The sequence below is a fragment of the Electrophorus electricus genome, chromosome 21 (genome assembly GCF_041902795.1).
Source record: "Electrophorus electricus isolate QZ-2024a chromosome 21, ASM4190279v1, whole genome shotgun sequence".
Lineage (NCBI taxonomy): Eukaryota > Metazoa > Chordata > Actinopteri > Gymnotiformes > Gymnotidae > Electrophorus > Electrophorus electricus.
In genome coordinates, this window is record NC_137517.1 from 4,275,885 (window position 1) to 4,345,571 (window position 69,687).

General features: G+C 43.8%; 5 protein-coding genes and 1 long non-coding RNA gene across 10 annotated transcripts in view; 3 read left to right on the forward strand and 3 right to left on the reverse strand.

Annotated features, from left to right (window-relative positions):
- Positions 1-1,412: 1,412 nt before the first annotated feature.
- Positions 1,413-19,513, reverse strand: c1qtnf12 (C1q and TNF related 12). 2 transcript variants are annotated; one of them, XM_027011907.3, is made up of 8 exons: positions 18,231-19,513; positions 10,249-10,353; positions 9,891-10,002; positions 9,270-9,451; positions 7,076-7,184; positions 6,235-6,328; positions 3,007-3,085; positions 1,413-2,914 (listed from the first exon to the last, which is right to left on the reverse strand). In XM_027011907.3, exons 1-8 carry the CDS (start codon positions 18,402-18,404, stop codon positions 2,816-2,818), a joined length of 954 nt encoding a protein of 317 aa, XP_026867708.1. In that variant the 5' UTR covers positions 18,405-19,513; the 3' UTR covers positions 1,413-2,815. The 2 variants fall into 2 exon arrangements, with proteins under 2 accessions (XP_026867708.1, XP_081560901.1); XM_081704775.1 differs by lacking the exon at positions 18,231-19,513 and adding an exon at positions 15,997-16,190.
- Positions 19,514-20,669: 1,156 nt separating this feature from the next.
- On the forward strand, positions 20,670-27,435 carry sdf4 (stromal cell derived factor 4). 2 transcript variants are annotated; one of them, XM_081704560.1, is made up of 8 exons: positions 20,670-20,703; positions 21,202-21,481; positions 21,880-22,212; positions 22,516-22,652; positions 23,096-23,209; positions 24,976-25,134; positions 25,429-25,604; positions 25,744-27,435. In XM_081704560.1, exons 1-8 carry the CDS (start codon positions 20,685-20,687, stop codon positions 25,918-25,920), a joined length of 1,395 nt encoding a protein of 464 aa, XP_081560686.1. In that variant the 5' UTR covers positions 20,670-20,684; the 3' UTR covers positions 25,921-27,435. The 2 variants fall into 2 exon arrangements, with proteins under 2 accessions (XP_081560686.1, XP_026867754.3); XM_027011953.3 differs by lacking the exon at positions 20,670-20,703 and adding an exon at positions 20,704-20,788.
- Positions 27,436-30,392: 2,957 nt separating this feature from the next.
- On the forward strand, positions 30,393-32,455 carry LOC113578579 (coiled-coil domain-containing protein 42). Of its 2 annotated transcripts, XM_081704562.1 has the most exons (5): positions 30,393-30,585; positions 30,905-31,126; positions 31,555-31,719; positions 32,093-32,182; positions 32,371-32,455. In XM_081704562.1, exons 1-4 carry the CDS (start codon positions 30,439-30,441, stop codon positions 32,162-32,164), a joined length of 606 nt encoding a protein of 201 aa, XP_081560688.1. In that variant the 5' UTR covers positions 30,393-30,438; the 3' UTR covers positions 32,165-32,182; positions 32,371-32,455. The 2 variants fall into 2 exon arrangements, with proteins under 2 accessions (XP_081560688.1, XP_081560687.1); XM_081704561.1 differs by lacking the exon at positions 32,371-32,455 and having other exon boundaries at positions 32,093-32,224.
- Positions 32,456-36,050: 3,595 nt separating this feature from the next.
- LOC113578599 (uncharacterized) lies at positions 36,051-45,350 on the forward strand. Its single transcript, XR_003410774.3, has 5 exons — positions 36,051-36,632; positions 40,997-41,143; positions 42,243-42,339; positions 42,576-42,632; positions 43,348-45,350. It is a non-coding gene; the product is annotated as an uncharacterized LOC113578599 (long non-coding RNA).
- Positions 45,351-45,820: 470 nt separating this feature from the next.
- Positions 45,821-68,729, reverse strand: nckap5l (NCK-associated protein 5-like). 2 transcript variants are annotated; one of them, XM_027011954.3, is made up of 12 exons: positions 68,148-68,729; positions 54,636-54,768; positions 54,450-54,518; positions 54,212-54,250; positions 53,941-54,060; positions 53,531-53,617; positions 50,149-53,309; positions 49,831-49,963; positions 49,643-49,721; positions 48,883-49,167; positions 48,318-48,466; positions 45,821-48,013 (listed from the first exon to the last, which is right to left on the reverse strand). In XM_027011954.3, the coding sequence occupies exons 2-12, from the start codon at positions 54,759-54,761 to the stop codon at positions 47,780-47,782; spliced, it is 4,482 nt and encodes a 1,493-aa protein (XP_026867755.2). In that variant the 5' UTR covers positions 54,762-54,768; positions 68,148-68,729; the 3' UTR covers positions 45,821-47,779. The 2 variants fall into 2 exon arrangements, with proteins under 2 accessions (XP_026867755.2, XP_026867756.2); XM_027011955.3 differs by lacking the exon at positions 68,148-68,729 and adding an exon at positions 60,645-60,794.
- Positions 68,730-69,132: 403 nt separating this feature from the next.
- Positions 69,133-69,687, reverse strand: part of kansl2 (KAT8 regulatory NSL complex subunit 2) — a 6,284-nt gene continuing 5,729 nt past the window's right edge. The window contains exon 12 of the mRNA XM_027011990.3: positions 69,133-69,484. Within this exon, the coding sequence (XP_026867791.3) occupies positions 69,389-69,484 (96 nt within the window). The 3' untranslated portion in view covers positions 69,133-69,388. The remainder of the gene's footprint in view (positions 69,485-69,687) is intronic.

The window sequence follows — 69,687 nt, forward strand, 5'->3', positions numbered from 1 at the left end:
AAACAAAGTGATGCGATTCTTGTCATAACTTTGTCATTCACTCTTTTAATAAACAGCAGAAAATATTCCATCCGCTCATGCCAGAAGCTACGGGAAACCAATTTCCAAATGTCTATGTGGCGTCAGATTTGTGGGAAATAATAACGCGAACCAAAAAGCTACTCCGTTTGTTAGCATTTCTGCTTGAATCTTTGCTAAACTCCAGGTGTGCATGTAACACACTTTCATATAAATTGTGTTACGACGCCAACATAAGGCACCTGCGTTATGAACTTACAAGATAAAACACAGATGTCGTGTTGTCCAGGGAACTCTAATGGAGATTACAACTTATTCCCAAATAAAAAGTAATAATAATAATAATAATATTAATAATAGAAGGTCTGATTTATTCTCTTTAGGATGTTGAGACTGGTAAACATACCATCTGAATGACATTATTTCTAATCAGGAACTATGTAACTAACAAGTGAAGCAGGTGTCAGTTATTAGCTCTGTCTGCAAGGAAAATTGGCAAGATAAAGTGCTTGCAAGCGCTCAAAGCCCTTAATCCTGGCTGGGGTGCCCCGTTCCTCACCACCATCCTAATTCGGTATGGCTTCCATCAATGCATTGCAGCTGCAGGGAAGCCGCGCTGCTTTGCTTCTGCAGAAAGAGCTGATGGCAAGTGTTTCACATCATATACTCTGAGAACAGACCTGAGAGGTCCTTTGGGAACACAGTATCTGCCGAACACATTGCGCCCATCAAAGAGGTGAAATTTGAAGTGACTAGCTTTGCGAATAAATCATCTCCTAAATGATGGGTACAGAGAGGGAAAGCACTTCGAAGTACCTCACGCAAAAAAAAAAAAAAAAAGGGTTTCGTTAGACGCTTTTGGTGTGAAATTTGATACTGAGGGTTTCGTGGCAGCTTGCTCTGTTGGAGAGCTCCTTGTCTCTACCGACAACTTTTGTGTGAATAAGCAGATCAATGGAAAGGTCCATTGACTCAAGCCTGAGCTCCCGGTGGCATGGGACCTGCAGGATGAGAAACCACAAGTCTGGAAGTAGGCAGGCGCAAAAAAAAAAGAGAGAGAGAGAGAAATACATACATAAATAAATAGTGTCACATTTATGAGAGCCTTGTTTTTTACGTGAACTTCTAAAGGACACTCACAGATCGGATTTCGGACATCACACTGAGGTGTGTCCAGATTGCAGGCCACAATCTGCTTGGCAGAACTATTTCTGTTCACCAAAGTATTTGAGGTATTCAGGGATATTTACAAGGCAAATGACCCAAAGACACATTTTCCATTTTGCTCCACTGTGCAGTTCGCTTGGAGTATGAAACTCTTTACTGTACCAAACATGATTTTTAGTCAGAATTCAAAGCTCATAAAAAGCATTGCAGACTCAACTGCAGCTATGTCTGGACATATACAAATGTAACTTTTATTGCACTACAGTACAAGAAATGTATATATGCTCAAAATGGAGATTTATTCACATTTCACTCACTCATACTGACATCCTACTGGGTACACAAAAGCCCACCCTTTTTTGGCTTTTAGTTATGTTTACCGATACATTTACATAAATACTTTGTTCAATTGTACATGTACTCATATATGCACATTATCTTGTCTGCTATACTCAAAATTTAAAATAAAAGAAAAACTACTTATAGCTCCTGTTAAAAACAAATATAAAAAACAGCATATGGACATGAGCGTGCTTCTTGCTGATGGGTGTTTGCTGTTTCATAAAATAGGGCATGAGCTCAGCGGGTGTTTCCAAGTGCACTCCACACGCGCCCTCGTGCACTCCACACGTGCCCTCGTACACGTCACATGCGCTCTCGTACATTCCACACGCGCCCTCGTACATTCCACACGCACCCTCGTGCACTCCACACGCGCCCTAGTACACTCGACACGCGCCCTTATATACTACACATGCGCCCTCGTACACTCCACACACGCCCTTATATACTCCACATGCGCCCTCATGCACTCCGCACACGCACTTGTGAACTCCTGGACCACAGCTCTGATCTTAAAGTGCTTGGCACTTCATGAAGATCAGATCAAGCCAGGATCACCTCATGGTGGCCTCTGGCAGCTCTGTTCTTTGTCAACAATCTGGTGATTCATTTTCTCATAACAGCACAAACGCTCCGGAGATGTCCAGCGCAATGCAGCTTGTTATCGGCTTGTGATCCACAAAACAGAGGTGTTTGAATAAGGAAACAGAAGAACAAGAGGATCCGTCTCTCACAGAGGTAGGGCAAAGTTCACTGGGTCAAGAGACAGCGTCTTTCTCAGCTTCACTTGGTTTCCTTTCATAGCAAAGGTTTGTTTAAGCAGTCAAATGACATTTTGAAAGAATCAGTCACTATCAGAGTACATCAAAGACATGTAAATCTTTAGTTATATCATATATACTGTATACGTATACCGTATGTGTGCATATATATATCAAAAAATAAATTCTGCTTAATATCATTTTCTTAGAATTTCACTATAACGAAGCATTGCTTGGATTGCGTATGAAAAGCCTCAGAGTACACAAGCATGAGAACATCAGCGCAGATCCACCTTTATTTCTTCACCCCAGCAGTGACAGGAGAATTCCACCCAGCTGTCTTTTTCTCCCGAGACGTCCGGAAGCGCTTGACGCCCCTCACCCAGCACAGCGAACGAATCTCGCCGCAGTCAGGCTTTGCAGCCGGCAGTCCCGGGCTGCCCCGTGTTCTCCACTGTTTCATGAAGTGTCTGATGGTAGCCCAGACAGAAGCCAAGCAGGGTTGGGTGGGGGCAGAGGACAAGGGGCTATACCCCCAAAAGCATGCCCATGAAATCAGAGCCGTTTTGGACCGTGATGGAAGCTCCCGCCGCGTTGTCCACGAATATGGATGTGTACTGGCCAGCCTATTGGATGAAGAAGAACGGCATGTTTCCATAGGTGGCGTCAAGGCATTAAACTGAGTGTGTGTTTGGCTTATCAGGGCCAAGGCACTCACCTGGAGCTCCAGCAATCCGTGAACGTACACAGTAAATATCTTGCTGTTACTCTCCAAGCCAACAATCATCTCCAAAGACCTACGCAAACATTAAAGAAACGACAGTCATTATTCACCTTGATTAAAACCTTCCTGTTTCTGTAAAGAAACACTGTTACAAAAGTGAAGAGCAACAGGTTTAATATTTATAGAAGGTTTGTTGTGTGGCCGTTAACTGGACTACTGTTCAACCACCCAGTAGGATCCAGCTGGTGCACCTGTTTAGAATGTTTAATTTAGCCGGCAGCTGAATAGGAAGTGAACAATCATTGTCGCTTGCTCGTTGAACTGGAGGACCACACGGTATGTTGTGGCAGTGGCTATTCTTTAAAAAAAATCTTAAAAGTGTTTTTAGCATATGTACTAGTGTATGAACAATTTCTTCTAACTTTAAGCTAATATTTTCAGTAGAGCTGCATGATATATCGGTGGCCAATATATTACTTGCAAATAATGACAAATTGGTTATCGTTATTAGTTCAATAACAGAATTTCAGCCGATAGTTACAAACAATAATTTTCATCTCTCTGACAGATAAAGCCTTTTATTTAATTTACGACTTGTTTGTATATTACTACAGTTCTAAGAAAAATACTAATAATCAGAGAGCGTTAGAGATAGAGAGATGGTGTTTGGAATATTTTTCATACCGGATTTAATGTTTTTTATTATTATTATTTAGTTATTTATCATTAAGCAAAGTATCTGATGTGGGTGTTTGAACTACTGTGGAGTTTTGCTGTTGTTGTTTTTTTTCTGGAGACTTTCCCATAGACCTTCTTAAATCTATGAACATGGCATAAAATGGCGCTTACCATTACTATTACTATTTTTTCCCTCTTTGTATTAAAAGCAGTGTATATTTACAATAACTATGATGTCTGGTTTACCTGCAACATGGCTATGTAAAATTAACCAGTGATCCATTTTTACAGTTTAACATGTGTTACACCCACTGTACAACATATATAGATCATATTTTGAACTTGCATTAAAATGCATAATGGTAAAATTATCAGTTATTTATATCAGTATTGGACACAACAAACAAACTTTTTTGAATATGCGAACATTATGCTTATACTAGATTATACTAGTATACTAGTATACTAGATCATGATTAAACTATGGGTTTAGCTAGCTAGCTAGGTAACTAGAGCCAATCTAGTCATAAAACTACCGGTCATGGTTTTAACCTTATCTTGTTCTTAAAACAATTAAAATTTCACATCATGTGGATGAGTGCCAAAGCTGGAGTGATGTTTTGACACACATGCGTAATTTCTGCGGTGAACTGTGAAGTTTTTCCACTAGCTAGTCCCGGGCCGCTTTGAGCCACAGAATCTATCTGTTCCACCAGGGCAGAAAAGGGAGAATTCTCATCAATCATGCCAGACAAATGACTCATTTCACATTTTCAGCCTCCTGTCATGGTAAACGCTTTTTTCTTCCTAAACTAGCCCAGAATGATGCAAACTGTTCGGGTGTTCACACTATATCTACACTGATTACACTGTCTTAACACTGGTGGTTGATAATAAAGTTTTTGTTTGTTTGTCTTTGTTTGCTGTTTGTCACTGAGAACATTACACCACAGCAGACCGGAGTTCAGACTGGTGCATTTTGAGATGTTTGCGTGGACATTATTAGTACATCGTTGAGTTATAATATCAGCGATGTATATAATCCTTACAAAAACCTGCACCACTTCAGACAGATTTCTGCAAACATTCCCCACCTCACCCCACCCACCAGGTCGCTAGGAGTAACTAGGACTCTGAAGTTTGCCGAGGTAACTGGAAAAGACTAAAGGCTCAAGGACATTGCTTTTTAAAGGCCTGCTCCACTTAAGCACAGGAAATGCCTTGCCGGTTCAACGCAGGCCGGAATGGACATCATGCTTTACAGCCTATAAATCCTGACAAAAGGGAAACTGCCATCAGCACACCTTGATTAACCATCCGACGGCTTCTTCTTTTTTTTTTTGCACGGTGCAGCTTGTGCAACACTAACAAACAGCGAATTATTGCTCTTAAGGATTTGCCTGGATCTGCCCTTTTCTCCTGATCAGTTCTTTTTTCTTGTGAAGCTCAAATAATGTTTGTTTGATTTGATGAAGAGGACGTTCATGACATGCATTTACTTGTCCGAGTCACTGAAACAAGAACCACATCATCTCCAATTCCAAAAGGAGCCACAAGAAAAATAGTAATTATCATTGAAAGTGGTGTACTCCTATGAACATGGGTCATATATAAATTTATATGTGGATGTAGTCAAAATTGAGCATTCGACCATAATGAGGGATATTTTGTAGGTGACTTTTCTACCAAAATTGCTGGTCTCGGCACAGACGTCTCCGACATGGTGTTGTTATCAGGACTGACTCTAGACACACTGATGCTGCTAAAACTGACAAGAGGCATTAATTGGTCAACCACAGAATCACACACGATGTAACACATTAACAGAACCGTGCAGAATGTAGCACACTAAGAGATTTCCCGGTCCCACCCCATCCAGCAGGTCACGGGAGTAACTGGGACCCTTAGTCAAGTATGAATCAGGTATACCAGCATTTGTACCATAACTCAGTTTCCACCCGAGCAGTGAAATGGGCAAAACAAAGGACAGAAATGACTCTGAATGTGGCATGACAGTCAACGCCAGATGTGTTGTCATGGACTTTTCACATACAGCCAACAATTGTGCGAAAAGTGACAATCGAATAAGATACAGTAGCAGCAACTATGCCGGGTGGTAATTTTGCCAGCAAAGACAAATTATTATATCTTTATAACACATTTCATACGCAAGATAAAAGTAAGTCTCCTGTGTATGCAGGAGTCTCTAAATCTTAAACAATGGGGATGAGGTGGAATCGGCTTTTTTAGAGCAAGATTTAGCAGCTGTGCAATGCAGAATTACTGCATGATGCAACAGTCTTGCACAGCAATCCAGCATCTAGAAACCATGTAGAAACCTTGCAGAAACCATGCCCAGGTGAATTCAGGTGGTTGTACAGGCCAAAGAAGGATGAACATACAGATTCACGTGTGTCTGTAATAAACTAATAAATGTTGCTGAGAGTTGCTGAGAGTTTTATATGCATTAGCATCACTGCTAGGTGGTGTGATCTGCTATTCAGAAATCTATGTCCGGTAAGAATGCTGCGTAAGCACACTCACGTGTATCTGTGGCACAGTGATTCGATGCAGATGAGGACTCTCACACTGTCCCTGGCCCTCAGCTGGCTTTTGCTTCTCTTTACCTCGCTGTGGTCTGCGGAGAGAACATGCAATCACCTTCAGGTCACAACACTGCCATTCCCCAGATCTCTGATTTCGAGGGAGGTGAACACACTGAAACATTCTGAAGGTCAGTTGAAGAATCGGAAAGGGTGGGGGGGGTGCATTTTCCTGTATTGGATTAAACACAGCCTGAGGTCTGCACAGTATCTTCAATAGTATAAACATAAAAGCATTTGAACACTGTATCTGACAGAACATTGGATCTGGGACACAGAGGGAGAATCACACCGGACCTCTAGAATGGAGCACAGGTCCAGGCAACTGGACAGCAGCAGGGTCTTGGAATCTGGAAACGGATTCCTGGTACAGAGAGCTGGGGATGGCACCAGAGCTTAGAGGAATTTATTTAGCTGGGGCTCAGGGACTTATTTAACCAAAACCATGCATGGTTGCTTCTCTGAGAAGATGGATTAAGCCAGTGGGAGATACGCACGCCTCCATCTCAGACGCTGTGTACAGACGAGGGCAGGGCTGGGCCTTTCAATCATGCTGTCTGCATTTCTTTGTTATTCTTGAGAGAAACGGGCACTCTCTGCCTTCATCAGTTTTCTTACTTTTGTGCTTTGGGGTGAATATCATGAGGAGCATGTAGGTAGCATGTGGATAGAATGTAGCATGAGAGCACTATGGCTCTATCAGCCATACTTCCAAGTGACATTTCCAAGCATGAAAAACAACTGAGATTCCTGCAATAGGTGTGTAGCAGAGAACTTCCTACCAATATGCACATTGGCAGAGAACTGATAAATTCCAGTGATGGGTGCTGTGAATCGGCCAGTAGACTGATCCATCCCAGTCCCGCGGCGGAAGGCACCTTTGGCAGGAGGCTGAAGGTAAGAAGCAGGTGAGAATTACTGAAGGCAGACACCAAACTATCAGCTCAAGGAATTGGCCTAAAATTCACAAATGTTGCTCTTTAGACCAAAAAGAGAGCAGAAACTTTACAAAAGATTTTCAGTATGTTGAGTGTATTGGGGGCATGTAAGAATCTTTGAGCAGCATTCCAAGATATGAAATGTTTTAAGAATGCAAAAAAACAGAGTTTAATACTCCACAATTTAGTAACTCTGCATACACTGTTACAAAATAAATCGTTTTGAGGGGTCCATTTGGGAGCACATTGCGCTTAAATGTTCAGAAAAATGTAAGAATCTGCCAAGAAGCCGACAATTCTGTTTTTGATCATCACTGTAGGGGTAAGCCATTCCAGGCCGCATTACTCTGTACTAGGCCTGCAGTAACCGCCGAGGCCTACAGGGTTTCTCCGAATGGCTTTGTAATATGCATTAAAATATCCATTTAGCTTTGCTGTACTCCAAATAGTCTTCTCCGACACCGAAGTAAAAACAAGATGAAATGCAAGCACTTAATTGTCTATTTACCATATAAGCAGCTTCTGTCAATCTTTTGCGATGTTAAAGATTAGAAACTGACATATACAGTGTGGATTTTCTCTCAAACGACATTTCACACGAGAAAGAAAACACCATGATTTATTCACTGTGGGAAAGGTTGAAAATAACCCATTCTTATATATACAATTTATAACCCTGTTCCAGCGAGGCCCATATTTTATGGCCAGTATGAAATCATGCACCTTTAAACTCCTGATGATCTCTCTTTGGAGTGTGTGCTGTGAGATGCTTGGCACTGCGACTCTGGGAGAATTTTGTGTACATTTATCAAAGGCGTGCTTTTCCATTCCTGCCTGCAGGACCACTTCACAAATCACAATCATCCCCCCCCACTCTACGTATATGACCGCGTCTGGCTTCCTCATGCCAGCTTTGCCAGTGTCACAGGACATGGCTCTTCCTTGGATCAGCATGCCGTTTCAAACGGTGGCTATTTTTACCCCGCTGCTCTGTGGTCCAAATCCCAAACAGAGCAGCTTTTGTGCAATGCCAAGAAAGCGATGTGGCACATTCGAAGGAGGAGATATTTTTCTGGAGGGAGACTACAAATTCTATAAGCCCGGCCCAGGTGATTGGCTAATCTGGAGCGACTAATCCCTGGTGTCCAGACGACAAGGAGCAGGTATCCTGTCCCTGGATGGCAAAGGTCCAGGTTAAACGGAAATTCTCCGCTTTCTCAATCTGTCACCAAGAGGGCAAAAAATGCACAGCTCCCAGCCAAATGGAAGCCGGACCAGAATAAGCCAAACCAAAATGCTTTTTCAAAAGAGTGGAATCTCTGTCTGCTGTGGTTTAACCTGCTGCAAACAGGACTCAGCCCTGTGACCTCTTTGGCAGAGCAAACGTTTCAGGCCATTTTAAATCCTTCACCCTCAGAACTGTCTGTTCATTTACCTGCTTCCTTGTCTTTGTTTTTCACTCTCTCCTCATTTGTGCGGTTCGTGCCCTAATTGATTGGTTTTTTTTGTTTTTTGCGCACATGCCTGAAAGTGCACGGTTGAAAGCAGATGCCGCCGGGCTGCCGTTGTCCACCTGTTTTCATTTTTATACATGTGTGCACTTCAAGACCTTCAAGAATAAAGGCCATATCTAGATATGGCTGTGAGTCTAACGCTCACGCGGTGAGGTAATGCAGACGGGGACGATAAGTCATAAAACAGTGGCTGAAGAGAACAACGGAATAAGAAAAACAGACAGGGTGATAAAAGATGGTTGCGGATGGATAGAAATACTGCAAAAAAAAAACTACCCATAAACCACATGATGTCACGATTAGAAATTTCACCTCCAGTTGTATTCGCTAGGCAAGTGCACAGTAGGTGCATCATTTTTCATCCACAATGAGTAGTCGCGCAGAAAAATCGCTGCACTTATTATTTATCTAGGGCTGCACATCACCTCCCAAAACATTCATCCATTTAAAAAGCTTTTGATCAACTAGAACTATAACACATGGAGTGTGTCCTCCCGGCCGGACGCGTAACTCCCGGTCCGTACCGTCTGGAAGTTCTGCAGCTCTGTCAGGGTCTTCTTTTCCACAACCACAGGGCCTCTGAGTTTGCAGTGGAAGGCCTCTTCGATCCTTCTGTAGGAGACCATGCCCTCTAGGGCCAAGAAAGCTGTGGGTATCTGGCCGGGGCCACTGGCTCTGTCTGCTGCAGACCTCCTCTCTGTGGCCTCTGTCCAGAGCACAGCACAGAGACATGCATCACTGTCCATTTCAAAGATGCCTATGATGTCAAACTAACAACCACGGTGACCTTGAAAGTCCGGGCCTGTCTAACGCATCGACTATCTCCTGACCCCTCATCTATAAAAATGTTTTATGTCAGTTGTTAAGGAATAGATGTGTGAGGTGCTGGAAAAACCTCTGAGCATTGCAGGCGTAGCATGCAGAATGCAGTTGTGTTTTGCAAAACATAAAACAAAATCGCTGTGTTTTGCACAATAGACCAGATTTTTCCCATTACACTCTTTCAGCAGCACAGTTTCTAATTTGAACATGAAATGTTCCTTGTCCAGTCAGGTTGTGTTACTGTTTTTGCACGTTAGGATCGTTTGCACATGCTAACAGGTTTTGTAAAGCATCCCATGCGCATATGGGCTTTGGGAGCTCACCTTTGATCATCATTTTAAACTCCTGCAACAGAACCTCTTGAGTGACCTCTGCACCAGGGGCCCCGGGAGGGCCCTGAGGCCCCGGAGGTCCCGGTGGGCCTGGAGGTCCTGGCTGAAACACAACACAGTGTCATCCTGGCCCTAGTCTCTGATTCAAAGACTTGTACAGTAAGCATTGATATTGCAAAATGAACACTGAGCATATCTGTGAAGCCTGTTACAGAACAAAACGATCTATGACACATTCATATATTAATTATTTACCAAAGGAGACAGGTTAGAGAAGCACCTAATAGAATAGAAATCCGTAAATTACACATTTGACAAATGACTATGTGAAAGTGAGGATGCAGTGTACCAGTGGTCGCTTTCGCTTCCGGCACTTCCCTGGAAAGTTGCCAACAGGCCGTTTTACAAAGTCCATCCATGAGCCATGTGGGTCCACTCTGTGACCCTCAGTGACCTGCAAAGAAACAATATACACACCACTGAGAAAATAGACTTTTTTACATACATGTCATTTTAACCAAAATGTTTTGGAGTATAAACGTTGTTCCCAATTGTAGATCTGGATTTTAGTGTGTAGATTTCATAGATCTTTTTATTCTCTCACAACCTGTGTTCACACACTTTTTTGATTCATTATCCATCTCAGTGACCCTTTGAGAACAGTACTAATTATACAATTTATCAAAACTTTTAGCATGGATCATTCTCTTATTGGCATTCGGTTGCAAAGTATTGCAACTACCTAACTAAATCCACTGAGTCATATTTTCTGCCTACAAACCCTCATTGGAAAATCTTGCCTAAAGATACTATTAAATGGTGCCAGACATCAACGCAAGTGGGCAAGTTGCACTCCCTGTTTCTCTCTCTCTCTCTCTCTCTCTCTCTCTCTCTCTCTCTCCATCACAGTGAAGGCATGGGTTTTGTGGTGTTATGCTACCTTGTGCCAAACACACTGCCTGCAATGTTCTCATGAAGATTTTACTCTTTGCTTAATTGCTCCGTTGCAGTTCACTCAGGTGCTACGTCAAGTCGTGTCCCACTGGACCCACGAAAAGCAAACAGCCCTTCGAAAGTGATCTCTGTTAACATGAAAGTTTCCATGAGCAAAACATTGCAGTTCTTCGAGATCTAGTGTGCCGGAGGTTCTTCTCTAAATACACAGGCTGTAATCCAGCAGGTTAGATAAATCAGAATGGAAACAGAAAGCAGAAATTTTGTTTCTGCTGTTCTGGTCTTCTTAGTAAACACTGAAGGCTAGAAGCACATTTTTCAGTGGGAGCCTCTTCGCTTATACAGAGGTTATCAAAAATGCCATCTTCAGTATAGTGACATAATTCATGTAACCTTGGCAACAGCTTGAGTGCTCCAAATCCCAACCTGCACGGACTTATGATCCTCATTCAAAGAATGACATCTCTCATTTTTTTGGACAATTTGCCAATGGTGGCTATTTTAACATGGAAAACTATAGGCAAAACACTACGAGGCAGGTTTCCTTCGGAGTGTTGTATGGCTACTGCAGGCTATCACAAGTGGAATGGTTTGGAATGAAGACACAGTCAACAGCTAAGAGCGATGTGCAAAGAGCCACTGACATACTTTTTTTTTTTTTAATGAACTAAAGACTGCTTCAAATCGGACAACCACAAAGATGACTCGACTCTACTGTTGCTCCTCTCTGTCAGTGAACACAGTTGAGATAAAAACAGAGATACAAAATAACTGTAGAGGTGAGCTGTTTGAAAAGGAATTTGTTTAGGTTTGGCAGTGAGACACGGATCACTTATCTGTTAAACCAACATGCCTCGTTTCCTTGCAGAAAGACTTTGCCTCTTTTTGTGCTGCAACAAAGTAAGCCCTTGTTTTTTCTGATCTAATATTCTGGAATGAAGAGGCACTCGTTACTGGTTGTGCAACGTTTTTCTCTCTCTCTCGCTTTTTTTGGTGACAGCAGACAAAATAAACAACTAAACTAGGACATAAGCCTCTTTCATGTTGGATGTCACTGTGTTTTTGTTGTAGCCAGGAGCTCGATTGTAAAGATTCTGTTGCTGTGGAGGGTTCCTGAAAGTTCCTTCAGATCTTTCCCAGCCAATGTACGAGAATGTCAGTGGGTCTCTGTCTGTTTCAGTGCCTATTTTGGAATGCTCATCATATCACCTTGGCAGTGCAAAAGGAAAAATCAAAGACAAACACAAATAACTACATGAAATGATCAGGATTCGTGACTATTTTAAGATCCAGTTTCGAATGAAGAAGAACGTTTGTAACGGTCAAATTAAGGCTGGAAGGCTTCTTTGGTGAAAAAAAAAAAAAGACAAGCAAGCAAATGAATAAAAGATGACACCGTTCAGGGACGGCAGATCCGAATAACTACAGAGTAAACCGAGATGTTGATTCATGCAACAGCGTCTCCAGTGAGTTAGTCAACACCTTCACTCAAAGCGTCCTGAACGTCTCCAGTGAGTTAGCCAACACCTTCACTCAAAGCACTCTGAAGCATGCAAGAGCTCTCCGCAAGCACTGGGGATGAATGGAATCAAATGGCGCATGTGAAGGCGCCATAATTCTGTCACTGCAGGGATTAACTTGCGACAAGACAAAGCACATGCGTTTCATATGACTTTGCAGAGACATGACACTCCCCTATTCACAGTAATATCTTACACCAACACTGCAAAGTGCACATCCACCACGTTATACCCCAAGGGAATGAACAGGCTCGACAGTGCCGTGTGAAGAACGAAGCTTCAGATCATGAGTGCACAATTAAATGAAGGATGCCATGCCCTGACGAACGGCAGATCAGTTTCAGACCAGGAGGCAGCAGTTGCCAAACCTCCGTGTTCCTTCCAGCCTATTCAGCTAGCAATCTTTATTGTTTTGTTTGCGAAGCATCATTCGTGCAGTGTCTTTTGACTACATAAATGGCAACATGACCAGCGTGGAAAGAGCGCCACAGCAAGTTAAGTCAATATGTGAATGTTCTGAGAAACTGCTGGGATGATAAAGTCGAGAAGCTCGTGTTTCAGCATAATTCCACCTTTTATGGAGTTTTTCTTTGATTATTTTGGTTTGTGTTTGTTAAAATAGCAGCAGAATTTCAGGCAATGTTGTTCCATTATGGTTCATGAGGAAAATCAAAGCAAAGCACCTAGGCATGGAGGTAGCGAGATGAAAAGACAAACCTCCATAATAAAACAAACCACCATAATAAACCACTGGTATAACAGAGGTGTCCAATTGTATGGTGAGGGTGAGTGAATTTAGCTCAAACCACAAAAGTTATATTGCAGTGCAGAGGTTTATTTATTATCATAAATAACAATGCACAATCAATTGCATTATATGCATAAATCTACATATCCGCAATTACAAAGTAATTTGATTGGAAAATTTACTTAACCACTACAATACTGTTTATCTATGCTTTTGCTATCTTTGGGGTTTTACCAGAAAACACCAGTAGCAAAGTTTTTGTTTTTAAAAACATTTTGATAAGATTTTTGCAAGCAAGCTGGCAATAACATGAGTAAGTTAGCATGTGCATGCACCTTTTTATCCCTCGCAGGTTTGTCACACACTGTAATTATATTGTCTGCTTTACAGTGCAGTGATTGGTAGGCTTGTTAGAATATTCATGTCAAATCCAAAGTTCATTTGTAAATTTTGCATGGCCTCGTAAACCTTTTGACTTCTGAACGGTTGTTTAATATTTAAAGGGAATTTGAAAATGTGTTTATTTTGAGGAACAAAAGTGGGAGATACAGTTTCTAGAAGCAGCAAACACAAACACTACATGCTTAGATCCTAACAGCACTTTCTCTGTGGCTACTCTCAACATGCCCCACTGCTTCATTGTGAAGAGTGCTAATGGCTGTTTAGGCTTCCTTTCCATGTCAGGACTATCAGCTTGTTTGTGATAATATGGTAAAGCTCCAGCTATCTTTGCCATGACATTGTATTAGGCCCAATTTTCTTTCCACCCGCTCTGAAGCCCATAATTAGATCCATGCACGCACAGCCATGCACAAACTAGACTAAATATCACATAAATACGGAACCGAGTCTTTACAAGCTGTCATATTCCAAACATTCTGCCATTACGCCAGACAGAGCGACACCCGTGTTTTCTGTTTCTATTTATGTAAAACATAAGCGGCTATGTGTGGAGCAGGGAAGATGGGCAGTCCCCGAAAATAGCAGCGCTCGGCTCTCTAAACGGAATACGCGAAGTCAAAGAAAGGCCGTTTGTGACGCCGACACTGAAAGCACCGCTCGCCGTGCGGAGCGAGCAGGTGGGTACGGTGTGCGGCGCAGGGGGGGGCTGATGTTCGCTGAGCTGTCGCGTCTCGCCGGGCGTGGGGGGTGGCGACTCCACCCCCGTCGTGCCCCCAGGATGCCTCTCCCGTCCGCGCTTGTTCCTCTCGCCAGCAGGAGGAGCCAGGGAGGGGAGGGGCTTTGAGGCAGGCGGGACGCCGTGCGACGCCTTTCACCGGTACCGCCCGCTTTTGTCTGAGGACCGGTGACCGTGCCGAGAATCAAGCGGTACGTGCGAGGGAGAACAAAGTGCAATGACGGTTATTTTCCTGACGCGCCTCTTTTACGGGTCGACGGACAGATTTACAGCTCCGGTTATGCGCTCACATTCGCGTCACGCCTCGGAGCCGGACCTGCAATTAAGCATTCTGTTGGTACCAAGTAATTACGCCTTTGGAAGCCGGCACAGATACAAAAGAGAAATGATCATTTGGCTGCGTCTCAAGCCAGAGGCCCCTTCAAAGGCCGTCATTTAACAGGTAACAGACCCACTGTAGTTTTCATTATGGTGGTGCTCATTAGTTTGTAATTCCAGCCCAACTGCATTGAGGTCTGACAACTAATACACTCCAAATGGGCGAGAGATACGGGTCCTTTTTTTTCCCTTATGCGCATGCCGAATATTTGTTTGGCAGTCACCATAAAGTTCCTTTCATCACATTCTTACGTACACAGTGAAGCAGGCAGTTAACTGCTGTTATTACTCCAGGGGAAAGTTGGAGAGCGGCCCATACAGACCCTCCGGTCCTTAAATCAGTGACAACAAAGACGACTGTATCTTAATTACACCGCGACCTAGCCCACGTTTGCGCGCTGCAGCCTATGCGTTCGGCATCGCTCCGGGCTTTCAGCGGCCGAGAGCAACGATAACGTAACGTTATCGCCAGTGTAAACACTATAGGTAGTTTTTGTGTACATCGAGCCTGCATTCCTTGCTAGTGAGGACATGTGCAGCGTGTAAACCACAAGGTCTATTATGAGCTCTGCAAAACTGCCGTGCCCTCCTCCTTACGCACGGCTGAGGGGGGGCATCACACCTGCTTTTGTGAGGAAATTACAGCGTCGGGATATAGATTTTAAACCTCTCCTGGTCCGTCCCCGTAACCTCCCCCCCCCCCCCTTTTTTTTTTTGGTCATCTGTGGTAGGTCCGATGGACGGTGTCCCTGAAAACGTCACGTCTCAGGTTACGATGGTGCGAACCTGTGCTAACTCTCACATCTTCAGGGGCGTGCGTGAAAGATAACGCCGTGGCTTCTGAACTGCGATGGTTTTGTAAAACTCAACCTAAAGAACACCTGCATTAAGAGCGATGTGCTCGTGTGAAGTGTAGATGTCATATTCATAAGCAATCCTATTCTAAATAACATTGATTTCTAGAGTTTATTCTATTTTAAGAAATTGTTATTGTAAAGTAGACTGTCAACCAACCAACAAAGTTTAACCCCAAAATTTGACAGGAAAAACAAACAAAAAAACAAACAAAACCATCCTTTAAGGATCTACACTGGACGTATAAGGTCTTCATGTAAGCATATTGGCATCTTCTAATCTTGTAAAATCTTGTAAAAAAAAGAGAGAGCGAGAGAGAGATTTGATGTTTTCTGTGCTCTGTATTCTGGCCTGAAATGAGACTGATCAAAGAGCACAGTCAACACATGACACGCCACAGCACTAGATTAAAGAATTTATATTTTACTAACCTGGAAAGAATCGTTAGTTACACAAATGAAATAAAATCTAAACCAAGCACACACCACTGTTGATTTTGTTTACCTTTGTCTGTTTAGACATGATCCATTTACATATTGATTGCATATAAGCTGCAAAAAGTATAAAAGATGAAAATGACAGAGCCTACCAGGCCTCTGTTTAACCTAAACTGAGATCACGAGCAACAGATATTCTGCGTCTCTCCCCTCAATGCAGTTCAGCTTCTTGTGAAATCCTGAAAATCTATAAACGTGAATGCCAGCTCAACTCCCCAGTCCACAGCACAGGGGGACGCTCTTTGGCAGTGGCACAGTCTGGCATAACACAGTGTCTTAGTGTGATTATGTCATTACTCTCCAATCACACTGGGACAAGATGAAAAGAATGTAAGCCAGAGGGGGCGGGTGGCTAATCCTCCCCGAGGTTTCCTCTTTCAGGACCCTTTCTGTGGGGCTTTGTGAGGGGCTTACACGGCATGCTGTCTCAGCCTTTTCTTTTTTTTCCTGATGGGGCACCGCACCGCCCCTATCGGATGTCCCAGACACAGCGGAGTCAGGCTGGCCCAACAATGACAGAATCAACGGGCTGGGAAACAGCTCCGCCAAGGGTCTGTAAATATCCCCCCCCCCCCACCTACATTTTCATAGGAATTACATCATGGCAGCCTGCCTGTGCCGGACCACCACAAGACCTAGGGGGAAGACGAAGAAGAGATACTGGAGTCACAGGCGGGTGATTAAGAGAACGCAGACATGCCAGTTGGGTGCAGCTTCCCGTAGGCCAGAAGGGCTGACCAGAGGTCGCCCGCCGTAGTTTCCAGTTTTACAGGGCCAACCAAGTCAAATAAACAGGCAGATATATCCACCAAAATAACAACAGTTGGAGTGCTGCAGAGGGACCGAGGTGTCTCGCTCTGTCTGCAGTGGGGCTTTTTGTGAACAAGCCGACTAAAATTTACCAACCATGAATTACGAGGTTGGTATGCAGGTAGAGGTGCAGCAATAGCTGCTCTACAATCCCAACACAATGGGTGGGCAGACAGAGAGGCAACCGCCCTGCTGGAAATGTCTATGTCTAAACCGTACTGGGGAAATAGATAAACATGGGAGTGATATAGCAAAGCATTTGTCATGCTGGTGCTGGCACACATGCAGAACTTGCATTACAAACTTATGCCGCAAAATGTTGTCTAAGCACCTTGTACAAACAAGTCAATGGCAATACACGTTCACCTTTGACAAAAAAAACCAAACAAACAAACAAAAACCCCATACACAATCTTATCAGCAAATGTAGAACTCATTTGTGTTACCGCCAACCCTCTGCAGCTCATGGCGCACCGCACGGGCGGAAACGAGGCCTGTTGCACTTCACGCTGGAGGACGATGGGGAGCCCCGGCGTGGCGGGATTAACTCATGCATTGATCAGACACCCCAAGTGCACATTCCTCACATACCTGAGCCATTCATGCATTTTTACCTTCCCACATTAAGTCTCTGTTTCTCTCTCTCTCTCTCTCTCTCTCTCTCTCTCTCTCTCTCTCTGTCTCTCTGTCTCTCTCTGTCTCTGTCTCTCTCTGTCTCTCTGTCTCTCTCTCTCTCTCTCTCTCTCTCTCTCTCTCTCTCTCTCTCTCTCTCTCACTTTTTCTTGTCCATGCAGGACACTGCAGGTCAAGGAACAGATCCAACAGGGCTGATTGCCCACTCAAGTTGTTCTAATTCTAATTTCTTAGCAATAATTTTTTTCTGCGTCTAGATTGAATGAAAGTTAAGAAAATTGATGCAGGCTTTATTCCAGATTCTCTCTGTCAGGGATTATGTTTATATTCAGACAACTGCAAAGGAATGACCACAATAACAGTGAAATTCAATCAGTTAGATACCCTGCTTCCCTAATTTGCTGTACTTAAGAAACCATCAAGGAAATATCATTCCACTGCAATATCATTTCACTTATTATGAAGAGCAATATGTCCATAAAGCCAGTCCTTAAACATGACCTGAAGAAATGTAGAAGACTGATTGACCTCGGTCAGATGAGGTGATGTCCACCACTGCATTTAAATGGCTGAACATGAACTAAAATCTTGGACTGTTGTAATTATGCCTTTTGTCAGCGTGAAGGCGGCTCGTAGAAGTGTGACACTTATTTAACTGCATCTATTGTGAAGTGAGACAGAGTTATTACATGCCTCGAGTCAGCCATCAGTTTCCATCCCCAAAGGTGTTTCAGAAGCATGCAGCAAAGGAAGAAGATGAAAGACGAAGATGATTGAAGGAAGGAGAGAAGCTGTTACCTTCGGGCCCTCATCGAGCTCCTCACTGTTGGACAGTGTGGCGTTAAACGCCTCTGTATGCTGCGGGGTCAACTCCTTCGGCCTCTTCCGCACCTTCCGTGCCTCCGCTCCATGCAGGAGTGCACACGGACCCCCGACCACCGCCGCTAGCGCGGCCAGCAGCCAGACGTGCATCTTCGGCCACCCCGAGCGGCGAGCCCCCAGCTCTGCCGTGGCGGAGCCACGCAGCCTTCGGAACCCCAGGGGGATGAGCCAAGCCTCTCTCCGCAGTGCAGTGGAGGCAGGGCTGGAGGCAGGGGTGGAGGCGGGGGGGGGGCAAACGTGCCGGAATGAGAAAACAGGCGTTAGGGGGGTAAAACGGCACGAGGAGCAGGCGGTTAGGCGTGGAGAGCTCCTGGACTCGGAGGGTGAAAGGCTGGTGTTGATGAAGCTCCTGATAGTTCAGCTGGGTCTGAGGATCCCTTCAGCAGACTAGACTTCACCTGGCTTGCCAGCGAAACACGTCAAGCGGAAAAGTCCTGGGGAGTGACACATCACGGCTGCTCTGACAGCGAACAAACCCATTAGTGAGATTTTTCACGCTTTTCCTGCCTCACGGGCAGGGGGTGTAGTGTAAAGGGGTGGGGGTACCACAGGGGCTCCCACAGAGGAAGGGCCAGGGGCCGGGACGGATGGGCCGGCGGGCGAAGGAGGGGGGGCAGGAGTAGCGGGTACTCGGATCGCCACGCTCTTTCCCCGGGCTCACGCCGTGCGGTGGAGTCTCTCCGGGGCCGCGCTCAGGGACGCAGACGAGCCGGAGTTCCTCTGCTGAGCAGCGCGTAGCCCTCTGCCCATCTGTTGCTGTGAGGCTCCCGGAGGCCAAGGTGAAGGAAAAATAAAACGTCCTCGGGGAATGAGGAGTTGGAGCTGATCCAGTTGTCTTGGCCTGAGGCCCTCTGTTGGTGCTGTTCCCTCACACGGGGTGGGGGGGTGGAGGGTAAGAAAGGTTCCCCCGACGGCCACCCCTGAGCAGATGTGGCGGCGACGACTGCAATATTTTCTCTGTCCCTCTTCGACGCAGCCACTTGCCTGCGCGCCTGAGGATGGCAGCCAAGCTCGGCAGCGTGACAAAACTAGAAGGGTGGTGAGCTCCGAGTGCAGCCTCCGTCTGCGCTGCCTGGGGGGGCCTGCTCTCTCCACGCCTGTTCACCTCCTCACACTTGCTTTTTCCACTCTCTCGTGCTTCTGCTCTCCTGCCTCCAGAGTCCCTGACTAAAGCTTACAGGAGAGCTCGCAGTAGAGTTTATCACGCAGCCGCCCCCACCCCCCACCCCCACCCCCTCACCGTTCCTCCCCTGCCTTTCTCCTCCCACGCTTTTCTGATTCCCCTGACTCCTTTTTTTCTCATCAGTAAAATTGGCAGCCCCACTGGGTTGTTCACCACTGCTTTATCTCACAGCTGAAATGCTCAAGTAAGAGCTTAAGGCAGAGCTCCATTTAAAGGAAGCGTGCGTGCGTGCGTGCGTGCGTGCGTGCGTGCGTGTGTGCGTGCGTGTGTGTGTGTGTGTGTGTGTGTCTCCTACTCATTCTACTCTAGGGTAGTGGTAATACATATGTCTTAAAGCCCCTGAGGATTTGAACCACTCATGAAGAAAAACCTCAAGCACACCTTTGTGTTTTGTGTTTTTTCTCTCTTTCTTTTTTCACATTTCTTCAGGAGCCAGTGTACTGCTCAGCAAGTCAAATTAATGAACTGCTCCCCAGAAACATGTCACCGGGCAATCATATTGAACCCAAAATAGCTCCAGGTCAAAAAAAAGCTCCTTGTCACAAACATGAACTTTTCACTATTAGCTCTGTTTCGTGTTCCTCTTAGGGACACAATTTATTCAGAAAGAATGAACATCTTTCATTCAGTGAAGAAAAAGTAAACATGCCAGTGCCTGTATGTCTGGGCTGACATAATACATTTCTGAGACAAGAACAATTATATGTTACAGATGTTAGAAGCCTAAAATACTATAATCATGGTTTGGAAATAGTATATATAATTGGTTAGGTTATTGATTAGCAATTAGTAAGCCTATTAAGAGATCAAATATTAAGAAAGACTACTATATATAAATAAATAAATAAATATATATATATTGTAAATAAATAAATAAAGCAGATATTTGAGTTTATTACAGCAGTTATCATTCTAAAACTGGAAGACTCGTGCTCATTTGCTAGGCCATAATGTGTTTTAAAGGAACGCACGCAAACTTCAGAGCAATTGTGCATGTAAATGGTGGTGGTTAAGAAACAGCCTTCGTAGTACCCTTCCGCCCTCTGGTGGCTAAGACTTGGTCATCCCATTTTAATGTGTGCCGTGTTTTACTGATGGGTCAATAACACGTCGTGGACGGTGGGGTGTGTAGGACGAGGGAGAGGTTACAACGATACTGGTGGCCTGTGGCTGACAAGGACTACATTATGATTAGACTATTAGATGGTGAGGACCGACGGTATGTCTTTTCATGGGGACCCCCATGAAAATCCCTCACAGGGCCCCTGGTCATGGGAACAGGAGAGAGGAAGTAAATTCCATTATTTGAGATTTTCTATCATTAGGTTTTCAATAGGATCAGTGTAAGAGATTTTAAAATCAGTATAATATGTTTCATTTAAATGATGCAGTAACGTTATATGTAGTCAAAGTATTTTTTAAAAAGATTAATCTCTCACCATTTTATCTAACTTTGAAGCTTATTTTGTGCATTTCATGTAATGGTAGGGTGAAAGAAACAGGGTCTAACAAACATTATTTAAATTAAACATAAAAGATTTCATATTTGGCATTCTGTTGTTTATTATTAAGTAAATCATACCAGTTCACAGAATCTGCCCACATCTTTGGATATCAATAGCAGGAAACATGCAGAGCAAACCCAGACAAACTGAAAGTTCATATTCCAGGGCGTTTTGTGACATTGCGGTTGTGGCACTATAGGTGGCGGCGTTCGCCTTAGCGTGGTAAACCAAAGCAGAAGAAGACTGCATAAAACTCCTTGGCACGGCACCGTCGTGTGTTTTCCTGAGCAGAGTAGCGACCCCGCGTACCGCCGTGTAGGTCGCGACGGGCCTCCGCGCATCCCGACGTACGGACGCCGTTTTGGCGGAGAGAAGGTGGACCGTCCGCTGGCCACGTGTACAGGAACTGTGCGCCCTGTAACCGCTCCTCTAACGGAGCGTTTCTGGTGCGGTTTTCGGAACACTGTTCTCCCGGACAGGTGGGTGATCGGGTGTGTTTTTGTTCAGTACAAACGGCTAGTTTTTTTAACGTCATTTATGACCAAAAAACGGTTTTATTGAAGCAGCTTTTCAATGTGCAAGCTACGGTCGCTTAGCTGACTAGCTGCCTGCCTGCCTGCCTTCCAGCTACACAAACCCTTATCCTTTAACCTCCTGTCTGCCTAGCTAGTGCGATTATTAGTTAACGTTAGCCAGTATGATATGTCTCCGCATAACGTCAAATAGCGATAAATTGTCTGTCACAGGCTGTCAGAGATAGCAGGCTAGGTTGGTTAGCTAGGTTAGCTGGTCCGTTTCCTGACTAAGTCGTTTTGCGGTGAAGCCACAAAATGGCAGGTTCAGTGGCCCCTTGAAGTGTCACCTCTGTGTTTGACAGTATTGTCCACCGTAAGCTGGAGGTCATGTCCAGTAGGAGAAGACCCCGGGCCGGACACCTCCGTGCCGCGTCCTTCGGGATCCTGCTCGGGATCCTGTTGGCCGTGGACGGACGACCTGCGAACATGTCGGCCCATAAGGACAAAAACCCAAGCAGCAGAGAGGACAACGAGATCCTTCCACAGGACCATTTAAACGGCGTGAAGATGGAGATGGACGGCCACCTCAATAAGGACTTTCACCAAGAAGTGTTCTTGGGGAAAGAGCTGGAAGAGTTTGAGGAAGACTCGGAGCCCAAGAAGAGTCGCAGAAAACTGGTTGAAATTTTTAACAAGTAGGTTATGCTCGGTTTGTGTGTGTTCCACTTGTTTGTTTTTGCTTACGTTTTGCAGAGGCAGGACATTTTGGTCAAAGTGCAGGTAAATTAAAAGCTACAAAAGTATTATAAATTCAGAACGATTAGTTTTTAGTCATTATGCGACAGTGTCTGATGGCATTTGTCATCTTCAGAAGAAGGAATTGCTCTGCCTGTGACAGTAATAGCCACAGCTCCCATGCACAATTTGGTCTTCTTGCATTCAATGGTGTTCACTTATGATGTCTTACTCATGTAAACATACTCCTGATCTGTTTACAGAGTTGACTTTAATAAAGACAATAGTGTGAGCGCTAAGGAGATGCAGCGCTGGATCATGGAGAAGACAGAAGAGCACTTCCAGGAGGCTGTGAGGGAGAACAAGCTCAGCTTCCGTGCTGTGGACCCAGATGGAGACGGTAGCTTGAACTGTTTAAGTTGCATTATATGGAATAAATGTCAGACTTTTAAATGGGACAAGCATGTAGCCATATGTTTTTTGTTTCAGTTCCAGTGAACTGACTCAGTTTTATGCAGTCTCTCTTCTTGGGCTATCAGATGTACATTAGTCAGTGGACACGCTGTTTACCCATGGAAATGCGTATGGTTTTGCTGTGAATGTGTCCCCCTATAACGCGTCCTCTAACATGCTACCAGTTAACACAGAGGTACATTTCTGATGTCAGTACTGGGTCACTCGATCAGAATGCTCCAGTCCCCACCCACCCACACCCTTCTTTGGATTTTTGGTATGCTGATACTGGCGTCATTGCAGTGGTTGGGAATGTACTCTTAAAATACCACTTGTTCAAAACAGATCCCTGGCCTTTCGGCTTTATCCACTCAAATTGTGCTTTCTCAGGACATGTGACATGGGATGAATACCGGGTGAAGTTTTTGGCCAGCAAGGGCTTCAATGAGAAGGAAGTGGCTGAGAAGATAAAGAATAATGAAGAACTCAAAGTGGACGAGGAAAGTAAGTGAAACCTAACAGGTGATTTGTAGGCTATTCGGCAACTACACCTAGATGTATGCATTGGCCTTTGCATTATCCATCGCCAGACGAGATACAGATATTCAAAAGGGCTGTGTGCACACTGCACAAAAATTATACATCAAATTTCTAATTAATTTTTTCAAACTCATGAAGGATTCTTGATTATGATTTTTGTTTTAGTCCTTAAATGATGCAATTAGAAAATTGCACGATATATGCAAACTTTTTTTTATTTTTTTTAAATTAGAATTCCACAAAAATAAGCAATGCAATGTATAGCAGTCAGGTAATGAAAATAATCAACAGACTCAATTGTGCATGTACAACAAAATTGTGCAAGTATGGATTCAATGTAAGTATGTATGAATGCAAATTTCTTAATTTTTTTAAAAAAAATTTTAAGCTGTATCCTTTCAAAAATACCTTTCTTGATGGCTTTTCCTGATGTGAAATGCCACTACATCAGTAATTTCTTCAACTCGGAGCTCAATAGAAATAAAGCTGCTTAAAAGCTGTCTTTTAGCATTGGGTCATTGAAGGGCAGCTCGTGTTTGTCATGCTGCTACTTTTGGTTGCGAAACACTTTTACCACATGTGACTTTCCGAAGCCAGACCAATTCCATATCCGTCACTGTTTACCTATTTAGCGTCTCAGTTCCCAAGGTGCTAAGGGCTGTTATTTTAGTTTCATTTCTGTTGCTGCCCTCGGATCCATCTCGTAACTTTAATCGTTCGTGCTCATTTCCTTGCATCTTGAATGCTCCCTCTGAGGAAACGAGCAACGGATATGAGGAAAAGATGCAGGGTTGGAGGAATCGATGCTAAACGGATTTACAAATTGAGACATCCTTGTTCACTCTCTTTCACTTTCATGCGTGATCACTTACTGAAGGTCATGCACGGCTCATCATCTGTGGCTGGACTTCTGCAGATAACCAAAGGTGTTATTTTAATCACACACCAACCCTACGGTTCTGTTGCATCCATAAACGTGCCGCCATGATGGTTTATTTAGTCTGAAAACACAAGTATGTGAAATGAGGTTCAGAAGGATTTTCTGAATCTGTGCAGTTACGAACGTGCACGACATTGAACGTGAAAATCAAAACTAAACAAGTATTACATCAGCATGAAATACTGAACAAAAAGTTGAAAGAAATGTTTCTGCCGCCAACGGCTTTTAGACCTGAATTTCCTCATTCTAAAAGCCTCCTCAATTCAAGGAAGAGCATTGAGAGAACAGATACATCCTTAGAGATGGCAGCGTGTGATTGATTTCCTGGTCATAGCTTGGAGGACGTAGGACGGGAATCAACGAGGCAGCAGTTAGTTATGAGAGACACCTCTTGTCCCGTTTTTTTCTATCTTCGCCATGAACTGTTTGCATCTCTGTCTAACGAGAATAGATTTGCTCTCACATCACTGCTCCTTACTGCACGTGTGTCCGGCCTCCACTTGTTTCATGTTATGGTATCACTGTAATGATGTTTCCATATTTTGCTCTTTTCACTGTAAACTGCTGCCTGTTTCTTTCCTCTCCATTGTCTCACTTATCACATTTTGAAAATCGTGTCAAAACATTTAATTTGATTAAAACAAATTATTCGGGAAATCGCCCAGCACTAATAAACGGATAGTGAGTTAGGTTAGTTGGCTTAGTGTTTGAGGAGGGTCTTTTAAGATGATTGCGGTGGACATTTTGTGGTCTGCCCGTGTGATGCTGTGACTTTTGGTCCTGTCTGCAGCCCAGGAAGTGCTGGAGAGTCTGAAGGACCGCTGGTTCCAGGCAGATAACCCTCCAGCAGACCAGCTGCTGAACGAGGAGGAGTTCCTGTCCTTCCTACACCCAGAGCACAGCAGAGGCATGCTGAAGTACATGGTGAAGGAGATCATCCGAGATCTGGGTAAAGTGTGTGTGTGTGTGTGTGTCTCTCTCTCTCTCTCTCGCTCTCTCGCTCTCGCTCTCTCTCTCTCTCTCTCTCTCTCTCTCCCTCCCTCCCTCCCTCCGGCATTCAGGTTCCTGTCCTTTTGCGGCATGTTTTTCCAATAAAAGTTTAATGAGACATGTTACCTAGTACTTTGCCTGCTTTCAGTCAGGTCCGCAAACTCCATCGCTATTTTAGTTGTGGTTCTGCTTCAGACTGACGCACACTCACTGTTCCTCAACTTCTGTCTTTTTAATTAATGGATTTTGGCAGATCAAGATGGGAATAAGGAACTGACCCTGTCCGAGTTCATCTCCTTGCCCATGGGAACGGTGGAGAACCAGCAAGCTCAGGACATCGATGATGACTGGGTCCGTGAGAGGAAAAAGGAGTTCGAGGAGGTTATTGACACAAACCATAATGGCATTGTCACCATGGAAGAGCTTGAGGTGGGTCTGCGTTTTTTGTTTTGTTTTTTTGGGGGGTCCCCTCCCTCTCCCTCCTGGCAGAGCTCAGGCCCCTCTTCATGCCTCTCTGTGCCATGTTCTTCCCCCAACCGGCATCCATTTTGTGTTTTCTGTCCTACAGGAGTACATGGATCCCATGAACGAGTACAATGCCCTGAACGAGGCCAAGCAGATGATTGCAGTGGCTGACGAGAACCAGAACCACAGCCTAGAACTGGAGGAGATCCTCAAATACAGCGAGTACTTCACCGGGAGCAAGCTCATGGACTACGCCCGCAATGTACACGAGGAGTTCTAGGACACTTTCCCTCAGACCCTCGAAAGCAAGCAAACAAGCAAACATCCTCTTCCATCCAAACAGGCAGATATAAGTATATGTTTGCAGTGGATTGGGTACGTTTCTTCTAGCCAGGGTTTGGGTTGGTGTATAGGGGAATGTTAGAGCGCCTGTGTGTTGGGTTGTTTTGAAGGGATATCTGGAATGTTGCATGCTCAGCCTTTCTGTTGTCTCCAACATAGATTATTTGGAGGATTCTGGTATTCCTAATTTCATGCAGCTCTTGCCTTCCTCTAGAGCTCCACTTTCTCAAGCCCTGTGTTCCATGGCTTTTTAGTGCATTCTAGACACTGTGTCACTTTCATGAATCGTTGGAGTGATATTTGATATTTAGAGATATGTATGTATATGAGGAGTTTAGGGAGGAAATAATTGCTTTGAGCTATATCTTTTGTTTACCTTATACATGGAGGTGGAATAAAAGAAATGACTAAATAATGTAAATAATAATGTTCTTTGGAAATGGCATAATGTATACAAATTTGACTCTCACCCAGGGGTTTTGGAGATGTACTAAAATTAGTGGCTTCACCAAGATTTGCATCTTGAACTGAGGACATCTGAGTTCAAGGGCGTACAAAAAATGAAACGTAATGTTAAAACAAGGTGTGTAAAAAATAAATAAATAAATATAATAATAATAATAGTATTTATAGATCATAAATTTGATTTATGCACACCACTCAAGATGCCTAGTAATGTAGTTAGTAAATAGACAATACGTGCATTTTCATAACTGGGGAGAAATATTTTCAACCTTGTTTGACCAATATTACTGTTTGCACATTTGTTACAGAGAGATTTATCAAGACGTCCCTTAACTAGTTTGTCACAGAGACTGCCATTCTTATTTTACAGAGATATATAAAACAAAGTGGGGTCTGAGACAATTTAGTGATTTCTAATTTGTTCATTTCCAGGCAATTCGTAGTGTTTGTAGTAAGTCTCTTACAGTCCCTGACAGAATGTTAAACACAGTACTGTCTTAGGTTTTCCATTCTTCCTTTTAAAATGACACTCATCTAATGTCCAATTTTAAAAATAAAATTATGTGCATGGACTAGCCTTCTGACTTTTAAAGGCAACATTTGGCCTTGCTTTTTTCAGTACTTGCTGTGTAAAATTAGAGTATGTAGTTGGAAATATTTTTATTTTTCCAAGGAGAGTGTCATATAAGTGTGAATTGAACAAACTGAGAGGTGCTTTGCTAAGAACTACTTTGCTTTGTGTCTGATTCTGTCCCCATGCTGTGTGCTTTCATGGCTAATGTATTACCTCCTTGTGCATGATACCATTTGACAACACCATCTATGTACAGTATGCTGACCTACAGTATAACGCCCTCATCCTGTGGAAATGCTAGATTTAAAGGCATTTGACTGAGCCGTGTGCCCATACTTTATTTCACATTGCTGCATATTTTGAAGCTCTGAAATTCATTGTATTGCAATTTATGCATTAAACAATGCAATTGTGTGTTTTTTTTTTTTTTTTTGCCGAAGTGTATCTTTCTTTTAACACTGAATGCGTTTTCCAATTGTAATTATTTTTGACCTATTTCAGAATTCTTCCAATTGCAGCATTCTTGACCTAATTATTGAATTCAGGCGTTTCTACTACACACATGCCCGCTCAAGCATTATAAATTAACCGTGCGATCTTCATTGACTAACAATGGAAAAGGGGTGGGTCACACTCTAAAGCACTGTTACTTTAAAAAATGGTACTTTAGAAACTTTCTGGCCTGGTCAACCATAAGTGCTGCTGTTGTGAAATGGAAGTATTACATGTACAGTGACCGCTCGACCCCTAGCTGTAGACCACACAAACTCGCAGAGCAGGGCTGTCGAACGCTGAAGTGCACAGTGCTCAAGACTCGCCTACCATCTGATGCTCAATCACTACAGAGAGCTTGATGAAATGGGTTTCGATGGCTGAGCAGACATACGCAAGCCTAAGACCAAACTTGGCTGGAGGGGTGGAAAAGTGCGCTACTGCTGGACTCCAGTGCAGCGGACAGATTCTCTGGAGTGATAAATTGATAAATATGCTCTCTAGCAGTCTTGACAGACAAAGCTAGGTTTGGCGGAGGCCAGGAGAATGCAGCCTACCAGAACGCATAGTGCTAACTGTACGTTTCAGCAGAGGAAGGATAATTGGTCTGTTTTTTAAGGTTTGGCCTAGGCCCATTAGCATCAATGAAGGATAGTGTTACTGTTACGGTATACAAAGACATTTCGGACAATTATATGCTTCCAGTTTTGAGACAGCAGTTTGAAGAATGTACTTTCCTGTTTCCACATAACTGCCCCTGTGTGCAAAGGGAGGGCCACAAAGACACAGTTTGATGAGTTTTGGGTGGAGGAACTCCAATGACCTGCGGAGAGCTTTGACCTCAGCCCCACTGTGCACCTCTGGGATAAACTGGAACATCGATTGTGAGCCAGACCTCACAAACACTCTTGACTAAATGGGCACAACAAAAAAAATAATTAAATTCCCACACACTCCAGAGTCTTCCAAGAAGAGCCAATGCTGTCACAAGCACGTGTGAGAGGCAGCTGTATATTAATGCCCACGGGGTTGGAATGCGATGTCCAAGAAACTCATAAAGATGTAGGTGGGTGCCACCCCATGAAGTTAGACAGGTGCAAGATAATACACTTATGCCATATCCAGGTGTTTGTGTCAAAGGTAAACCTGTAATATAGAAATTTACTGCATTATTTAAAATATTTAAAACCATGCAGCAGATCTTTATGGACATCTGAAGACTAGTTCAGGAGTCTTAGATTCTCTGTAAATACGCACCCATAACATTCTCTTGGAGCACTGGAGACGCTGAGCAAGGCCGTGATTCAGTTCAGATCATGTATAGAAAGATGAGTAATCAGCATTTTAAATTCCAAATGTATGCAGCCACCTGAATGAAATCATGGTTGTTACAAAACTGAGTCTAGATTTATCTTACGTCAGCATCAGCATGTGTTTTATTTCTGGCATGAATGCACGGTACATTCTAAGTGTCAAAGCTGTTGCTATGAGACGACTTGTTTTCCAGAATGTAAAAAAAAATAAAAATAAAAATAAACAGTTTGCTTACAAGTTAAACTACATCAGACTATGCTAACAAAAATGTACATATATATTTAAATGCACAAAGTACAGTTTTATAAACCTGTTAAGAGAATGTCTTTGAATCTGTCTGACTACTTTAAGAGCTACTTTAGGGAAAACCTCCATAAGCAGTTGAGGTAAGTAGTAGCAGTATTAACAAGGCTGCCTCATCAGCCTTTTGTCTTGTATAGTTTGAATCTCTCTGTCTCTCTGCACTCTGATTCTATTCTCTGAATTCTTCTCTCTGGTTGACGAGCGCTGAAAATGGCACAGGTCCAGTATATGACACAGGAACATGGGGTACACCCAGTTAACTCTTTTAGGTTTTCTGGGACCTCTGTAGAAATTACTGTACTCGGTATATAATAAAAAATCTCTTTTTTCATTTTTATTGGGGACAGAAATTGCATATACTGTCAAGAAGGTTTTTCTGGTGGTTTCCCATTTTGTTATTACTGGCATATTAGAACAGCAATGTGCTGCTTCAGACTGAAATTGAAATTCAGATTTCAGATTCCTTACTGAGTCATGAAGGATTTTTTTTTTTCATGTTGTGAGGAGAAACATTGTATCTGCCTCCCAATCTTTTATGGACTTTTAACTTCTAAGGACCTTTTTGAAGAATTTGTCCATTTGACATACATCAGCTCGCTATGTTGACAGAAAGACCACCTCTACTCCATATGAGACACTGGCACCACACTTTCATCTTCTCCAGAAGAGACGGGAGATCGTGGAAGTCTACAATGCCATGAAGCCACAGAGAGAGGTAAGGCAGTACATCCTAGTGGGGCTTTCATTAAAGACCCAATCAGTGTTTTGTTTTGATTTGTTTTGAAGACAGAAATTACAACTGATTCATGTCCTCCAACATACCCTCCCAAAAAAACAAAAACAAATCAGATACCGCATATGGCACATTGCATAGCGTTGCTTTGGTTTTGAATCTACTGCTTGACGTTACTGGAGCATATGGTTTTCTGGAGCATCTTGGAGTTGCCGCTGTTCCTTACAGGGCTTTGAATCTACTCTGCGGACACTGAGGGAGCATCGGGAAGAACTGAAAGAGAAGGAGGACCAGATGATGAAGTACTTGCAGAAGTTTGACCACTTCCTAAAGGTGCCGTGTCCATACATTATATGTTGGTATTTTGTCAAAGCGGCGCGCAAAAAGCCTGAATCCCAGGGGTGCTCAGTTCTGACCCTGGAGGGTCTGGAACCAGTTTCCTGTTGTGGTGTGTTCCTGGGCACCCTTGGCTCTTGGCTACGGCCGTCTTAGGTCAGCCACTCTTTCTGTGTTACGCACAGGACAATGAAGTTAAGCGCCGCCTAGCGGTGAGGAAGGCGAGACGAGAGAGGGAAATGACCAATCAGAAACAGCCTGAGCTTCACACTCTCCAGGAGGAGATGAAGTCCTTGGTGAAAGTGCGGGACGAGCTGGCGAGGCGCGTTAAGAGGAATGACGTTTACCACAACTATTTAGACAAAGTGGTACAGGCCAGCAGACAGGTTGGTCAGAGCAGATATTCAAGATCGCAACGTCATTTTTGTAGACGTTAGACTCCATGAATGCGAATGGATAAATGTGAATTAACAAATTGTCTTCAGTTCTGAGTTCAAATATTTAACTCCTCATATGAAGAGTTAGTGAATTGGGTTTGTTAGACCCCCAACCACCAAATTCGGCTTTATTTTGAACACCCCTGAGCTAAATAATACAAAAGGGATTGCTGATGCAGGAATTAAACTGATCGAAATGCCGTAACCTTCTGACTGAAACTGTACAGAGATCGACACAGGCAAGCCAACGTGCGAACTATCCGTTTAGTTTCAGAAGGCGAGTGAGGTGATGTTCTGCTTCGAGACCCTGTGGAACATGCGGGCGGATCTGTTGCGCAGCACTCAGCAGAAACAGGACAGCGTAGAGCAGCATCGAGCCAGGCTGGCAGGTTTCGCCAGGCAGCGAAGCGACAAGCTGCTGCGCTACAACAACGCACTGGCCCAACTGCACAGCCAGCTGGACGAGGCCCGCACCCACTGCAAGATCTGGGTGAGGCACAGTGGGCGCTGACGCCCGGCGCCCATCCAAGGGGGCTGTAACATCTCTGTTGTCTCTCAGCCCCCCCGCTCCGTTCCGCTCGCTGGATGTGCAGCGCCGGTTATTAGAGGCCTGCAAACTGCTGCTACCGCTGATGCAAATACTTGTAATGCAAATACGAAGATAAGCAGAAGTTGCATCTCTTTTAAATGACCTCAGCTGCTAAAGTGGAAACGTGTGGGAAGTGATAAACTTGTCCAGATTAGAACGGTCACCAGGACCAGTTTAACCACTAAAGTCGGCACTAGTCTTCGTAGGCAGTGGCTGATGTCAAGCTTGGGGACAGTGACAAGACCGGAAGAAAGTCTCTATTAACCGAGATTGATACCTGATCGGTGAAAAGTCACTCACTGCTAGTATTCTGGTCCCTGTATGATCAGGAGTCAAGATGGGCCCACATTCAAAACACTGCAGCCACGAAAACTCTTCTTCTGGGTACTGTCAAGATCGCCATCTTTTACCTGTACCAAATTGTGCGCAAGAGGGCTAAAGACGCTGAAGAGACGCCGCTCGCCCCAGAGGATACGTTCAAACAGCTAGATAAGGTACAACTCAGAAACGGGCATGCTTGACAAAATATTAAGCAGTGAGCAGTGGGTGTCTCATACCCGTTACCCTTTTTTTTCTTGACAGTGCCAGTGGCAGGTCACTGTAATACCTCAAAAAAAGCCACATGACCACATATATGACCAGATGTGAATGAGTGGTACATGCTTGCAAGTGTAAAAAGAAATATTACTTGATACTATTGTAGATTTTCTTTGTCTGTATGCCTGAGCAAAACGTATGAAATCTGCATTACTAAAAAGCAAGATGGTAATGTTGCCTGTTCTAGTTCTAGGTGCAACTAGAGTGTTTGGCTTCACCGAGGATGAAGGGATTTATTCAGCAGGTTGTAATGTTCTTGTTCACTGATAGATTTGGGCCTTCCTGTCTGAACTGATCTTTGTTTGGGAAAAGGTCAGGAAGTCAGAAGCAGTGCATCGCTAATAGACCTGGATTCCTGAAGTAAACTCCATTATCTGAGATAATGCAGAATTTCTCTTTATTTTAGCAATTCATCTGGAATTGTTAAGTAGAAAATATAGCAAACATTTTCAAACACCAAGCAGAAATGAATTTTTTTTAAATGTTTTTTACATTTAATTTTAACTGCCTGTATAGTGAAGATACTGTATCTTGTCCTCTCCTATCAGAAAGATGATCTATTCTACACAGTTTTCCAATTCCTTCCACAAGGTGGCATTGAAACGTCAGCAGTGCTTTAAAACAACACCAAGAAGAGAGAGAGTAAGCAGCTGTCATTTTCTTATGAAGTACACATACAGTCTATAAAATGCTCATATATTTTGTCCCTTTTTCAGTCTATATTAGGGATACGTTTCCTCATTGGCTAGTGTTTCTGAAATTGTGGCAGGGCAGTTCCCAGCAGAGGTCTTAGCAGTCCCGAATGCACTTTAAACCATATGATCCTTTTTGATCCTCACCATGCCGTGTATGCCCGACTATTCCTAGTTCCTTTATTTAAAAAAGGCACAGAGAGCAATGCGCTGTTGTCCTCTGTAAAAAAAAAAAAAAAAAATTGAAAAAGCATTAGACTCAGCTGATTCCTCCAAGCTCCACTATAGGGTGTGGCTGCATGTGTGTGTGTGTGTGTGTGTGTGTGTGTGTGGAGAGTAGACAGGCGGGTTTGTAGCCTGGTGGCGGTGGGGGAAAGGATTGCCCCCCCCCCCCCTCCTGCTGGAGACTGTTATGTAAGGAGGGGAGGCTTCTCACCTCCCCTCCCTGTTTTTGTTTTTCTCAATGAGCCAGGCTCACCACGGCGCAGGCCCCTGTGCCTGTCCACCGGGCCCCTTTCCTGGAAAACGAGCCCGGCAGGGGCCACTCAGGGGCAGATCTGGTTGGAGGGGGGGGAGAGAGAGAGAGAGAGAGAGAGAGAGAGAGAGAGAGAGAGAAAGAGCGCGAGAGAGACAGACAGACAGGCAGAAAGAGTCAGAGGGCGGGGGGGGGGGGTCTTCTTCCCCTTCCTGTAAGTCACATGGCAGCAGATTTGAGCCTGGGACCTACAGAAACCTCAGATTTGGCCAATCTAAGCTGTTCTCTAGTTTGGGGTTGTGTGGGTGCAGGTCATTGAGTGCGTGTCACCAAGGTCACACAGATCAATGCTCAAGTAGCTCATAACCTGTTAACTGATTAATAAAATTTAGTGCGAGTGTGAAGTATCTTTACTTACATGCTACAATCCAAATGCGTGTACACATATAGTTATAGGCCACTCGAAAACTAAAGTGATTAGTCATAGTCTTCATCATTTGTGCTGCAGTGAAAACTCACATGTTAACCATAGCATGTACAGAAGAGGAAGAAGAAGACAGATTTTCTTTATTTGAATAGTACACTGTCCAGCCGCCCTTAACACCGGAGAGTTCCATGAATAACAACAGCGCTATCATTTATTCCACCACTGCAGGTAGTGCATGTGCAGTAACAAGGTATTTCTGCTTATCGAGTCTAACCAAGGAAGCCTGGAATGCAAATGTTCTTGCACAATTCTCCCGCACCAATTTGTTTCACATGGATGCAACAGTCGTGCACGTATTCCAGTAAACACCTACAGCACGACTTGAGAGCTGCCGTCCTGTGAGGTGGCTGTGCACCTGGCTGGAGTTCTAATATGTCAATGCAATGTTTCTGCAGCAGGGTGCTTACACCGCACCACTGTCAAGAAAAAGAAAGGTTTCGTTTAAAGGGATCGCACTCGTTTCACAGGTGCACAATCATTAATCTACCTTCCATATGCCGTGTGCCTGTGGACTTCAGTCATGATCTTACATTGATGAAGAGAGCAGACGGTCAGACAAACAGGAGGCGGAGCCTGGAGGGGTCAACAGGGTATGGGAGATCTGGCGCTGTGTGTGGGCCTAAAGTCTGCATTCCAAACCAACATACCAACACCTGGTACCATAAGTGGAAATTAGAACCTTAGTAAACAATGGAATGCAATTAGGGAAACTTGCATACTGTGGGCATGAATAAATTCTAAAGAGCAGGAAGAGGTTCAGCTTCTGAAGATTTACTTCCTCATCATGGTTAATACTCTTTATTCACCCTCTAAGATCATGCTACTTTTACACTGGGGTCCATCTTGGAGTACTGGTAACCTCAGAAAGTCATGAAGTTGACAACCAATTGAAATGGCGCATTCAAAACAGATCTGGTCCTACTGATGTATTCAGTGCTTCCACAGTGTTCCTCCCTTTTTAATAATTGCCTGTTTTTGATACACTCCCTTGTTCATACACTCCTGTGAGCAGTGGCCCTACCGCATGTCTTATAGATTTCCAGACTAATACCAAAATGAGCTATTTTGGAGTCCTGTGTCTTTCTCTGGGAGATACTTTTACTTTTTTTGGGAAGGTAATTTTCTCGCTCTAGTTTTTTTTTTCTTCTTCTTTTTCTCAAAAGTAGAACAAATTTTGGAATTCTCCTGCTCACGACAATTTTAGCTATGTGTCTACACAGCTTCCATTTCATGGAAACTATGAATGTAAACAGTGCTCCCATTCTTGTTTACGTCTCAGTTTTGTGGTATAGAACTGGTCCCAGTTGGGTCTGGTCAGGAATTGGTTTCCAGCCCTGGAGCTTCCTTAAGGCCTGCTGCCTCTCATTCTACCCATTATCAGCTGGATTCAGTCTTCTCACCTTCCACTACTCCCCTACTCTCCAAAGCCCATTACACCCTAGTCCTGGTGCAGGCTTCTGGAAGCCTGGATCTTTTTGTAAATAGTTATCTACCTGCTATGGCTCCTACCTTCCTAATGAACATGTAGCACATTGTGCGTTCAAGCTAGACTGTACGTGCATACATTTTTTTGTAGAGTTCTGTGGGATTTAATTTCAAAATTAAAATGTGGCTCGTTCCTCCCACTACTCTATACATTTGCACATGTATATTCTGAACTGTATTTGATTGTGAAAGATTTGCAAGGAGCACAGCTAACTATGTGAACAGTGATGTCTTATCTTCTTAATGCATTCTGCTTCATACTGCAGCCCAAGACTCTTCTTTCAGCCTCTTCAGCCTCTATGAGAATATTTGTACCAGATGAATTCATTTGTGGCATATGAAACTTATGTAGCTGTTAAACTGCTCTTGAATTCCAGTACATTAAACTAAATCGTTTACCTTGGAAGTATAGGGTGTTTTAAATATTATCCCAAAATAATAATAGTTGTAAGCTCCTGTTTTAACAGAGGATTTCCAGGAGAGTGCGTTCAGAAAATGGCACCCTTACCAAACATGCATATAAATGCATAATTACTGCAACTTATTCTTCTTCTCAAATAATGTACTGTTTTTATTTTTGTCATACATTAAATGTAAACGCAGCATATAATTGTCTTTAGCTGTAGTTTAAATACATTTTTATGAGTAGATTATGTATGCAAGTTATAGATTAGAAATAAAATATCAATTTTATACTAATAGATATCCATAATCCATAATGTTCTGAAAACAAGGTTTACAACAATCGTGACGACACCAACAATAATAATAGGTAGACTCGCCTGGAATCGCATAATTTGAAGGAAATTGTATTGCAAAGGGCATAACTGTTAACTGTTTGCTATAGTGTTAATATTCAGATAATGGTTTGCTATAGTATTAATATTCAGATAATGTAATCGCTAGCTCTGACCGAAACACAACAACCAGCGCTGGAATGTTTTTACTGTGGAGCGTGCGGAGCGGAGAAGAATGTTTCAGCCACGCCCACTTCCCCGGACATCCAATCCTCAACGAGCAGCAGTTTCAAGGCGCCCCACCAAACGCCATCGAAAGCAAAACAATGGCTGAAGAAATAATTTAATTGCGCTTTCTCGTCGCAAACCTCACTTCAGATACACATAGATGTATAAAACAAGCAAGTTCGGCAAATTTGTATGGTGCAATCGCTTTTGGATGCAGCCCAGTCATGGGGTTGTTTATCAGTAGTAAGGGGAACTTGAAACCGCCCACCTTGCCCCGTGTCCTCGGTTGTTTTCCTTCTCGCGCCTGGATTCTCCATGTTGTCGAAGCAAAAAAAGCTCAGTGCAGCTTTGGCTGTACTAGAGGGGGCTGTGCATAAATGTAAGGGACGAGAAAGCAAATTAGGTCGCCTAGCCAAGAGAATAGCCGATAAGAGAAAACAAAACGGTGTCATGCCCCTCCCATGTAGATGAGAATAGAAGGCGGGAATAAGTCAGCTAAATATCAGGAATTAATTTCTTCTTGTTTTTTTATTATCGCAGACGGAACGGAGATTATTTAAGTAGGCTTGCCGTCGGTTATTTTAATATAGCAAAAATGCCGACCTACTGTTCGAGTTTGCAAAATGGACTGGATGTTGAGGGCTGTGCGTTTGTTAGATGGAAACTTCGATCATCACCCAAGTACAGAGGACGTTGTCGAAAACAAGTAAGGGCATCTGCCGTCACATGTTAAAGCGTTATGCGTCTCGGCTGTCAGCAGGAATAGCGACGCTGTACCCATCTGTATTCAGTCTTGTCCATCGCGCTTTAGGCTACATTGTTTCATTTGTGAATTAAAGATGTTCCTGTCGATATAGTGACAGTTCCGCTGGCCGTAGATGAGCGTCTGGCCATGTACTCTGTCATCCAGCGCTCTCGGAGACAATCCCACCGAACAGTTGTTTACTCTTTCTCAAGTGAACGGGTTTGCAGTCAGGATTTCAGCACACACAACACTGCAAATTATGTAATGCAGGATAAACGAATAGAGAATTTAAGACGTTTTATCAGTTATGTTTGTAACGTGTTTTAAATTATGGGTTGTCTTTTTTCCTCGTCGGCATAATTGCTGCTGATTGGCTGAGATTCGCAGGCTTGTGCTTGTTTACAGATTAAAACGACTCGAATTGTTACTCTTGGTACCGTATTTGGATTAATTTGTGATTTCCCTATTGTGTAATGTTATCGTACGTGTGCCTTTTCTCCTATATAGATCGATCTTTTAGGAGAGCAACCATTTCCTCTCCTGAGATGTTAAAACAAAATGTCACTCAAATTTGCCCTGCTTTATGCATGCTTAGAGCGTTTCTCGCAGCGTTGTTTTTTTTGGGGGGTTGTTGTTGTTTTTTTAATGCTGTTCGCATTTCTGTTGAATATAACCAATATATTGCTTTACATACATTTTCTTATTATCTAAACTTAGACTTTTTTTCAATTTATTAAAGAAAAAACCAGTGAAACCCAGCGGAACCGTGGAGGTGCAAGGTGCCGCGGTGGAACGCACGAACACGCCCTCCGTCCGCCGCCCGTTGTTGGTCGAGTTGTTGACGCTCAGTATTTTGGTGTGGAGACATGGGGTTTAAAAAACAACGACTGCCCATTTAGCGTAGCTTGGTGTTTGCTCTTAAGCTTCCAGACCCTACATTGTAGTTAAGACATCGTTTCAAATAAAAGTCTTTGCATGGTTTTCTGAACCTTATAGTCACGCATTTCGATGTAATTTGTCCTTTACCTGAATTTAGTTAATCAGTCGGTTTTGGTATGACTAGCGGGTTTTCAGTTAGTTTCATAAATTTTGCAAATATTTATTGGGTTTCTCGTACACGATAACGTTCACCCCATGAGGAATGACAAATAGCCTGTTAAGAATGCAAGGACTCGCTCACGGAACATGGACTGCCTCATGACAGCTTGTAACGTTTAATGGAAGACTACCGGACACGTTTACACTGAACTGTGACGGCGAATTAACATTTGCCTTAAGAATTCGTCACTTGCTCTAAGGTATTTTATATAAAGCCACATATAGTCTTTCGGGGCCAGTTTTTGGCCACAGTGGAAAAGGCCATATGCCAAGGGGAAAGCGAGACTTCTAGTCAAGACCCAAGTCCCTTTCTAACGCAGTAGTCATAGACATTTACTTCGAGTAATGGTTTTCTCAGCAAGTAATTAAATGTATTAGTATAAAGTACTAATACAAAACCTAATACAAAACCTGTTTTGGGTCTTTTTTTTTTTTAAGTCTAACAATCAAGAAATATGAAACAGTGATCGTGAAAATAGAATCAGCAAGATTCTGCCTTCCGTAGTTAGTTGTTGTTTGTTTTCTCATAACGCTACCCCTTTTCCTGAGGTGGAAAGAGGGTCAAGGCTTGCCACTTTAAAACGACAGCTAGCGTTACAGTAACGATGTTGGTCAGAGTCAGTGACTGAGGTAACTTGCTTGTGATGAATTGACCTTTTTTTAAAAAATTGTCTAAAAGGGTGTCTTAAAATGGATTTTAAGCACAAAACACACGTGTCATGGGTGTTTTTGTGTTTGTCTCTTCCAGTTATCTTCCATTATTTGACAAGCAGTGCTTTTAGCTAAGCCAAACGTCAAGGCATTTCCCGCTGGAGAAGCACTAGGGGACAGTACATAGTCATGGCTGTTGCTTGACTTATCTGCCTAACTGGGAAATCCTGCTTTACCTTGTTTTCTTCAGTTTTGCTGCTGTCATTGTAGATGAAAAGAGACAGGTGGCTGTGAGTCGGGTTTTGTTCTTCTGTGTTAATGTGATAACAAGTAATTGCAGTATAAGTGAGATTAAACTCAATAAACTAAAGTATGCAGTTGAGAAGATCAACAGTGTTAATGTCTTGGATTACTTTGTCATTGTGATATGCTGGGAAAATGTTATGAACTTCATGACAATTAATTTTACTTCATTTTATACATTCTGAGACTTTTTTAATACATGTTCAGGGAGATGCATGCAATGCGTTATAATATTTATAAATCATGACTTTATTCTGGAAATTCCAATTAATTGTTGTGCTATTAAACAGTTAAAAGCTGTTGTTAGTAGTTTAGACTTGTTGTGATTTAGCAAAGACTAGACCTAGTTTTGATTTGGTTGTGTATTGACACTTATGGCAGTGTGAGGCAAATGCATAATTACTTTCATCTTAGCCTGGTAACCTTTAGGTACTGGTGTGTGAAAATTCATATAAATCGTTAGCCTAATTAAGAAGACCCTTACTTGTGCTGGACACATCTCAGGCACTCTTTCAAACCACTCAAAACCTTCCATCAGGTTTTTCAGTGCGCCCTGGGAATTCAAAACTTGTTGCAGATGCATCTCGCATACTTGATGTCAGATAAACACCTGCCATGATGAGACTGGGATGTGAAGGGCTCTGGGTTGTTTTGGGGTTTTTTTTCGTTCCCTCTGTGGAAGTTTTTACTTGGTAAGGAGAGTTGATTTTTCTGTCCAGCGCCAGTTACAAGCTCCCCAAGAACGGCAGAAAACCCTCCAATGAACAGCCCTCCTCCCACCCTTGCCTGCAGTGCTCCTAATGATTGTGCAATAGTCCTCCATCTGTGTATATCAAATCTTTCAAGGACTCTAGAGTCCTTCTCCCCCCATTTCCAGAGTCCTTTTTTTGTTTTTTTGTTTTTTTTGTTTTGTTTTGTTTTGTTTTGTTGTATCAAGCATGGCTTCATCAAGGAATTTATACAGACACGCAAATGAGGAGCTTTGAACGGTGACGCAGGAGCCCATTTTCCCCCTCTGCCCCTCTCCACAGCACACGCCGCATGTACGTTGCATAAGACGATTCCTATGGCTACATGAGCTGCTCGTGAGCGCGAGGAGAATCGGCACAGGGGACAGAAGCACGGAGCAGGGCTTCTCTCGCCACTTCTACACCTTTTTTTTTTTTTTGGTGGAAAAATAGAGAGGGGGGAAAAGAAATCTGGGTTAACAGCATTAAAATTCTATCAGAGGAATGAGTAAACAGTTTCCTCAAATACTGGCAGTTTGACGGTGGTCTGTAGAGATGGAGCTCTTTGATATTCAGGACACTCTCCGGACTGGGTTTTTTTTTTTTGTTTTTTTTTTTTTTCTCTAACCTACTGTTTAATCTAAAAGGCATGTCCGGACAATTTCACGTTTCACTCTGATGCAAATATTTGGAAGCGCAAATATGCCAAAGACCTTAATTTTGCTAAAGGCCATAAGCCCTCCGTCATGCAACTGAAAGCCTGCCGCAAATGTCATGTTACAAAACACAGCTCTTATTTCTGCGCCTGCGAGCTTCATCTTTGTGGCATATGTACTGCAAGGGCTCATTCCTGCCAGACTCTCCTGTGATGAAATGGCGGGAGTGGTTTGTGTGTTTGTGTGTGTGTGTGTGTGTGTGTGTGTGTGTGTGTGTGTGTGTGTGTGTGTGTGTGTGTGTGTGTGTGTGTGTGTGTATTGCACTGAAGGTACATCTGAAATGTGTGGGCTTTCCCGCCCTCTGTGATTATATAACATATACCAGCCGTGGCCAGCAGCCTCATTTAAAACAGATTTTTCGGTTGCTGTGCAGGAGAAGGGTAACCAAGCAAAGAGGAGGATTTTTGATGTCGGCGTTCGGTGCATGAAAAGAATGAAACCTGCATTTCATTGCCACTCTGGGCACCACGGCCTCGACGACACCGTCAGCCCTTACGTTTCTGTAGTAGTGACTGCTCGAAAAAGTAGAAGAAAAAAATATTTCTTTTGGAATAACCAAATGTACTAATTAGTACATGTATTTTGAGAAGGGAATAGCCAAGTAGGCATATATTTGAATGGTTACATATTCTGAAAGGGGTTTGACACTGGTGTTTTGGATTTACGATAACTTCAAGGGAACCTAGTAAACCACTAGCTTTACTATTTATATATTTTTACTTCTGTCATTTAGGCTAAATGGGAGCCAAACTGCTAGGGCCCATGGACATGCAGTGTCGTTGCAAAGATGTTCATCTAGTTTTGGTTGTTTTCTTCTGACTCGTGACAGGTCAGGTAACTGGCTTGAACCCGAAAAGCCTAGAAGTTTTGGAACGTCTTCTAAGAACTCTGATTACGACCACAAGCTTCCCTGTAGCAAGCTGCACCTTCCCATGATGCCCTGCTAACACCCGAGGACAACTGGACCGTTGCCAAGGTAGTTTTATTTTCAGCTAAACTTTGTTGGATTAGTGATCTGATCTCTAGCAAGTTTTGAAAGCGGTGCATAAACAGTTTGTCTTTATCAGATAGAGGTGCTTTATCTGATGGAGGGTAAACTGTTGTCTGTCGCTGTGTCGACGGTGGAGTCTTTTCCCTTTTTACAATTCCATAATTTGTCAGTAAAGGCTATGTCACATATCATTAAGCGAGGCGCTCAACTGGGGGGGAAAAGCACATTTTGGTATTCCTGATGTGTAACAGTTGATTCAGGTTTAATTGTTATTTTATATTAGCTATTAAAAAATAAAGCAGAGAAGTTGAAATAGGTCCCCTTGGCATTTTGCTTGTATTTCATCATAATCAGAAAAAAACAAAAAAAAAGAAACCCAAATCTGTACCTTGATCTCAAATATTCGCACCAGGTCTATTTGAGGACAGCAGTCTTTTTTTTGTGTGTAAATGCAGTGCTGGCTCAGGTCTGGCCTTAGGAGCCTGCTGAGGCCAGGCTACAACTTACACTGTGGCCTCGTACTGATACTGTTGACAGAGCAAGAACAGAGCTTCTGCTGGCTGCCACTTTACCTGTTGGTTTCTGACAAACCCGCATCTGGCTGAGTCGCCAGCCACCTGCACGGTGATGTGATGCTGGGACTCCTCTCATTGGCTGGCTGGGCTTCCTTGCATGCGGAGTAGCTCCGCTCTAAGCCACAGGACTGTCTGTCTCACTGGAAGGAATCTCATGGAATATTTGGACAGAGAAGACATGACAGTACCAAGCAGAGTAGTCCCCAACTGCATACAATTTAAAAAAGACTGCACCTCCAATTCAAGTTGTCAAGGAATTGTATAGACAAGATAGTGCTATCATTTTGGTGTAGAACAACGGACTGGGAGCCAGTGCATCTGTGGTTTAGGTTAGCTCCTGCTGATCCCCAGCATTCACAGTATCACTGTCGGAAAAGGAAAGAGAACAGCCTGCTGGATCTGTTTGAGTTGCAAGGTGACACATTACTGAAGGTGCTGATGTACATACACAAGCTTGCTGTTTGTCAGCTGTCTGCTACTGACCTCTTGGGACTTTGTGGTGACTACAGGTCCCAGGTGAAAGACTCGTGCCGACAATGACCTCTCAGGACCAGGGCAAAAGTCTGCGTGGCCACAAGCCTGAATGAGATAAGGAGTCTGTTTAAGGTATTGACCCAGCAGTATCAGGTGCAGCCTTTGCAGCAGTATTCAATGATGTATCTTTTTATAGAATAATCAAAATATCAGACAGTCCAATGCCTGGCAACTATAAACACTTAATCGCTATAAACATTCAGCTGTCACTATAAACACTGTCATTTCAAATGAACGCATGCAGCTATGTATACACGCATACACATACCAATGTGGTTACTAATTAATCTACCTTGCCTTGTTCCTAGCACATAAGCACTGCAAGTTTCACTGTGCCTGTTGGGAGACTAAGGGGACCAAACCAGGTAAGACTTCATGAGAAAAGTATGTGTGCATGCGCGAGTTCCTGTGTGCCTGTGACTGTTTTGTGTGTGTGTGTGTGTGTGTGTGTGTGTGTGCACGTGTGCGTGCGCGTGTGTGTGTGTGTGTTTGTCTCAGTGAGAACTGAGAGACTGGTAATCCCCTGCAAGTGGGCTGGTGTTTTTATAATCTTACACATTGAGCACAAATGGGAAGTGCCTCGAGACACACTACCACTGTTTTCTTAATCCAAGAGTGGACAGGATGCACCCTCTGCTGGACAAATATGGAATTGTCAGGAACCATATACATGAAATGAAATGCAAACAAATAATACCAATTCTTTGTTTCTGAAGGGCGTTTTAGATGTTTTTGTTTCAGCTATTCACTAGCTGCAACTTTTGTTTTATTTTTTGCAGTTGTTATAATAATTATATATCTTCCCTGATATTTTTTCCCTCAGAATTTCATAATTTGGCCTCTGCCTGGTTCAAGTAATCCAGGATAGGTTGTTTCTTACTAGTACAGCCTATTCTTGATTACTTGTTTCAGGAGGAAGCTACTAGCAGCAGAAGGGGAAGTTCTGATATGCTGTCACGCGTTTTACTGGCTAGAAGTACGGTTTAGTAGCACACTAATCAGTGACGATCACTGAATTTGTTAGACTGAATTAGACGTGGCTTTTACAGTTGTGAATTTACGTGCTCTCTCCTTTTTCAGGTGTATGTGGCTATGTGGATGAGTTCCTACAGAGGACAATCGAACTGTCAGTGTGTATCAGGCAGCCTTTTTAACTACACTCACATGCCAAAAGTCATTGGAGTATGTAGAGTGAAGCGGCATTAACTCGGAGGACGGCTTGGGAAGGCACACACCTGTATAAGTTGTGAGGTGTTATTTTCGCTGGCCAACGTGTTCACGGCAAGGCGGCATGAATTGTCGTAGTTCGGACAAGGCCTGGTAGTGAGTGCCAGACAGATGGGACATTCCTTTTCCAAAGTTGTGTGGGCATTTAACATTCCTCGAGCCACAGTGTCATGTTGCTAACTGGACCCTAGAGGACCTGCGACATGTGGCGCAGTCCGATGAGTCGTGGCACCAGTTGTTTCAGGCTGGTGGTGGGATTCATGTGTGGGTGTAGACCCCATGAAGCCATGGACCTCAGTTGTCAACAAGGCACTGTGCAGGGAGGTGGAGGTTCCTTACTGGTCTTGGAGGGTGTTCTCATGGCATGGGTTTGGTCCATTTCTGGTGCCCACTGCATTTCGCTGATTGGTGACCATTTGCATCCATTCATGGACTTCATTTACACCCAGAATGATGGGATATTCCAGCAGAATAATATGCCTTTTGCCAGTTGCTTCAAGGGGCATTCTTGGTTAAAGGTCCATTCCGCAACAGATATCCTGCACCTACAAATACCACAGAGCTGTGGGTGGCTGTCCAGACCGCACGGCTCAACCTCCCTCCAGACGTCTTCTGTCCATGCTGAGCTGCTGCACTTCTACGGGCTAGAGTGGCACCTACACAATATTTAGTCCCTGTCTCATGACTTTTGGCACATCAGTGTAGAACAATTGCACAACCTTACAGGACTGGATGGAACACTAAGTAAATGTTAAGTTTAGCTGACCCCCATTGTAAGCAAGTAATTTGGGGTCACCCAGTTAATTTCCTGGAGTGCCTCAATTCCTCTTTGAAATTGAGTCCAAACCTTCACCTGTGTGAAGAACATGAATGTCCACCTGACCGTACCATGCTTTTCCCTGCTGTGGCTCTTCCACCACCCCCCTTTTCATGCAGTATAAGTCTCTGGTCTCCAGTATAAGACCAGATGCATCAGTTTATATAGCTTGGTGCGTGCTGGCAAAAGGACAGCCAAATAGGGTTAGGGCAAAAACATTTTGGCAGGTCAGATCCATCGTGGCATTAACTGGAACTAGATCTAGAAATAATTAGAACTAGATCTAGAACTAACTAGAACTAGATCTAGAACTAGATCTAGATCTAGAACTAACTAGAACTGGAACTAGATCTAGAACTAACTAGAACTAGAACTAGATCTAGAACTAACTAGAACTAGAACTAACTATATCTATACATATTCACCCAGAAGTAGTCCACATGACAGACTGTTGAGTGCTGCTGTGGTTGAAATGTTTGGAACATCTGAGGATCAGATATTTTTTTTGAGAAGACCGCGGCATGCAGAATATAATATTACAGCAATATTGGGACCAAATAATGGGAAATCCTTAGAATGTTTGTATCTAGTAAAATATCTATAACAACCACTCAGCAAATTTCACCAACGGATGTCTTATGTTGTCTCTGACATGAGTGCTCGGCAAATTGTTTGTGTATGTTTTACTGTATTTGTAAGTTACATGTACTCTGAATCAAATGTTGTACGCTGGCATCTAATTCAACATATAAACTTGGATCATTCAAATCTACCACAAAAGTGTCCATTTGCTGTGTTTAATGAAAGAAAACATTCTTTCTGTGGATCATCTGTACAGCACCGGTTTGTGCCACTGGAACACGTGGCACAACTCCCCCCCCCCCCCCCCCCCCTAAGGAAAGTACATGTTCAGTGTTGCATTTTGAGTGGTTCTTTAAATCTCTGTGCAATTACTGCTTGTTCGGTGGCTGCATTGTCAATATTCTATCAGTGTGTTTGTAACTCAGCAAATAAATGACTGGGCTCAAGTACACTTGTCCACGTTTGTTGAAAGCTCATTTGAGAAGCTGTCTTTGCTACTTATGTAAACAGCTGGCAGCACACCTTATTTGTTTAGTAGGTCTGTTTAATTCCTTTACTGTAGCGTACTGCCACTACAAATACTAGTTGGGAAATGCCTTGTTGTTCCATTAACTGGGCTGCTTTGATAATCAAACATAGTGTGACACCTGTGCAAAGTCAAGACCCTGTCAAATCTGACAGGGTCTCGATTTGAGTGCTAATAGCTCTTTTTTTCTGGAGAATCTGCAGTCTGCAAAACATTGGTGAGTTACTGAGAAGCCCAGTTTCATGAGATGCATTTAAAAATAATGACCTCAGCAACTAAAAATTCTGCGGGGACGTAAGTGAAGTGTCCACCAGGGGGTGCTGGATTTCAGCAAACAACACCAGACAAAGGCAAAAAGAAAATGATGTATTCTCTAATCAAAAAAGGAACCACTGCAAAAATGCATAAAAAGGTTTTATTTAGTTGCATGAGTGATGGCAATTGCCTATAAAGATGATCATGGAAAAAAAAACACATTTATGGCTTTTGTAGAGATGAATGGAAAACATTTGATAGCACCTTGATATAAAAAGTTTACAGATATATTAACAGCTTCATCATAAATTCTTTTGTAAACATAGCAAACTAATATAAAATATTCCTGATAATTGCAACAAAATACAATGTGAAAATAAAAGTTGTAACTTCTACAGGCAAATTTAAAATCTAATACACAAAAACACAAATCTCAGACTGATCTAATAAACAATTGTCAAAAAAAGAATGTTTAGTGTGATGTTTACATATGATGTTAATGACATCTAAAAGCTCAACAGTTATTTTCACAGAACAGTTGGGTTTTTTTGTTGTTTTTTGTTGTTGTTTTTGTTTGTTTGTTTGTTTTACAATGGCATGGGGGGGGAGCAAAAAAAGAAACCAAACGTAAAAGTCAACCGAAATATTTCAGTTTAAGCTTTTTGCTTTGGCTAGAAACTATTTAGCTTTTTGCTGTGGGTAGAAAAATGTGCTACAGTTAGTTGTCCAACTCTATTATCTGTGCTGTGATTAAATTGTATAAGCAAGGATCAAAACTCTTTTGTAGTAACTGTACAACGTACTCACCAAATTTTAAACTTAAGAAATGAGAAATGCTTAAAATAGGCATCCCTTTTTCCTATTATGCAACCAATTAAAACCAACTGTCAAAAGGTGACCAACAAAAGTGACATAAATTTACCGCAGAAGTTGACTTTTACCAAGCGGGTAAATGTGGGTGACTGTAGTGTCTCTAAAACTCATTAAGAACCGTGCTTAATAAGGCATTCATAATCACGCCATATTCACATAGGGTGAGGTGCTGGAAAATGTGAGCTATGTTTACGGGGATTTTTTTAACATGGGAAGTAGCAAACATGTACAATATAGAATGAGGTCATCTTGCTGAGTTAGTCACCCAGAAACTCACTGAAAGTGAACAACACTGACTGAATGAAACAAATATTCTTGCATAACCTGAAGGGCATAATGACACGGCTAGATTTCTCAGTCCCACAAGAAAGTCCCTGCCCTCTTGCCTTTGCGTAAGGTTATCAAGCAAACTAAGAAGTCGGGCTCATGTAAAAAATATCACCTTCAAAGCATTGCTAAAAGGAAACATACAGAGACCCATGCACACAAACCACCAGGCCCAGTGAATAGATTAACAACAAATAAACAAAACAGCAATTAAAATGTATTAGTGCCTTGCCGCACTGAAAAAAAATAAATTAATTGCAAAGTTCACCGTAAAACACTGTAGCTCTCTCACATGGATAGTATTATTATTGCTACAAGTTTTTGCCACTTAACATATAATGGATTTAATGAACAACTGATGCAAATTGTACACAAATGCATGTTTTCCAATTTTTTTTTTTTACATAAAATGCATATTAAATTATGAAAAATCACATACTTAAACACTTTCCACTTTGCAATAACTTTACACAACTATGTTAACAAATGATGTGCACTGATGTACATGTAGAGACACTACGAGAACATTCTGAGAGGTTTTTAAAAAAGGAAGACTTGTGACATTTGAGTGTTCAAATCATCAAAGCGCTCAATCGACAATTAAGTGACAGAACAATGGCCAATTTCTACTTTGCTACAACATGAAACAGGGCAATCGCCGTGTGGAGATGTTTGTATTGACGGTAGGAGTGTAAAAATTGGGTGGGTCACTCGGGTCCACCACAAACGGCTATAATTCTCGGCTAGAAAGGTGAATCTTGTCTGCAGACGGAATACACAGTGGGGATCTTCTTATGCCAAAAAAAGGAGTTTCCTATCAGTGTCTACCTTAAAAAAAAAGACCTGCAGAGAAAAGGTTGGTACCTGATGGCCAGTCAACTGTTCGTCCGCCACAGCGCTGCCCCTCAGCCTTGGCTACCGCAGGAGGACAGGCTGTCATAGAGAGAGTCGCTGAGAGACTCTGGGGTTTCTAGGACCTGGGGGTGTCCAGGGGAGAGGGCATCATCGGGCCTTTCTCTCACCAGCTCCAAGCCTGGCTCCCTCACCGCGTCTGGGTTGCCAGGCCCGCGACCTTTTCCCCTGCGCACCTGGGCTGTCTCGCTGTCACGGCCCACCGCAGCTTCGCCGGTCTTGGTGCGCTGTAACGGCGGCACAAAATTTTGCCGCGTTTCATCGGAATGAAAAATGTGTCACCAGAGAGGGGAAATAAGAGAAAATAAAGGTTTTTGGAACTGTGATCTGAAGCACATAACTAAGTCTATTAATCATGCACAAGGTACAACATAACCTGTGGTTAAACTGGAATTTCTGTGCTATCTATATGATAGATTAAATGCCAAGGGCTGCGTTTATACGCCTTCTCGTTAATTTAAATGAGCAAATGATATGTGCTGTTTCGAATGGTCTGCATTAACATGAACAGGTGTGAGTAGAAAGACTCACCCTCCTAAATGAGCTCTTCTCGGTTACTGGCTCCAAGACTTTCCCAACTCCAAGATAAACATCTGAAGAGTCTGTAGATCCTTTCGGGTTGGGAAAAGTCCAGTTCTTGGTGGGGCCAGACCTCATGGGCGCTCCACATACATCAGTGCCTTAAAATTTAAATATACTGCATCGTTAAAAAGAAATATTAAAAAAGTTAAAAGGAATTTAAAAAACAAGACCACTCAGGCCTAATTTGTGTACTTTGAGACAAATGTTTTATTGCAAAACGGATGGAACGCAACTAAGATCACCACAGATGACTAAAGACTAAAGGCAGAGCCTACAGGACAAATCACACAGGACCATCATCTCAGCAACAGGATGGTGTCATTAATAAGATGGTTACCAGGAAGCAGTGCACTGATGTCTCATCGTAAGCTCTCCAAATTCAACAGGCCAAAAGAAGAAAGTGCCTCAGTGTTTGGCACTTTTCACATGTGATGATGAATGTCAGTGAATAAAATTATAATTTGCAAATGCACGTGTAAGCAACAACAAATGCATCAAACGCCGTAAGATGTACCTTCAAGACACATGTCCGAAACCTGACTGGACGCGATCTTTCCTTCAAGGGTGGTACTATCCATTTCCTGACCCATAATGTAGTCTTCTTCCAAAGATGATAGCTCCCTCTCCAGATTCCAGGCCTTGTGAGGAATTTTCACCCCTGATCCCTGGGGAAGGGGAGGCTCGTTCTCGCCTTGAGCCTTGACTTTGGGCGTGTTTTTACAGCCAGCGTTTGCACTGTAGTCAGGAAGAGGAAATGTGCCGATACCACTGTCCAAGGTGTGTGTGGAGATTCCAGAACCTGAAAGCAAAAGTTTGAGAGCGGGCCAATTAAAACAAATGTGCCGCAAATAAGACTAGGGGTGAACACTGCAGTGATACAGGCTGCATGTCTATCCCTGACAGCCAAATTCTTGATACTTATTAAGAACAGGTGGTAACAAATCTTTAAACCTGGATTTTATATAAAGTGGTAACATGTTCCCGCTACACTTGCAATACTAATAAAAAGATTTAGTACAAATCTTCCTTCAGCTATAATGAACGTGATGGGTGCCAGGCACAATATTCTGTGTATACAGCCAAAAGAACAGCTCTCATATCAAGCTGCAAAGTCACTGTGGAGAGGCTGCAATTCACTGTAAAAGTCACACAGAGAGCACGCCAGATAAGGTAACATGCTTGCAGCTATAAAGCAGGTAATCAGTATAGACTGGACAATCAGGTCCATGTCTGTTTGTGAGATCATGCACTAACCCAGTTAACCCAGGGCCTACCTGCGAAATGTTCGTGATGCATTGAATCGGCGAGGTTTTCATCCGATACACCATCTACTTTACTTATTAAAGCAGAACTCTGGGACAAAATCACAGAAGTCACAGGATATTTTGTGATGTTCAGGTTAGAACATAAAGCTACACATTTGAACTGTTGGCAGAGTCGTATAAACACTTCAAGGCGTTACCTTTTCCATGTCTTCCCTACTTCTAGTCTGACTAACACCAGCAGTACCATGACTGAAGACTGGCCTGACTTTACAGTCAAAGGAGAGGCGTCGATGGGCCACACTGATGCCTCCAACATCCTTCCCGTCCACCCTTTCGGGGAAGAGAGAAAATATTTACCATTCAACAATTTTTTAAAAGATTTGTTTTAACATGATTAATCATTTGTGTGGGCGTGTGGGGGGGGAGTGAATGCATGTGCGTGATTAAGTGCAACAGCTTCTGCGGAAATGTGTAAGCGCACAGCTATGTATACAAATGTGTCACGTCAGACTTACCGGTTAAGCAGCTGTTGCATGAAGTTATCTGATGGCACTCCCCGGTACATAACAGACAGCTGTCCCTGCACCTGGTCCATCACCACCTCACAGGAATGTCCTTTCCCTTGTCGATCCAACGCAACGCCGTTCACATATGCTCGTTCCTCCTCCAGGGCTTTGTGTAGGCCTTCGGCCTTTTCCATTAGCATGGATATGTTCAAGCTCTCGCTCTCTGGCTTTTTAGCAGGCACCTTGGTATCCTTCCCCACGGAGGATATATTCAGTTTCCATTCCCTCTTATCATCTTTGCCTTTTGATGTCTCGGGCTTGCGGCTAAGGGCTGGAAGCTTGCTTTTCCGCAAGCCAAACCAGTTGGCAATACCACTGGAAGCCTTCTGTTTCACCTCAGTTACTTGACCTTTGTCCTGTTCTTGAAGCTTCAGCATATTTTCCTCGATGCCCTTCATTACTTTCTGTTCGATGGAAGACTGAGGGCTGGGTGCAGAGTGCCTCTTTTCTTCACCTGACTCTACCGGCCTTGGTGGAGGAGGAGGAAGGCTGTCCCCGCCAGAGGAATTCTTCTTCTTACTGGCTCGAAGTTGGCTCCGGTCTTCAGATTTGGACAGGTATTTTGGAAGTTCTTGAGAAGGTTTACCATCTCGGTTCAAAGATGGCGGTACAGTTTTAGTTGGAGATTTCAGGGGAATTTTGTTGGGGCTGCCACTGTGTGGGCTTGCGATGTTTTTCCCGCCATATGAAAGACTATGCGGTGTTGCACTTTTAGCATAGCTGCGCAAAGCTTGGACAGCCTCTAAGTTGCTGGTTGGTGGAGGCATTTTAGACTTCGGGCTTTCTGGCTTTGCCAAGGACATTCTAGAGGACTCATTTTCCAGTTTAGAAATTACAGAGCTTACAGGCAGAGATTTGATCCCTTGGTCTGCAGGCTGAAACTGAGCTTGCTTTGAGATGGCACTGTCCATCTGGCCAGAGACATATGGTTTTTCCTCAATGGAATCTGTATTTTTTGACAGTCTATGTTCTCCAGTTTTACAATCTGAGTTCCTGTCAGCGTTTTTGATTTTGTCACTGGGCCGCGGATGCACCCCCACACTAGACTGCAGTTCTCTTTTTTCAGCTGACTGGGAACAAGCTACTGATTCTTCTTGGTTCCTCAGTTTACCAAGTGCAGCCAATCTCTCTTTAAAGGAATGGCTGGATTCATTTGCGTGTCTACCTGTGCCAGTCTTCTTGGGAATGGGTGGTGGGTCATTCCTTTTGATGGGTGATCCTGCATTTTGTGACTGATCTTTCACTGGCTCATTTTTCTCTTGGCTTTTGGACCTCGTGCTGATGCCAAGCTGTGACTTCTGAGAAGATGACTGAGTGGGCAAACTGCGATGGTTGACCTGCTTATGCCATACGGGGCTGTCTGAGCTCTCCTCTTGGTCAGAGATGTCAGAGCCAGGCGAAGTGTCCTTTTGTGACTTAACGCTCGTGGGCTTCTCCCCCGCAAAATGTCCTTGCTTTGCTTTGACTCTTTCGGTGTTTGAGCTGGCGTGACGGAGAGCAGTGCTTACCTCACCAAGAACCTGAGATATGTCAGTACTACTGGCACTGACTGAGAGATCGGCAACATTTTCATAATGTGGTATTTTCCGGATGTTTTTCTGTGGCGTGCCAGTTTGTGCAAGTTTGCCTCCTCTACTGTTTTTAGATATGTTAACCTCCTTTGGCACCACTGGAGGAGGCTCATCAGGCTGAGGAGGAGAGGTTGGTGCAGAATGGGCGGTGGGGTACGTTTCTGATTTGGGACCCGGTGACTGTTTTTGTCTTTCTGTTGTAGTTGCTTTGCGGACAGCGACTGGTGAATGGTGCACCTCGTAGTTGTTACTTCGGCAGGGGATCTTGGAGCTCCGCGCCAACTGTGGGCTGAGACGGGGTGTGTTGGCTGCTGGGGAACGCTCCCCTATGGTTGGAATCTTGAGGAACTTCAGCAGCTTTGAAGGAGAGGCCTTGACCTCTCTGAGGCATGATACTTGGTTTGGACTAACAAGTTTGGATCTATCAGCTTGATGGTCTTGTGGGATGCTGTCTTTTACAGGGACGCATATCTCATCCAGCACTCTTGAGGCAGTTTGGTTCTCATTGGGAGAAAACAGCAAGCCTTTATGGACCAATTTGCTGCTGTCTGACTCACAGTATGCTTCTTGTAAGCTCTCTTTCAGACCAAGAGTAGGCAGCTTGGAAATGGTTGGGTGGACCGTGTAGACATTAGTGTCATCCTTTTGCGAAAGCTCTTCGTGTCCTGTGACTTTATCCAGCCTCTCAGATGCTACAACGTTTAAGTGCTTAAAATCCTTTTCCGGCAGACTTGCACTGGTTATATTCGCATCGATAATTTGTTCATCGCATGTGCTACCACTCGACCTTTTTGATGATTCGGAGTCTACCGGAACATCAGAAATTCTATTGTTGTCTTTTGCACCTCTCTCTATTGTTGCAAAGGAAGTGGGTGGTTCATGATCAGGAACTCTATTTTGGTCTCTTTCAGCCACTGGCAACTTAGGTAGAGAGTCTGACCCTTCCTTTGGCACGGGTTCACTGGATGGGTCGAGACTTTGTTCCGATGACGACACAGACACACCAGCAGACTTCCTGTTGACTACATCTTCACTAGTGCCTGCGGTAGGTTTCGTGAGGCTCTGCAGGTCTTGGCTCTTATGGCATTCAGGGGAGGCCAAGTTGAGGTTGTCGATATTAACGGCGGTCGAAGTGCAGCAGTTGTGGCTACTGTTGGCTAGACCGACAGAATCTTTATTGGACAAAATCAGACATGTGCTACAACTTCCGCACTTCGCGCTGTTGTGCTCTCCTCCATTCAAGTGTTGATGTGTGCAGAGGTCTGAACAGGAATGGGAACAATGCGTTTTGCTTGCGTTACACCTAGACGAGTTGTCTCTGCAGGCCAACATGGTGTCCTTGGAGACCAGAGCTTGGCTGTATTCACAGAGGGATGAGATGCCAGAGGAGCGGTGGTAGCGCAGAGGGTCAGTCTCCTCGAGCTTGCGGAGAACCTCCAGGATGTGTGCTTTCTTTTTCAGGAATGGAGATAAGGCCTCCATGGACGCGGCGGAACTCTGGGTATCAGGAAAGCAATTTTGTGCACACTCTCCATTTCCCTACAGAGTAAAAGAGGTAGGAATCGGTTGCATTTTAAATTTACATTTAAAGACTTCTACTATACTGAATATTGTTCAGATAATACCAAATTAATCATTATTAACATTAACTCAAATAAATTAAACAATTGTGCCTCCAAAATCAGAATGTTGTTTGCAGTGCTAATTGAGTGAGTTTAAAGGGGAACATACTGCAAATACTCTTTGTGCACAGTTTTTACCTTGGCTTGTGCATTCTTCTGAGTTTCAATCAGTTTGCTTACATCGCTGTGTTGTAGCTCAGTAATGTGTTCCAAGCAGGACCCAGTCTGAATTCAAAAGGAATAGTGTTAAGAGTTCTACACAGCATCATATACTCCTGTAATAGAACATGGCATTCGGTGTTTTAGCTGTACATTTTCTATCTGGAAAATACACATCTTTTCCCTTCCTCAGAAAGGCATAAAAAATCCACCCAAATAAGCAGGAAAGCACAAATTTCGGCAAAACAAATCTAATCAACAAGCATAATGATTATATACATATGGTCTTTTAGGAATGCTACAACTAAAAATGCTATGTTTGCAGCTCATTTTTACTGACTACTGTATTGCACTTTGTTTGCACATGCAGGTGTTTTATTATAATTTACCTGCTGATGTACACACGACTGATTGTGCAGTTTTTCCTGGAGGAGTTCACACAGTGTTCTGTTCTGCCTCTCCAAATCAAACACTCGCATTTTCAGCTTGATGCACTCCTCCCGAAGGTCCTGTAACAGGCACATGAAACACCCGTTGCTACGGCAGTGCCAACACGAGGCGATGGCAAGGCACTTTTAACTGGCATTTTTAGCCCATGACAACACATGACCTGAAAGCAAGCAACCAAATCTGAAACAAATGCAGTTTGATAAACTTTACCTTCTGGTTGAGCAGGGCTTGGACGACGTGGTTGGCGACCTATCGGCATTAGAAAAGACATCTTAGGTTCTCATAAAGCGCATTCCGCTTAGCACTGTTTTATAGTTTGAGGATCAATAAATAGTTTTTTAAAAAGAATTCCATTCATTTGATTATTGTGTAGAACCTTGAAAATAAAAGGCATTGTATAAAACATTGAAAGCAGAAGGTCCCTGTCTATCAAACTGTCAGAACCCACCTCATCCAGACATCTCTCATAAGCTTCCCTCTGGCTCTCGTTGGCTAAGGAAAGGGCCGAGTTTTCAGCCTGGGCCAAAACAGAGTACGCATGTTATTCACCACATTGATACTGAGCAGAAGGGGAATGTGCAGGATTTTCTTGTCCTGGCCTTTTGAGGTAAGGTGCTGGAGAAATGGGACTCACTTGAAGCTCTCGGACGCGCTCCAGGAGCTCACTGCTGCTCTCCTCCTCCAGATACGACTCCAGGTCGCCCTCCTCAGACTCCGGGTCCTCCTCGAGCGCTCTGCACTGGACTTCTTCAGACATCATCTTCAACCTGCACGGAGAAAGTAAACAATGGAATACAGGAGAAAGTTATCAGTGAGGTGATCTCTTTGTGGAGGAGATGTTAAACAGAAACAGTGTTTCTCTGTATGATTTGGCTGCAGACCTTGGCAGCTTAATGAAAGGAGTATAAGACCTTTTGTTTATTCAAACACTACAGAAGTGTAAAAACAATCAGTGATGCAATCCCTTTCATGATGTTCCAAACATCTCCTTGCAATTCGCCATACGCATGGAACAGAGAAAAAAAAAAAAAAAAACACACAAAAACAAAGGCAATAGGACTGTGCTGCTGCTTCACCCACAGCTGTACCAGTGACCCGATCCCATCATGCCGTGCTGCCGTGCTGATCGGGTCGCTAGGACAGCTGGAGTGCAACAGCAGGACAGCTGTAATGGCCCAGGCTTTGGCTACAGATCCACGATAATAGCAGGGATTAGACAAACCTAAGCATTTGAATGGAACACACCCGTGGATTGCGGCCATGTCATAGCTCTCTGACATCCATGCTAACCTGCACCGGTAACCAGTGCACAGTAGCCTGTTTCTCATGGCCTACATGCAACGGGTCAGTGCGTCCTAGTGGAACCAATATGTGACACATTAGTGAAGTTGTTGCCATTTGTAACAAAGAATTACATTCATTTTGACTACTCTCAACTTTCTCATGCTCTTCATAGCCATAGAGGCACGCGTCTGCACGTTCCTGTTATTGCATTACTATATCCTTGACCTTCTCTAAGCACTTGGGCTAATCCCAGCATGCAGCCTATCCTGTTTCAAAACTGAATCTAAAAAAATCTAATTTGCATGTTCATGGCCCTCATTCATAATTGAGGTTTTTAATGCTAATGTGTGTTACGTTACGTCTCAGCAGAGCTTCGTGGCTGCGTTGGCAGTGAACTGGTTTAAATGCAGTCTCCGCTTATGAAAACAAATGAACACAAAGCCCAGTGGGCTCCCAGATCTACGAGTGCAGTGGGTCAGGGAACACTGGCCCAATTTTACTGTGGATTAAGGCATTACGGCAAGCCGAAGGAGACACAGCGCTGGGAATGTCTCTTCTGGGGCAATCTAGTGCCAGGAAGCTCCGCTCCATTTTAAGCAGATAGAGCCAACAATCTTGGTGCAGAGACAAAATAGACACTGTTAATTATACTAAATTGAACTGTGTATAATGGGCCAGATTTCGTAATACAATTAACACGTGCACTTTTAGTGACTGATTGGCTAGATCAGGAAAATGCCCTATTCAGGCTACATCCATGTTGTTCCTTTGCCACAAGTTATAATGTATATAACAGGGACTTAATGAAAGGTCTAGAGGCAGTGATTAACATGCCTCGCCTACCATTAAGTACTGGATGATATAGCTTGCTTCCAGTGAATAGCTGAGGGCATTTTGGTGAAGCCCATGTTCTGATGCAGTGAGGTTTATCAAACCAGCTGGAACAAGGCTGTGCCCCTTTTCAGTAGACATCCATTTCAAAAGCTGTGCAAACACTGCACATGTCCATGAACTCTATATAGCACCAAGCTGAAAAAAAACACACCCAGACCAGTGAGCTATGTAGGGTTTTTTTCTGTACTGGCAGCCCTAAAAGGTCATAGCTGTTTTTTATTTGTTCTTGAATGAAAGCCAAAAATGCCTTTCTTATAAAGAACTGGAAAGCCACTGAAACACACCAGGTAATGAGAAAAGAGAAAAATGGATTATTGGCTAAAAGACACCAAAGCCGAAGGCAAGCAAAGTATAATGCTTCTCTTATAGATTAAATACCAAGCTTGTGTGACCACCATTGTGCGCTGGATAGTGCAGGAGGATGTGGATGTACACCCAGCCCGAGCTGGAATTCTTAATTCTCCCAGTAAAAAACAACATGATTTAATTTGACAGACCAAGTTTTAGCATCTGCGCCACACAAGCGTAAAGTGTTTGCATGTGGGACATGTGTGAGAATGGTGATTTTCCAAAATGCAAGTCAAACCCCCAGATGCTAATAAGGCTGAGCACAAAAGAGCTTGGCTCTGGATCCATTAGCCAAGCAGAACCCATTATGAATTTTGATTGACTCAGACATATTAAGAACTGATATAGTCTAATAAAACCCATGGTTGCAATTTATGTCGCACTGATGCTGTATTGATGTATCGATGATGTATCGTCCAGCTGTTAATACCAGGACTTAGCATGTCTTGGGGCAGCCCCTAGCAGATGCCATTGGTTTATTCTACATCTTCGGTGCATCCCCTTGAGTTCAGACAGCGTAGGAAGTCGAGACTACCCTCAGGAGATTATCCGAGACGCCACATGTAGAGCCGCCACCAGACTTGCTCATCTTTCCTTTTCATCTCTGAATCACTGGCACGCAATGAAAAATTAATGCATGAGTCAGGCAAATCCACCGAGACAGCGCCCAGGAAGACTAATTTGAAGTCTTTGCAATGATACATAGTGTTTCGTGCAGACCTTTTCAGATAGGATTTTCCCAGGACCCTTAGATATTCTCCCAAGGTTTACAAAAAAACATTACCAATGGCCCAGATTCCAGGAGACAACTAGACCTGCAGACATGTGCACGGTAGCATACATATGCAGTAGTACATGTATGCTACTGTGAAACGACAAGATGACACATAACCCCATGCTGCTGGTTCTTAAGAAGTCTCATTGGCCGCTACAATACCTGAAAAAGCCTATTAAGATATCACATTAGAGGTGTGCATCGGGCACTAAACGGCGCCTGATTTTGAGACAATGCAGTCATGAATGTCTCACAGTGACTAACTGTTTGCTGAGACACCACAATTCAACATGCTATTCAGGGCCGACCGCATCTCAGTTCACGACAGATGTCTCGATGGTCTGCGCTTTCCTTGGCCATCACTTCAGACGGAGATCAAGTACCAGGCCTTCGGCCTCCGACAGCCAACAAAGAAAGGTGCTAATCTCTTCTTGTCAATCCCAAATGAGATTAGCATGAATTCGCATCTGGCTGTGAACCTCACTGGCCGTATTCTGGGTTTATCTGAACTATAACCAAGGAGGCTTCAGTTTTCATGTCACCGTCCACGCAAACAAGACTGATGGGGAAAACCAAGGTAGGATATATGCTCCACACTAACAAATCCTTGGCAGTACCGCAAGGCTGGCCCCTTAATCTCGTGATATGCTGAATGGTAAACACAGCAATAAACCACTGTGGTCCAGCCTTAATAGGGCCCCCAATGCTCATTTATCTGCAACGCAGTACATTTATTTCACCTTTGCTACTGTGTGGCTACCATTGGTGTTTGTAGGTGGAACGCAGAAGCACTGCTGGGCCCTTATACTGCCGATTTCCCCGTGCTTCTGAGTCACCGGGTTGGTATGATGGCCAGAGGAGAGGCTCCTGAACGTGACTGAGGCTCGAAATCAGAGCTGCTCTCTACACGCCGACGCTTTCATGAAGTGCGGCAGGGCAGACACCGTGGGCAATCCCAGATACATTTCAGATACATCAAACAGGTGCGGGTGCTCTCATTTGACAAAGCGGAGAATGTGGGCCAGGGCTTTCTCAATGTTGGCAAACTCGGTGACATGATTTAAGGGCAACGGCAGACAAACTGTACGGGTCCATAAAGGAGCAGTCAAAGAGCAGGATGGAAGCGTTTGAGAAGTGATGCTTTTGTCTTCCCTTGTCTATCAAAAGGGCCACAGACAGCTAATTTCAAGGTCATTTGCACATGTATTTGCAGTCATGATAATAACTTATCTGTACTGAATTACAGTCATATTTTGGCAAGTGCCAGAAATAGGATTGATGGGTAAAGGATCCTAAGGCTGAACAACAGGCAGGTGTTGAACAAAGAGGACATTACATAATAGTATTTTCAAATTACTGCTTTACAGTGTGCTATTGTACCTCTGAGAGAAAAAAAACAGCCACCTTTAAGCCTTTCTGCAAAAACATTTCCATTTTTGTTGATAACTTTCATCTTCTGATTTAAACGATTTTCTTGTTAATTGCTGAAACACTCAGATTTGTTAACGCCATACAGTACAGAACGGATATACTCTGCTATATTAGCATACTACATTAATGCAAACGACGAGTGAAAAAACAGGAGAAAAAAGAAATTCAGCAGTAGTGGGAGGGGTGGAAGAAAGCCAGCAAGAAGGCAATCAAACAGAAGTGGAGCTCTCCAGGATCCTGAAACCTCGCCGCCTGCCCACCCCCACACTCTGCCAGTTATTAAGAACCGACCAATCGCCATCCGCCGTGACAGCTCCTGATTATTCACACCCTGCACAATGGGCACGCAGCCCTGTGACCCCCCTCTGCCCCCCCCCTCCCAGCTCCCAAAAGCCTGATTATTGATCTTCTTTCGCCTTATTTATGAGCTGATAATTTTATCAATTGCCTCAAAGGAGAGACTAGACAGACCTCTTCTGCATACAATGAAAGGGATTAGCAGATAAGTGTCATCTGCACTTTTCAATCCTAAGAGGAAAAGCAAACAGACATAAAAGCCAGGCTTTCATCTCCTAGGGGAATTATTTTTTCTCTCTGATGTGAACTGTTTCCCTCCGTGGGACGAGACGCAGTCCCTCGTCTTTAATATTCCATTATGGGCAGAAAAATCTTAAATAACGTTGATCCTCGTTCAGTTTAATCTGAACACCCGGTGCCGTTGTCGGCAGGCTTTTAGACCCATGAGCAAACGTCTCCTGACTGCAGGACCACAAAGATCTCCGTGGGCCTTGGTTGCACGTTCTGCGCTCGCCCGGGGAGTCGGACGAACGAGGCAACGGTGATGTGCAGTTAAGCGAGAGAGGAGGACAGTTAGTGGCGTGACCCTCAGAGGGGTGCCGCTCCAGTGGTCTGTCCTGCTCACCGTAAAGGCCTCGAAAGTGCCAAAACACGGCGGGGGATTCTGAGAAACCAGGGCGCCTCGCTTCTCTCAAGGCCGCATGGGAACATGTGGGGGTAAGCTGTGAATCTGCCGGAGGTGAGGTGTGAATTAACCAGTTAATTAGCTCCCACCTGACTGTGAATGGTATTTATGCCGAGTCAGAGTATGTGTTACCCCGAAACAAAGAATGATCTACAAATGGCACCGATCAACATTATCTAGGCTAAGTGCTAACAAACAAACAAAAAATGCATTAAAGAATAAAAACTCCTGTAGGAAGTAATGCCGCACATTTTGTGTTTAAAAAAATAATAATTTAGTGTTGATCACAAGGAAGAGATGAGACGTCCTGTGTTTTTTTTATATAAAGCAATTCAATACAGGAGTGTCTTAACAAATGCAGATGTTTAGAAACACCAAATGCCTCAACTGTTTAGGTGCTTCAACAACAGCAGCAATCTAATTCACTTCAGTTTAGTTCAAATCAATTCAACTCAATGAAATAGTTTACACTGCCAGTCCATTTCCTTGCCTCAAAAGGGAAATTTCTTACATTACTCACATTATGCTACTACAATTTGTGAGAACTAAGGTGATTTTATCAAATATTACTTATCGCTTACATAGTTGGTAGTTTAACAGAATGTTTCATCGTGAACTTTGGTGCCCTACTTATAAAATTTATATCAAAGACTGTCGGCAAATATCACATTTTACATAGCAAAGCCAGTGATGCCAAGCAGGGAAGACATGATAGCACTATATTAGTGGAACAAGGAATAACTGGGTACTTTTCCTTTTCCCAAACCTGTCTCAAATCTTGTCTCTAAAACACACAAGCACAAAAAAAAAAGGTTTTCATAAAAAATGTTTTTCATACAAGCTTTAAAAAAATGCTTCTGGATGAGCTAACAGCCGAAATATGCAACGACAGAAAAAAAGCTTAAGACCTTTTTAAAAGACCCTTTTACCTTTAACCATGTCCAGTTACAGCATCCTTGTAACCAGAGGGCAAGCCATGCAAGACAAACAGGAGACACTGGAGCAGGAACCAAAAACGTCCCCCGCCAACCGTCTGAGGTCCTGTCCCGATGCGTGCGTCCCTCCCTCACTCTGGAAGCAGAGGGCCTGTCCTCGGGTGAGTCCGTCCCGGCCTTGTGGGCTGCCTTCCACAGCCGCTCATTGTTCCGGGGAGAGTGAAGCAAGCACCACAGCCCCACAGACCCAGCCTACTATGACAGCTGTGGGCCACCCCCCATCCACCTCTCCTCTCCCAGCCTCTCCCTCCTCCAACAGCCTCTGCCAAACATTAACCCTGCGAGTGCTGGCGGGGGCCATAAAAGAGAGGGTGGTTATGTTTCAGCGGAGACAGCGCTGATCCCCGTCGCACAAAGGCGACGGCGACAGCAGAGGATATCCGAACGGGCAAAGGGAGCCGTGGGGTTGCCCGGGCAACCCGACCCCGTCACAGGGCAGGAGCTTCCTTCTAAGAGGACTGCCTGGCTGTGGAAGTCTAGATCTGATTGGATTGCAGTTCGCAATTATGGAGATGGTCCGATGTAGGTGCACGTCAAAAATGCGACCTAGTTAGGAGCTGCAGAACAGGACAGGGTGGCTACAGCTGGAAAGAGAAATCTGCTGCTTTTTTTCCTGAAATGTTAGAACTACTTTATTACGTCGTGATCAAGATGGCGGGTGTTAGTGTCCTGCATTAACTGGGTACGTCTTTACCTTTCTGTCACACGTCCAGGGCTCCCAAACTTAAATGCTTGCATTTGTTAAGTCTTGAACTGGCAAGATTTGAAACTGGACTTCAAATTACATGAAATTTAGCTGGGGAAGGGTTTTTCCTTTATCAGTGAAAAATAAAAACAGTGTTAATGACCAACGGCTTTGCCCGCAGCCTCCGTACACCCCGGTTCCCGTTTTAATGAACATAAACACTTCCTGAGCCTTCATTTGTGGCTTTATAATAATTTATGGTGCATAAAACCCACTTCAGCAAGGAGACTAATTCTCAAAGACAATTCAAGGATATACAACATGCCTGCATTACAATAAGGAGAACCAAATTTTATCAGGATAAGTTGCACCAAAGGAAAATTTCAAGGCTGGCGCTACAATCCGGATATATTTCTCCAGGTTGTACTATCTGATACTATTATTTTAGATGAATTCCTTCTGAAGTAGAGCACAAAACATACAAATCACATTAAACTGGATCAGCATGTTTGCCCTTAAAATTAAAACCATGTTTTCCTCTGTGTCGTTTGCCTAAAAATGATCCAGTGGTGTGAGAAAGCCTTCTCTTCACCAATACAAGTGTTGTTGCTAATCTAGGATGTGCTAATTAATACACCAGCACCTGAACACAAAAAAATATCACTCAAATTCCAGCAGTCAGCTGAGGATATCACTCAAATTCCAATGTTCAACTGGGGATTTTGAGCAATTCTCTACATAAACATGCCCTTTGAATCAAAGGTTTTCAGAGGTCCCACAGCAATGAGTCGAAGCCTGTGAGTTTCCCCCTAATAGGATAACTGGCTGTTTTCCAGCACAACAATGGCATCTCTTGTGAATCGTTTTTGCAGAAAACGTTCTCCGAATAGCGTGTCGACCTTGCATTTAAAGGGCTAACAAATAAATCCTGCAGCCTTCGTCCCAAACTGAACTGAACCCCAGATCAGTCGTTCTTAGCAGTACACGCTCACCCGAGCACGGCCGGAATTCCGCCCTGCACGGTAACGGAGGCCGCACGTTAGAGGCCCAAATTGGATGACGTTACCCAAATGCGAGAGGGGTCACGTGTTGTCCTGGCGCTAGCCGCCAAGAGGGAATCCGCACAAAGGGTCATTGTGTCTCCACCTATGGCACTTTCACCCATGAAAAAGTCATGTCCTCAAGAGCCAGTGTCTTGTAAATATCATTACATGCAACAATCCAGAATGAGGTAATGTATAAAAATGCGGGTGGAAGCTCGGTGGTACAAGCCTGAAGGTTCAGCTCGAATATCCTGAGTGAAATTCGCCTGCTATCTCCACTGCTATTTCAAGTGTTAACAATTTGGCGCTCAGCAGAGACAGGCAAACTGGGGCACAAATGAGCAAAGCGGGTTGCACCAGGTCTTGAACTGCATTTTTCATTAGCCCGCATGAGAACTACTCTGCCAACCTACGACTCCTGGAACACGGCTGAATATTTAACTCGACGGGAGCATTTGCACGGGAACAAAACAACTGCGCTAGAGAATGTTCCGCTAATTGAATCTGGACTGAGGCTCAATAGCGTACGTAGCGACGTAGAAAATGGACACAACCGCGATTATTCGGTTTAAACGTCCCCTATCCAAGCGCCTTCGACGAAGTTCAGAAATAACGTAAACCTCGTACGTAGAGTAAAAAAACGAAAACGCTAAAGTCAAATGAGCGAAAGGGTGAAGTGACAGATGGCACGCCGTCCCAGGTGTTGGGCTGACCGGCAGCGCTCGGGTCGTGCCACAGTGCCGCTGTGGTAGCGAGCGTACCGGGCAGTAGCGTGCTTGTGTTGCGCAGTTGTGCCGAGTCCGGATTAAGGGAATAAATCAGAGGGCTGGCGCAAAAAGCCCCCATTGAGAGCGAGACAGCTTAATGGGCTGTAATGTGCTGAACTCCGTGTGAGGTGGAGGGGCCGATACGCCTTTTGGAAATGTGACACTAGTCCGGGTTGGGGCGAGGGAGTGGAGGCGCATGAGACTCGATCTTTAACTGACCCAAGATTCTTTGTACTGTTTTTTTTGTTTGTTTTTGTTTTTGTTTTGACTGCATGCAGCAAACGAAAAACTATAATACTTTACTTTGAGGGATGTAAGGACTTTACTTTGAGGGATGTAAGTTAAAAAACGTGTGGAAAAAAAAAGAAAAGAAAACTCGTAGTAGGATTGTGGTTAAACTTGTCTCCCATGGAGTGAGCTTCATCCCTCATTTAAGAACAAGCACATCAATTCAAGTGTTTGTGTAAATGGTAAATACAACAGTATCCAAATATAATGAGGCAGTGTCAACACTAAACTGCTTGACAAAGCAAATTTTTTTCTGAGGTCAGAACCACGCACACAAACGTTGTGTCTACTAAACAAGGCCATCTCGTATCAGTCTAGGCCAAATCATCTTGTAACCATGGATACCACCTTGGGTAAATGTCACATTGGCTACTGTATATAAACACCAAAAAAAAAAAAAAAGGGAAGAAAACTGAACTGGTCCCTTCACTGATAAACAATGAAACAATGAAAAAACAAAACAAAACACACACACATGAAATGAAACAGGGAAAAAAAAAAAAAGGAACTTTATGTGAGGAAAAGACTACAACATATGCTTTGCTTAAAGGCTGGTATGCAACCAGCGCTGACTGAGGTGGCTGTTCCCCGGCCGGTGCCGCAGTAAAGTGCAGTGAAGCCTGGACTTCACTAGGCTTTGGGGACACAGCCACAAAACATCTGGACGCCAGGCGCAGTGGCCCCTGAGCGAACGCCCGTCGTTCGCTGCGCTGGCTACAGCTCCACCCCCAACCCCCTAGCCCCCCCCCCCAACCACCGGCCTGCTTTGTTCTGCTCTGCCCGCTTACGGCACCGCAATCCGAATGTCCGCCCTTGTTACAACACCCGCCGCACGCACCGGGGACGATGTGCAGGGCCTTCCCATGCAGTCATTAATCACCCCGCGCCTGTACGGAGGTGCATGTGAACTCTGCTGCCAAAGAACGGTTGCCCGGGGGTAACAGACGGCCGCTCTCAGCTGCAGGTCGGACGAACGAAAAAGCACACTTTAAAGAGCAGCCGACGCTCCAGCCAGGCAACCAGCATATTTAACATAAACATGGCATGCACCAGGGCTGGTAGGCCTCTTATGGGAATGGTTTGGGTGTAATCAACGGGACGAGGGGATCATGGGACACCAAACCACCGAGACTTTCATTTCCAGAAAAAAAAGAGGAAATGAAAGCATACAAGATTGTTCTTTTTAGATCCATCCTGGAACAGCAGCCGCTGGTATGGCTTTTCAAAGAGCTCCATGAATGTGGCCATTTTGTTCCCCAGCTATATCCAACATGCCATGCTGGGCCGATTTCTGATGGGCTTTGTTTAACTCTTGTTGCTGTCCAACCAAATCGTGGACATTTATCCTTCCATTGCCCAAACAGGATGTGCCATTGACCTGGTTTGCTTGAACTGATTAAAGCCGCATAGCGAAGCATAGTTCCGCTTCGCACAAGTATGAATTGAATGTTTGTTGCAGATGAAGACTGGAGCTCTGGGAAAACCCAGTTCAAATGTTTGCCTGGCCTTAGCCTCTTCTGCAGGGCCGATCTGAAGCAAAACAAATCTTGGAACTAATCACGCAATCACTCATTTCTTTCATTAAATAGGAAACGTGATGACAAACCCGAGGGTAACAACACACTCCCACAATCTTAAGAGAGGGGTACTGTTGAAGGTGGTTTAGTTTGTTATTGCACATGGTTAACTAGTCTGAAATGGAGCCATTTAAGATAAGACATGTTTATTTCTTAGTAATAATAATAATAATAATAACAACGGCGTTTTCTAAAAATCACATTTTGCCACCATCAGCCCCTGCTGCTCAGACAAAGGTGGGCATCCCCCAAACGAAACAAAGCCAGCAGGGGGAGAGGAAAGGTAATTGCTCTCCGCCAAACATCTGCAGCGTGTGGAAACAGCGGCAGAGTCTTGCCGAGTCTGCTCCCTGCTCCCCTGCTGTGCTCCTGTCCCAGATCTCCGGCTTCCCTGAGTAATTGATGAATTCTCTACATGCTAATGTGCCCCCACCGATCCATAACCATGGTAACCGCAAGCCGGGCAGCAGGAGGAAATGCACCAGTGGGGGAAACTGATAACGGCGCACAGGCAGCCTTAACGAGTCATGGGCATGCAGAGAGAGAGAGAGAGAGAGAGGGAGGGAGGGAGGGAGAGAGAGAGAGGGAGAGAGAGAGAGAGAGAGAGAGGGAGAGGGGCTGAGTGCTCTGTGACCAGCATTACCAGCCACTGCACCTTTCTTCGCTTTCGCGCGAAGGACAAGGTAAGGGGCAGCTACGATGACCACATCTGTGTGCTTGTGTTAACAGAAGACTCCCAGGCTCCAGCCCTTGATGAGCAAACGCACGGAGGGTTCTGGAGGAGAGCCCCCAGCCAGAGACGCCTAGACAGAGCACCAATTTCATGCCTCAGACCCAACTGTCCAGAGAACCATGTTTGGCAGCCTGAAAGCAGCATGACAGTATGGAAACATTGGCCACAAAATGCCCCCAGTTTCAGCCACCGGAAACACTTAGCTCAAGAGTGCGGCCATCTTTAAGGCAATCCCCTAAAATATGTGGAATGAACGGATAGATGACCAAGACAACAGGAGTATCTTAACCCGTTATTGACACAAAATAATTCCCACGGCTTTGACTGTTATGTCAGGCCTGAGTTGCGCTTTTTCGGTGAAGGGAGTTGTAGTTTTTATGCACCTCGTGTGTTTCTCCCTGTGATAGCAGCTGGTCAGCATGCCGACCTAGTGGCACGATCAGGTGGCCAGACGCGGCTCTGGGCTCCCGTCCATGAAATAACATCATGAGCCTCAAAGAAGGAAAAACAGACCCTGTTCACTGGATACAAGACAGTCACCCTTTGTGCCAGGTGGATCATGTATCTTAACAATCTAATATGTTGCACAGTGTCACCCAAATGTCTGCATGAATATAAAGTTGCACTTCTGCAGTGCTATAAATAAATATAAGGCGACACTGTGACAAGGACCTGATCTTGTTTCTTTTCTTTTTTTTAAAGCAAAGTTAACAGCAAAGTTATTCAAAAATAACATGGCTACAAGCTCATAATACATGACATAAGGGATACTAACAATCTTTACAAGGCTAACTATCTTTTGTTTAGCGTACTGATAAAACAACAGCTACACTGTAAAACTCTTTTAAAAAGCTTTAGACTGACAGCTGTTTGGTAAAATGGACACATTTCTGGAGACTAAGTATTTTCGCAGAATAATGGCACAGTAATTGCATGGCTATGAGAAGAGGCCCAACAAGAAAATCTGCCTCCTCTTCCACAGCACCTGGGGCACAGTACAGGCACACGCACATGTGCATGCTTGCAGGTGTGAGCTACTGTGCACACACCCACCCCGGCATGTTTAGAATGCAACACTGTGGCAATAATTTGTCCAGTGCGAATAAACCAAGTATGGTTTTTCCACCCGGCGTGGAAGAGCAGAGGGCATACAAGGGAGGAAGGGATGAACATGACCTTTCCGAATTCCTCGTGAAGGATTTTGCCATCGTACACGGAGAGCTGATGGTGTCATCTGCCTCCCATTAAGGACAGTGTATGTCCCCTGGGCATGCAAAAATGATCAAAGGCCGAGGAAAAAGAAGATAATGCGTTGATCATGGGAGTAGCTCACATAGCAACCACACAACCATGACTATCTCTAAACTAGAAGCGAGTCCACTGCTCCCATAAGGTGCTTTGTGGTCATTTGGTTTACAGAGCAATTTAGGCATTTATTTTGCTATCTATTACTTTCAGCTATTTTTTGGGGGTGCATCCTTGGTTTACATCATATGCTGTGCTCTGTTTGGATACAAACATTCTAAAACCTCTAGGCGGGAGTAAATATCATTAACTTTATTGCGCTGCCTTGGAATTTGACAATTACATCTTGCAGAGTGGTAGCCTATGTTGTAAGCCAGGCTTAATATGGTTTTGGACATGGGGCTTGCAAATGTGAAAAACATCTGTAAAATATTAAAGGGGAGGGGCAGGGGTATGCTTTTACCCTCAATTACACTTGAATTAGTTGCTGTTTTAGGGTCTAATGCAACATGAACACTGCCAAAATTAGCAATTTTACAGTGCAGTCTCTCATTTAAGAAGCAAACAAAAAAAGTAGAGTATTGCAAAAATTCTAACAGCTTTCTTCCAGAGGATAGCTACACGCAGTTTGCTGTGTAGGGCTTGGGGGGGGGGGGGGGGCTACACCTTTAACTAGCTGAGGTCAACACAATGGCTCACGGAAAGGGGTTCGTAGGTAAATGCCGACGGGGTTATATCGGTTCTGAAGGAGGAAAGAAAGACAGGACATGTAGGCAGATAGCTCGTTCATGCAAACAGTCCTCGGCTACCGGCACAATTCACTTAAGTAGACTAGCTGTTTAAATGGCAGGGCAGAAGGCACAACGCATCCTGTCCGGGCAGGCAGGATATCACAAGCATCCTCGGTCCGACACCCGGCCGGTGTCCGAGAACATTACAGCACATGTAACCCGTTTTATTTTTCGACCCGGAATGTTTTCCGTGGGCTTTCGTTTGAATGAACGTAACTCCGTTTCGCTCACTCGGCACGATGTCATCACCGAAACAGCAACGATGCGTACAACGTTAGGCTTCGTCTGGAAAGTAAGAGATTATTTACCTTCAGTGCAGTCCTCCTCTCCGGCCTCGGACGCTGGGGCAGAAATCTCCGACAAACACGCTAAGAAACTGCCCTTTTCGACTCGCACAGCGGCAGCATGTCTGTCCGCTCCCCTCGCAGTCGAGTGGACGTTTTTGTCGTCGCTTCCTCTCCCTCTCTCGCTCGCTTTCTCGCCGTGTTTAGGTTAAGACCGCTCGGCAGGAAAAGTGATGTCATGGCTGGAAACGCCGCTGCCCGCCCCGTTTTCAGCGCAAGGGCCCCGTCTCCGTGTGTGCTCCACGTAGCCTTGGGTTTCCTGCAGTCTCTCTTAATGATAACGTCCTCCTCCCAAACGCATATAGCGAAAAGCTTTACACACTAGTTATTATAGTCGTCCGTCTGCCATTGGGCTTCGCAACTAGCGTCCCTGACGTTTACGGACGGCCGTGCTTCTTAAATTGTTCGATGCGTACTTCTAACACACTGGAAAAGCTTTGTCGTTTGTACCAGCTCTGATATAGATTAATTCTACGCTAACGACACTTACCTCTTTTTGTACTGTTATCAGGCATTTCTGAAAATCTGGATTTCCTGTTAAAATTCCTAACACTGGCTGAAAAATATTTGTAACAAGACTTTTATTATGCTCCATAGGCACAAGTCATTGGTAACTATTAAATTATATATACAACTACATAAAGGCTTTCTATATTACTTTCTAAGACTAGGCTGAAACAATGAAGAATGCAGTTTATGAAGCATACATGAAATATATGCAAAACCTTGAAAATGTATATTATTTGCATATAGATTATTAAGTGTCAGTTAATAACTATAAATTATATGTACAATTACTCAACGAATTTAAAGACTAGTACCTATAAAATAAATGATGAACAACATGAAGCATACATGAAATATGCTCAAAACCTTGAAAAATGTACATTAAATGCATATAGCTTATTAACTGTCAATAAATCATGAATAAGCACATACGAAGTTTGAGGACCATGGCAACAGATTTTGTTTTATTTGTAGAGAATCAGATTCAAGTGGTTTTCAATTTCTGCATATTAGTACATCCTCTAGCAATGACATTTCATAACATGTGTCAAATATTTTATATAGTGTAGTTTTCAGCACTACAGAAGTAGGCTTTGTAAATATGGCTCTTGGTCAGACAACTGTCTTCCAAAACCACACCACTATGGGAGGTTTCTATAAAGTCTTCAGACAGCTGAGAAAATCAGGTCACGAGGTGTTCAGGACATGGCGTCTGTTGTTATTGTGTCAGGGTCCTTTGATGTATTCAGTGTGGCATCCTCCACTCCTACTGTTTCGGATACCTCCGAAACAGCCTGGAAAATACAAGTTGTCTTTAACTGCTCAGATACTGAACGCTGAAGATTAAGAGACTGGGCAGTGGTTTTCAAAGGATGGAAAAGAATTATCTGAGAAACCCAAGATGTGCAGCACCAATCAAACTACTATAAATAATCTTTAGTTTCATGAGATTAAGGTATTACTGTATATGGTACTCTGAAGAGGATCAAATGTTTGT

Bases quoted from the DNA above. Each gene is read 5' to 3' on its own strand.
- LOC113578579 (XM_081704562.1), top strand. From the start codon at position 30,439: ATGACCAATCAGAAACAGCCTGAGCTTCACACTCTCCAGGAGGAGATG. The intron at 31,127-31,554 runs GTGAGGCACAGT...CTGTATGATCAG, and splicing joins GCACCCACTGCAAGATCTGG to GAGTCAAGATGGGCCCACAT. The intron at 31,720-32,092 runs GTACAACTCAGA...GTTCACTGATAG, and splicing joins CGTTCAAACAGCTAGATAAG to ATTTGGGCCTTCCTGTCTGA.
- sdf4 (XM_027011953.3), top strand. From the start codon at position 20,719: ATGTCTTTTCATGGGGACCCCCATGAAAATCCCTCACAGGGCCCCTGG. The intron at 20,789-21,201 runs GTAAATTCCATT...GTGGCACTATAG, and splicing joins ATGGGAACAGGAGAGAGGAA to GTGGCGGCGTTCGCCTTAGC. The intron at 25,135-25,428 runs GTAAAGTGTGTG...GGATTTTGGCAG, and splicing joins GGAGATCATCCGAGATCTGG to ATCAAGATGGGAATAAGGAA.
- nckap5l (XM_027011954.3), bottom strand. From the start codon at position 54,761: ATGATGTCTGAAGAAGTCCAGTGCAGAGCGCTCGAGGAGGACCCGGAG. The intron at 49,964-50,148 runs GTAAGTCTGACG...CTTCCCCGAAAG, and splicing joins ATGCAACAGCTGCTTAACCG to GGTGGACGGGAAGGATGTTG. The intron at 48,014-48,317 runs GTGAGTCTTTCT...CCGCCGTTACAG, and splicing joins AGAAGAGCTCATTTAGGAGG to CGCACCAAGACCGGCGAAGC.
- c1qtnf12 (XM_027011907.3), bottom strand. From the start codon at position 18,404: ATGCACGTCTGGCTGCTGGCCGCGCTAGCGGCGGTGGTCGGGGGTCCG. The intron at 9,452-9,890 runs GTGAGCTCCCAA...TGCTCTGGACAG, and splicing joins GTTTAAAATGATGATCAAAG to AGGCCACAGAGAGGAGGTCT. The intron at 2,915-3,006 runs GTGAGTGCCTTG...TTCATCCAATAG, and splicing joins ACGGATTGCTGGAGCTCCAG to GCTGGCCAGTACACATCCAT.